A 72089-nucleotide genomic window follows, 5' to 3' on the forward strand; every position below is an offset into this window, starting at 1 on the left:
AAGATAGCTCACTCATTTCTATTATAGCTTAACTTGCCACTAACATAGACACAGAAATACCATTCTTGACAAGTTTTGCTTCCTTGGAAGGCTCTTAGACAATTGAATTGTTTCCTCCATGAATTACATTATAATTTCATCAATGAGTTCAATGATCATTTTTGAAATGAAAACAATTGGAGATTTTAATTTTTTAATTTTATCTATCTATTTATTTGTTTATTTGCAATACTGAGAATTGAACCTAGGCCCTTGCGCTTGCTTGCTAGGCAACCACTGTATCACTGAGCTATACTCAGCCCTATTTTTAAAATTTTTAACTTTTAAAATGCTCTTGCATTCCTCAGAAAAATTGGAATGGGAACTAGCATTTGGCCCTGTTATCCCACTCCATGCTATATACCCAAAGGACTAAAAATCAGCATTATACAATGACACAGCCACATCAATGTCAATAGCAGCTCAGTTTATAACAGTTAGGCTATGGAACCAACCTATCCTTCAACAGATGAATGGATAAAGGAAATGTAGTATACATACACAATGGAATATTCTCAGAAGAATGAAATTATGGTAAATGGATGGCTCTGTAGACTATCATGCTAGGTAAAATAAAGCCAGTTCTAAAAAACCCAAAGTCAAATATTCTCTCTGATCTGCAGATCTAACAATGAGAGCAACTATGGAAGTTCAGTGGATTATACAAGGAGAATGAAAGGAAGAAAGGATAAGAATAGAAAAGACAATAGAATGAATTGGACATGACTTTCCTAGGTGCATAAATGAATACATGACCAGTGAAACTCCATATCATGTATAACCCACAAAAATGGGATTGTGATTAGTATAAGATGTACCCCATGTTAGTAAAATACGTCAAAATACATCTACCATCATGTATATCTAAAAGAATAAGTTTTAAAAAGAGGAGACAAAATTAAAAGTAAAATGCTATTGCATTAAGTTGCATACTTATTTACAGGTGATTATATATGTGTATGCAATTTTCTGGTTACTAAGAAGTACATAAAAAAAGCTGGGCACCATGGCATCTGCCTGTAATCTCAGAAAGTTGAGAGGCTGAGGCAAGAGGATTATAAGTTTGAGGCCAGACGTAGCACCTTGATAAGCCCCTGTTTCAAAACAAAACATTTTTAAAAAGGGGCTAAGAAGGAAGCTTAGTGGTAAAGCACCCCTGGGTTCAATTCCCAATACTGGGTTGGGGGCACAAAAATAAAAGAAATACTGAAAACAAAAAAAATGTAAATAATATTTTTTCCCTTCAATTGCCCAAAATCTAATTATAGAAAGCCAGACATTCATACTTTAAGCAGTTGATAAACAAGGCAGAAGAAATGATTGAGTGTAGACAATTTACCACACTCACTTAATGGCTTAAAACAGCATGAATGTATTCTCTTAAAGCTCAGGAGGTTAGGGCTCGGGTTGTCACTCAACGGTAGAGCGCTCACCTAGCATGTCCAAGGCCCTGTGTTCAATCCTCAGCACCACAAAAAAATAAATAAATAAAATAAAAAGGTATTGTGTCCAACTGCAACTAAAAAAAAAAGTTAAGGGGGTTAGACTGTGAGCTGTCAGGCCTGGTCGATATGCTGTGTACAACACCAGTTCCCCTGTCTCACCCAGAATGCCCAGATGAGGCCAAGTGGGTCTGAAAGCCATCAAGAAAAGCTCATCCAAGGTCCTGTCTAGCTCCTAGACACCATGTCAGACATGATCTGGGTGGGGACCAAAGCCTTCTCTCCCTGGTTGGCAAGAGGAAGTGCAGGGAGAACGTGCCCAAAGTGTCTTTGAAGATACTTTGGGACTGGCTGTACTTGCACTGCTACAAGCCCTGCCCCTCAATTCAGAAGCTGAGCTTTCTGGACAGACCAACCTCTCAGTGCTGCACATATATGTCTGGCTCATCAACCTCTGGCGGTGGCGTCCCCAGACACGCTTTGGCAGGATATCAAAGTCCCCAATCAGTTTAACATTTCCTGTCATGGTGCTAAGCCCTGGAAAGTGGCCCTGCCAGGTGGCAATAGCTGCTTACTGCAACAGTGCTGACAGTATCACTACCAGGCCCATCAGTGTGCTCTTTGTCTGTGTGCTCCATGCTGCTCCACACAGGCCAGTGGGGAAAGCCAGCAGCCTTCCTCCAACAGAGAGAACCTCTCTCCTGCTGACCTCTAGTAGTACACCTGACCAGGGCTAAGGCTGGGAACCCCACAGGTGGACTCATCAACACACCACAGTTGATAAACTAGGCAGAATAAATGATTGAGTGCAGACAATACCCTCACAGGTAGGAATTAGAGTCTATTGAAAGAACTAGGGCTTCATCAGGAGCAGCAGGACCTGGCACCCTAGATCCTACACATTCCCATTGTAAAGGTAAAAATTCTAAGCTGATTTCAAGCTGCAAGAGCTTGAGTTAAAGTGTAAGAGACTAGGGCATTGTAAAGCTTCTAGGTTACAAGGCCTGGGCTAAAAAGTAAAAGACAATTGTTACAATTATAAAAGTCTATTGTTACAATTCCTCTGCTATCTCCGGAACCTATAATCTCTGTAAAGTTGTTAGGACAATGCTGGAACTGCCCAGTAAATATCTCCATTGATTCCCTGGTTGTTTAATAGCTAAGAGCTCTAGGTAGCAAGGCACGTAAGCATCTAGGCCCCAGAACCAATCAGTTAAATGTGTACCCTGCTTAGACATGACCAATCACCTCTGCCCTGATTGTTCCCGCCAATGTATGTACTAATCATGTTTTAGAATTGTTGTTCAATTTTCCCGCGCCTCATGATGATTTGTTCTGATGTATGCAAAGCCCACCGCCGTCTCCAAAAAGTGTACTTAAGCTCCACCTGACCTCGGCTCTGGACTCTGAGCCACTCTCCCTTCTTGGGTGGGCACAGAGTCCCAACGTGCTGGAACGGATCCCTAATAAATTTCCCCCCTGTGATTGCATGAAGTGAGTCTCTTGTGTAGTCTCTCCTCCGCCGCTTCACTGCACCCCAACACCATCTCTTTAGTTTTTGAGAACCCCAAGAAGGCATCAGCCAACAAGGGTGCTCAAGGCTCAATCCAGCTGTTCTGGGTTCGTGGTTCACTTCCCTTCTATACAGAGGGTCTTCTATAGATCACTGCCAAGCATCAGGACCATCTTCTCTGTCCAGAGGTCTTTAGCAGGATGGTGTCAGCTGGCATCACCGCATTGTGACAAGGACTGCTCTGCTAACTCTGCCAAGTCTCCAGTCCTCCTCAGTGAAGAGACAAAAGATCCAAAAAAAGAAAAGGCCTCAGGCTTGTGTTGTGGCTCAGGGTAGAACACTTGTCTAGCATGTGTGAGGCACTGGGTTCAATTCTAGACACCTCATATAAATAAACAAAATAAAGGTCCCCCCCCAAAAAAAACATCAATCTTTTAAAAAAGAAAAGAAAAGAACCACTAACTCTAATCAGAGGCAAACAGAAAAAGGGAATACAGAGAAATTTGGGGAGTACAATATTCAATCCCCTGTATTCATCAATACCTTCCTAATCAATGAGGTGGTATCATGGAGGGAAGGCAGGGCCACTCTGCCTTCCCAGACCATCTTTCAGCACATTAAGGGATGGCCAGCCACAAGGCCTCAGGCAACATCAGGAAGCCCAGGTCAAAATGCCTCAAAGAAGGCTCACAAGAATCCCCTCCCTTCCCTCAAACAGAGGCCTGCCTCAGGGGCATAACACAAGGGCTACAAGGGGAGATGCCAGCTTCTGTAATCCATAGCCCAAAGTCCCTGACACACAGCAAGTGATGAGGAGTTTCCAACCATTCAGAATAGCTCCACACAGAAACTTCTGTGGGTCCTGAGGGATGTAGGCTGCTGATAAGTAGAGATGGCTGAGAAGCTGATTCTCTTTCTCAGGACAAGTACAACAAAAGGTTTCCTTATAAATGTCCAGAAAGCATATTTGAAAAGACAGGGCTATTAATCAGGAAATAATGCTCTGGTGGAAGTAGCACTCTTTTCAATGAGTAATTAAGATGGCATCACTTGATAGCTACTCCAGGGATCATCCCTCTTTCTGCTCAGTGTCATTAATCTGGTGTCCTGGCAACAGGCTGGCCTTGGGTTCTCCCTCTGGACCTTTCTTGTGCTAATGTGGCAATCTCCTGCCTCTGCACAGGTGTGTACATCCTTGCAGTTCTTGTTCCCTTAGCAGCAGCAGCAGCAGCACTGGAGAACTTACTAGAATCTCAGAATCTCAGACCCCACCACAGCATCAGAATCTGATTTTAGCAGCATCCCCAGATGTTTCAGAGTCACAGTCAAGTTCAGAAAGCACTGCCAGATAGAGCCTTTCCTTTAAGAACACCAGCAACAGCTTCATGCAGAGGTTTCTCTTCTGAAGAGCCACTTTTTTTTTTCTTTTAGTGAGCCTTGCTGGCCTGTCAAGATTTCAACAAAGAGTATGAGAGAGACACTGTTTATACTGTAAGGAGAAAGCCTGGGAATGTAGCCTGGGACTCTGGACTGTGAATCTGGCATCATGTTCCAGCTGTATAAAGCAGAGGAGGCTGTTCCAGAATCTGTACCAAACAAATGACAAAGCAAGCTCCATTCCAGCTAGGCTACAAGATGATCCATCATAGCAATGAATTTCTTGTCTAAACAATGATCTAAGAATGTTCATAAAAAAAGTGTTGCTATCCTAGAGAATCAAGTTTGAAGGATTTTCCTCCTTTCCTAGAAGGCATAGGAAAGGCCACAAGGCAGGTCTCTACAATCATAATGAAATGAGAAAGAAGCCAATTCCCTGGATACTTTCATTCCTCCTAGTGGGAGAAGATCTAATCCTCAACAGTGTAATAGGGAGAAATTCATCACAATGTAAGTGAGTCTCCTGACACTGCTTATCCAATTGAACCTTAAAGTCCTGTTCATCCAGAACTCCGAAGTCTATAGACAGTATGTAACTTCCATCTGATGTTTACACTTTTGGTCAGTAATCATATCACCTCTGTCCAAAAGCTGACCCATTGTCTGAGCCAACAATTATTGGGACACCAAATGTGGGAATAATTTTCCAGAGAAGCATCCTAGTATCTCCCTAGCCTTTTCAGTGCAGGTGGGAAAGGCTTCCACCCAGTCAGAGTATGAACACACAAAAACCAAAAGTTATTTATAGCCCCCTGAGCATGTAGTTCAATGAAGTTTACTTCCAAGTCTTCAAAAGATGCTCCTCCTATAGTTTGGATTTCTCTTGGGAGCTCTGGCCCCTGACAAGGATTTTTGTGAGCACAAACCTCACATTGTTTGCAGATCATCCAGGTGTTGCTTGTGAGCCAGGGGACATAGAAATGTCAACTCAGAACTGTCTCAAGTGCTGTATGTGAAGCCATGTTTAAGGATAGGTATATAGTGTAGTTAGTAAATCGGGTCTAATATCCAGTAAAATAAAAAAAAATGAAGGCAATGTTGAGAATGGAGCCCAGGGAAGCAGAGCAGCAGTTGGGGAAATTGAAATGTTAACATTCCCAAGGCCCAGAGCCCACTCTAAAAAAATGTTAAAGAAGCAGCTCCCAGCCAACTGGGAAGTGCTAATCAAAGGCAGCCCCAGGCCCTTCCTGCTCAGATTACTCCTCTGGCCTATCTATGCCTCACCTTTAGTCTGCTCACCTACATTCTATCACTTCAAGACAACAGAACAAAGGACAGAAATGTGGGAAAGATGAAAGAAGACTTAGCAATAATCCCTTCCACAAACTCCGCCTCTTGGGTACCCTTCTTCCTCCAGGTAGAAGCCTTTTCAGCTGTCCTTAATAAAGTTTCTACTTTCCACTCTAAACTTGCCTGGGTGTGCTTCTCTGGTGTTATACTTCAGCATTGCGGAAGCAAGAACTCATCAGCAGTAATGTAGGCCCAACATGTTTTCCTTCGAAACTGTCTGATAAAGGCTGGGGCTAGAATCTCCGGGATGGCTATTCCAGCCATCAGAAAATCTCCACCATCCACCAAGGAGAAAAGTTTCTTTTTCAGTCTTAAATTGCTTACTTTCATGTTGGGAGTATGTTGGCTCCTATTCTGTTAGCTAGTCAGCCAGACAGGAGGGCAGCATTTAAACCTGGGACTGGATTTTCTTCCTGTTTCTTGCAGATAGGTAACCTGGCCTCTCTGTCAACTCTCTGGGTTTAGAGTTCTGAGGACCTTGACGTGGATACGTGGATTTTCACATATCATGCCCTGATATTTGACCATTTTTTCATTAGCCAACCAATAGTGTCCTTTATATTCTAACAATGTCAAAATTGAATGAGGAACTCTGACAATCAGCTCTTGTCCCATGGCCACTTTATCAGCTTCCAATACCAGAAGAGCTGTGGCTACAAGGGCCGGTAAACCAGGTGGCCAGTCCTCTGCTACAGAGTCCAGCTGTTTAGATAAATAGGCCACTGGACGGTTCCATGTCCCAGCATCTAAGTCAAAACTCCCTTAGCCACTCCAGATCTATCATGGACATACAGAAAGATAGGATTTGTGAGGTCAGGGAGCCCTAATCCAGGTGCAACTGTGAGTGCTTGTTTAATGTCTTCAAAGGCCTTTTGCTTAGTTGGCCCCCATATTAGAGGATCCCATTCTCCACTCTTTGTGGCTTCATAGAGGGGTTTTGTCTTAACTGAAAGATGGGGATCCATATATGGCTGAACTCAGTAGCCCCCAAGAATTCTCTAGTCTGATGGCAGGTTGAAGGGACTGGAATTGAGCAGATCTCCTGTTTCTTTTGAGGCCCAGTGGTTGTTCTGTTCTGTTGCTGAGTCAGATGGTGACTAAGGTGTTTGACTTTTTCTTTATAGATGTGGACTTTTACGTTAGAGTCCAGTGCTGTCACAAAAATGGTGTACTCAAGCACCTGGGAGGAACTGTCATTTAGGGAAGGGAGGCATATATAGAGCCTCTGGCGCTTTAAGATGCAGGATTTTTTTTGTTGTTGTTGTTATCTTCCAGCGCAGGATCTTGGCTGCTAGGATTCTCCAACTCATAAATCTAATGTAAATCTTAACAGAGACTGATGATCTGGCACATCATTTGTGTAAAAGCCACTTATGTCAATCTCGTCATGGGCTGTCTGCCAAGGATGGAGGGCAGTGGTGTGGTCCCCTGCGGGTCCCAGTGTGGCAGCCACATTGTGCCCACCTAGGTGTTGCTCCTTGACTGTGTGGCTTTCTCCTCCTGCCAGGTGAAAGCCTGCTCTAATTGTCCACAGTAGCTGGCCCGCTTGTGTTTTTGTTCAGTGTGCCTGGGTGCATGGGGCTCTGTGGCCCTTCCTGCTGGTGGCTCCCAGCATGTGGCTTGGAGCCAGGGTGGCATGTCCTTTTGGAGAGAGAACCCTAAGGCCCACTATAGGCTGTTAACATGAACATATTCATAGTTCATTTGGAGGCATGCAGCAGCTGAGCCCTCCTGAGGTTCTGGGTCCCGAGCATCAGATGCAGTTTTGTGTTTATGGGACCCCTGCCATATTCGTCAATCATCAACTTCCAAGCAAGTGGGAAGAAACTGAAAGGAGGGCCTGGGGCCAAAGGCTGGAGGAAAATATTCACTCCTTCTCTGTTCAAGGCTTAGCATTTGAGCATGGCAGTGGGTGCTTGCCTGCTGGGGCCACTGGAGGCTTCCCATTTTTCTGGTCACGCTTTTTTTCCTTATAAACATTTGGACCATTGGCTTTGTTCTAGTGAGATCCCCCCCCTTTGAGTGATCTCTGGGTTTGTAGTGAGGGCCACTGTAAGAAGATCCATCCTCCTCTTCATCTTTTTGGTCTGCCTGTCTTTGAGTCTCTGGATCTCGATTGATGAAAACTGTGGTGGCCACTTTAATCAGCTCGACTGGCACACTTCTCAGTAAAGCCCTCTAGGATGGTAATTTTTGGCAAATGGCTCTCTGATCCTGTCCCACTAAGGCTGCATTGATCACCTGTTGCTTGCACCTGTGCATTTCTTTACTGACAAACTTGCATTGTGGCTGTTACACTTGTATGTGCCCCTCCTCCCACGGACACCTCTGGGCAGACAGAGGGGCGGCAGCGGAGGTGGCCTGGACATTTAGCTCTGAGTCAGTTGGGCACATCTCTTTTGATAATTGCTGCCAGAGAAATGTTCAGGGCTATGGAGGGTGCAACAGGGAGATGCTGGAGCAGCGGGAGGCTTATCTCAGCTCTGATTATCTGTAGATGTGCTGGGATTAGGCTGGGGCTCAGGGCTGGCTCTGATTCCTTCTAACTCTTGGGCACAGACAGTGTGTTTTGTTCTCTTTTTACTTTTCTTTTAGAGTTTCTATGAGAGCTTCTTGACATATCTTCATTTTTAGAGCTTCTTCTTTGTTGAGGCCCCGTCCTAGGTCTGGATAACGGGCTGCATCAGATCAGTCATGGCCCAAGCTTTCTCCATGTAGGAGGGAGTATGATTTTTCCAGCTTATGAGCTCAGTGGTGGTGAAAGGCTGGCACACAAAACTGCCTTGTCTCCCTCAGACATTTCCCTTCTGGTCAACATAGCTATGTCCTTTAGTCCCTTGCAGGGGCATCTGGAGACTTCTCATCTGAGTTGTGGCTATGGTCTTAGGACAGATCTTCTACCTTCATCTTTGAAGGTGAAAGAGTCTTTGGTCCTAGGAAGCCTTTAGCTCTGAGGACATCACAGAGGAAGGAATAGCCAGTATTGGGGGCAATCATGTGTTGCCTCTGAGGACAAGGGGGCTGAAAGGAGAGTCTGTTGTCCCAGTGGTCTTGGCAAAGTTGGGTAGAGTGGCACATAGGGATTGGGTCGTCTTCTGGCTCACAGGAAAAACTGTTTGCCTTCCCCTTTCCTAGTCATATTTTCTGTTTAGCTGCTTTCCGCTGGGTATTAGAGATGCTCCTGGTGAACATCAGCTTGGACTGTCCATCTAGACAGGCTCTCAATGAAGGGGGCTGTTTCTGAACTATCTCTTGCAAGCTATCAATATAAGCAAATTGGTTCAGGGGTTCCAGGACCTCAGAAATGACTGACATTTCTGAGGTCCTGACCTGAGGTTCAGGACCTCAGAAATGACTCTCTCTTCTAAAGATCCATCTGGTGGCCAGTTCACATCTTGGGTGGGCCAATCTAATTCACAGAGTACACAATATTTGTGGAGTGAGTTTCACTCCACAGTTACCAGGAAAACCTTCTAAAGGTTCCTAACACATTTCAGAAGGCTCAGTTTCCTTAGTGTGCCTCCCATGTTCCACCCAGCATCGGTGGAGCACACTTAGAACAAAATACACTTAGGAGAAAAGTTGCTTTGTCCATCTCCTGCTGCTCCTCTCATGGAGACTTAGGGCCCTCTTAGCCTTGCAAGTCGGTATCAACCGCTGAACTGGAGCTTTCACCTGGATGTTGGTTGGTGAAATTCCGCCACAGACTGTATGAGGTGCCACGGAACCGCGGATCAGGACTCTGCACTTGCTTTGGCACTTGGGTTGGGTCAGAACCCTTTCCTTTGTCTCATTGACAAAGTTTTACACACTTTCCCTCAGACATGGCCAGGACAGAATTTCTATACCGCCCAAATTCCAATAATACCCAACCAAACAAAAAGGGAGTCATGGTTTCCCCTCTACTCGCTGTCCCTGAACAGAGACTACTCTGGTGACTCCCCGGGTTCATTTCAGCTTCAACTACTTTGTACAGTACTCCAGACCCAACAGAGGTTGATCTGTTGTAGGGACAAATGAGGCAAGGCACCGAAGATGGCAGGAAACAGTTTTATTTGGCTGTAGCCAGGTTCATAGGGTACAGCCTTTGCTGTAATCAATCAATTCCCTGAATCCCGAGTTCAGGGAGTTTCAGAGTTTTATACCCAGCATGTAAGGGGAGGGTCTCAGAAGTTCACAGTCTGCAGAAGTTCACATAAAAACAGCTTTTTCTTTCACTGTTTTGGGCAAGTCAACTCTTCAAGGACAACACCTGAGAAGGGGAGAGCTTCTTTTCCCCTTTTTTCCTCTCCCTGCCAGTTGTTACCAAGGAACCCAATTGTAACTTATCTTAAAAATATAGACATCTCTGTGAAGCCCAGCTCAAGGCCAGAGGCCTTGTTTGCACATTTATTCAAAGTACTATATTGAATATATTTGTGAAAAACTAGTAAGGGGTGTCCAGCTCCTGGAGTGCTGCTATCTTCTCTGCCAGTGGACAAGTAAAACAGGGCAACAAGAATATAGGAAGTTTATCTACATTGAACTTTTTGCAGAGACTCTTTTGCTGACAGTCCTAAAATCAGCCATGGTAAAGATTTCTGGAGAAGCCCAGTTAAGACCTTCCTGTGGAGAGAGGGAGTGCCACTTCAAAGCTTCAGGGTCTGAGCTGTGGTCTTATTAGAAAACCTGTGGGTGTTCTGGCTGTTCTGGGAACATCCTGTCTCCCCCTAGATTGTGACCTGTGCTTCAACTCCTGTTGGACTGGTTGGCACCTTTGGAAATTTGTATTCTATGCTGAGCACTCTCTTCAGTTCCTAGGTGTCTTGTTGCTAAATTTAGCAGCCTGCTCTTTCTTTCCTTTGTCTTTTTTGGCTTGTGAAGGAGAATCAGAATTATTTGGTTGCCCACTCAACCCTTCCCTACCTCTCCTGACTCTGATTGGTCTGTGGTTCTCTGACCTGTCCTGCTCTGCCCACTGTCTGTTAAGGTATCTGCTTCTATTGCCCCTTGCTGTTTGGATTTTTCTGTGGGTGATCCTCAATTGACCTAAGATCTGCAGCTTTAATCTCCTCCTTGTTGGCCCCTTATACTTATTTTTTGCTTTTTGGTATTAGGGATCAAATATGCCTCACACTCCTAGGCAAGCACCCTACCACTGAGCTATGCCCCTAGGACCTTAGTAGAGCTTCTTAATGTTTGTGCCTCTGTATCTTTTAGAAAATGAAATAATTTTATTTTACTATATTGTGAAAACAAAGAGTTTACTTTAAAATTCAAGTGATGTAGAAAGATCTCATTAGGAAGTACTCGAGAAAATAATATCTAATGTGATTCTAGTATTAATATTTTCATAGTTAATTTGAGGATATCACCCTGGATTTGTGTTTACCATGCATATATAACACATAAACTTACTTGAATGAACTCACATTTTGTTCCCTGGTATTTTAAAATTTTGATTCTTATTTATTTATTTATTTATTGGCACCAAGAATTGAACCCAGGGGCACTTAACCACTGAGACACATCCCCAGCCAATTTTTACTTTTTTAATTAGAAACAGTGTCTCACCAAGTTGCTAAGGGCCTCATAAGTTGCTGAGACTGGCACTGAATTCTCAGTCCTCCTGCCTCTGCTACCCTAGTGGTTGACCTCCAAACATGAGCCTCTGCTCTTGGCCTGTGGGTGACCTTCTAAGAAGGGCTTTAAAGTCCAGTGTGGAGACAGATGCTGAATCTAGCACAAACTGCTGGCCTTTTATTTCCTTGTGAACACAAGGGTGGTGGTACCTGCATCATGTACTTATTCAGTGGAGTGAAGGGATTATAATTTTAAAATTTTAGCATCAGATTAATCTCTTTTTAGGTGCAAAGGGCTGGAAAATATCCTTAGGCCTCAGGATCTGAGCTGTCTTATTAGAAAACCTGTGGGTGTTCTGGCTGTTCTGGGAACAGTCCCTCTCCCCCTAGATTGTGATCTGTGCTTCAACTCCTGTTGGACTGGGGGGCACCTCTGGTAATTTACATTATTTGCATAGAATACTATGCTGAGCACTCCCTTTAGGTCCTCAACATCTTGTTGCTAAATTTAGCAGCCTGCTCTTTCTTTCCTTTGTCTTTTTTGTCTTGTGAAGGAGAATCAAAATTCTTTGGTTGCCCACACAACCCCTCCCTACCTCTCCTGACTCTGATTGGTCTGTAGTTCTCTGAACTTTCCTGCTCTGCCCACTGTCTGTTAAGGTATCTGCTTCTATTGCCCCTTGCTGTTTGGATTTTTCTGTGGGTGACCCTCAACTGACCTAAGGTCTGCAGCTTTAATCTCCTCCTTGTTGGCCCCTTATAGTTCTTTTTTGCTTTTTGGTATTGGGGATCAAATATGACTCATAATCCTAGGCAAGCACCCTACCACTGAGCTATGCCCCTAGGACCTTAGTAGAGCTTCTTAATGTTTGTGCCTCTGTATCATTTAGAAAATGAAATATTTTTATTTTACTAAATTGTGAAAACAGAGTTTATTTTAAATTCAAGTGATGTAGAAATGTCTCATTAGGAAGTAGTCATGGAAATCATAGTCTAATGTGACTTCAGTATTAATATTTTCATAGTTAATTTGAGGTTATCACCCTGGATTTGTGTTTACCATGCACATATAACACATAAATTTACCTGAATGAACTCACATTTTGTTCCCTGGTATTTTAAAATTTTGATTCTTATTTATTTATTTATTGGCACCAATAAATTGAACCCAGGGGCACTTAACTACTGAGCCACATCCCCAGCCCATTTTAAAATTTTTATTTAGAGACAGGGTCTTGCAAAGTTGCTTAGGACCTCACTATGTTGCTGAGGCTAGCTTTGAATTTACACTCCTGCAGCCTCAGCTCCAGAGCCATTGGGATTACATGCCTTTGCCTTTGCCATTGCACCTGGCTTGTTTCCTGCTGCCTTATGTGACAGTTTGTCTTAAGGTTTTTCATATCAGTAAATGGAAACATGAATAACTTAAAAAAAGAGTGGAGCATTTTCTTTCTTTTGTATTTATTTATTTACTTTATTTATGTTTAGTTTTGATGGACATAGTACCTTTATTTTATTTATTCATTTCTATGTGGTGCTGAGGATGGAACCCAGTGCCTCATATCATGATGGGAGCGGGAGAGCTCCTTCACTGAGAAGGAATCCCTAAAGCATTTTCAATATTCACAAAAGTTGAGAGATTGTGCTTTTGCCACTTTTCACCTCTTCAATAGTTCTCCATGCATGGCCAGCAAAACCATTGCATTGAATGTTCTATTGTGTATCTCTCAATGCTAAGTTTTCACAAATAGTTAAGACTATCAACAGTAGTTCATTAGTATTGTGTTTGGTGGTGTTTGGATTTCCTTAGTTGTCTGTCAACATGAAAAGTTTGTTTGCCTCATGGTCTAATAGTTTCCCAAAGGCTGAGTGATATTTTGTTTGGATGCACTCTAATTTACTCCTCCCTATTGAGGGAGTGGTGATGCCAGAAGTGTGCCATTAGTGTGCTGAAACTTATCTCCTAGGGGGAGGACCCTTCCACCTTTTGACCCCTGGGGTGGAGTCCACACCCCAGGATATAGCTGTGGCTATGTAAAGAAAGTTCCAAAGTGATTCTCCCTTTTGTGAGGAGCCCTCAGAAAAGTGTCTTAAGCAATTTGGAAGCAGTCTTCAATCTCCAACTTCTACCCCTGCAAAACGGTAAGAAATAAATGGTTGTTTGCAAGGTAGAGATGCCATGGGGTCTTGTTTTAGAAGCCTGAATGAGCCAAAGCTCTGATATTTCCTCATAGTAGTCTGCTGCTGTTTGTTTAAACTAGTTTTGCTAATGGGGATTGAGCCTAGGACTACTTTATCTCTGAGCTACATCTCCAAAATATATTTTTAGTTGTCATGAATCTTATTTTACTTTTTTATATGTGGTGCTGAGAATTGAACTCCACATCTCACACATGGTAGGCAAGCGCTCTACCACTGAGCCACAATCCCTGCCCCCTCAGTCCATTTTTGTTATTTATTTTACTTTTTATTTTGAGTCAATAGGGTCTCACTGACTTGCTTGAGATTGGCCTAAAATTGGTATCCTCTAGGCTTGTGCTCCGGAATACTTGGGATCTACTCAGGCACTAGTTCGCTCACATTATTTGCCCTTATTTAAGCGAGTTTGTGGAATATATTTGTTAAATTGGCCCTAACTCTTCAAAATGAGTTTGTGGAAGTGAAATTGCTGAGTCAGTACCCAAGGTCCAGCAACAGGGTTGTGAGTCTTTGCATTTCTGTGGGTTCGGTAGGTAGACTTCCTTTGCATTTTGTTCAGCACCTGTGTGGTAGAACATTTTTGTCTTTTTACAGTTTGGGGTGTCCCGGGGTTTGAACCCCAGGAAGATTAATTACTGAATCACTTTCCCAGGTGGTTTTTTATATTTTATTTAGAGACAGGGTCTGGCTAAGTTGCTTAGGGCCTTGCTAAATTGCTGAGACTGGCTTTGAATTTGTACTCCTGCCTTAACATCCTGAGCTCTCCTGAGATTATGGAGTGTGTGCCACTTTGCCCAGCCAGTCTTTTCTTATAATTGATTTTGGTCCTTTTTTTTTTTTTTTGCCGGTACTAGGAATTAGACCCAGAGGTGTTCTACCACTGAGCTTTATCCCTAGCCTTTTTAAATTTTTTAGAGGCAGGCTAGCTTGGAACATTTCAACCTACTGCCTCACCTCTAAAAGTAGAGTTATTTCATATTTGTTGTTGTTGTTTGGTTTTTTTTCTGGAAGAGGGTCTTCCTATGTTGTCCTAAAGTTCGGGGTTCAAGTTGTCCTCCTGCCTCAGCTTTCTGAGCAGCTGAGGCTACAGGCTGGTACTTTCTGGGTCCAGGTTTAGGCGTTTGTTTTTTATTTTCCTTATTTTCATGCAAAATAGAGGTTTGACTCCAGTTGGGTGAAGTTTTCATCATTTCAGGAAAGTTTTGCAGTTTTCTAATTGTAGAGCTTGCATGAGAGTTTATTCCTAAGTGTTTTATTATATATATTTGAGAGAGAGAGAGAGAGAGAGAGAGAGAGAGAGAGAGAGAGAAGAGAGAGAGAGAGAGAATTTTGTAATATTTATTTTTTACTTCTCGTTGGACACAACATCTTTGTTTGTATGTGGTACTTAGGATCTAACCCGTGCTGCATGCATGCCAGGTAAGCATGCTACCGCTTGAGCCACATCCCCAGCCCAATGTTATATATTTTTAACAATTGCTTATTTCTGTGCTGAGGATATAGGGTGAATGTTGATCCTGTGTGGAATTCCTGGGGTTTAATGTCTAGTGTTCACCTGCAGCAGCTCTCCAGCCACCCCCAACCCTTCAACCCCTTATTTGTTCCTAATGAGTTTTCTCATTGTATTCTAACTGGTTATTCTTTTTAATAAAGATATTTGTTTTCTAGCATTTTTATGAGTTAATGAATGATAATATACATGCTCTATTTTTGGCAGAACTGGAGATTAAATTGAGAGATGCATAGATGGGTCAGCTTCCCCCCCCCCCCCCCCCCCGTTTTGGGGATTTAGAGGTTAATCACAGATATTTTTCTGCTATGGAGATACATCTCAAACCCTTTTACATTTTTTGAGTTTTTTTCTTTTTTTTTTTTTTTTTTAGTTGTAGTTGGACCCACTGCCTGTATAATATTTTTATGTGGTGCTGAGGATGGAACTCGGCATCTCGCACCTTCTAGGCCACAACCCCAGCCCCACTTTTTACTTTTTAAGACAATGTCTCCCTCAGTGGCTGAAGCTGGCTTCAAACTGGGATTCCTCTTTCCTCAGTTTGAAGAGTTTTGGGGATTAAAAGAGTGTACCACTGTAACCAGCTGGACATTAATTCCCTTGTGTGTGTGTGAGTGCATCCTGTGTGTGTGTGCGTGCATCTTGTGTGTGTCCTGTGTGTGTGAGTGTGTGTGAATGAGTGTGTGTGTGTTTGATACTGAGGATTCAAACCATGGGAGTTTCAACATTAAGCTACAGCTATGCGTTTTGTTGTTGTTGTTTTTCCCTAGGGTTTGAATCCAGGGCTCTTAAGCACTGAGCCGCATCTTCAGCCTTTTTAAAATATTTTACTTAGAGACAGGGTCTCACTGAGTTGCTTAGTGCCTTGCTAAGTTGCTGAGGCTGGCTTTGAACTCACAATCCTTCTGCCTCGCCTCTGGAGCCTCTGGGATTACAGGTGTGCACCACCTTGCCTGGTTTAGCCATGACAATTTTCATTGCTTATTTTGGCAGAAGGTCTGAGTTCCCAGGCTGCTCTCTAACTTTTATTTTTCCTGCTTTAGTGCCTTAGTTCCCCTCTCAGAGACTGAGAGGAAATTATAGATGGTCACCTCTGTGCCTGGCTCTCACATTTTCTAATGAAGACTTTTCCTTTAAAGTGTTTATGATAATCAATGGTAATCTTATGTATAGTAAGTGTATTGGTGATTGGTGCTGGTAGTAATGTTTCCACAGGAGTGTCACTATTGTACATATATCTTTTGTTTGTTTGCTTTGAGGCTTATCCTGTTTTTTGTGAACTGCTTTATAGTTCTATTATTATTTATTTTTTCTCCAGGAACTAGAAATGGGACCTAGGGGTGATCTACCACTGAGCTTTATCCCTGGCCCTTTTTATTTTTTATTTAGAAGCAGGCTACCCTGCAACTTTTCATCCTACTGCCTTACCTCTGAAGTAAAGTTATTTCATATTTATTGTTGTTGTTTGTTTTCTTTTTCTGGAAGAGGGTCTTCCTATGTTGTCCAGTTTAGCCTTAAAGTTCAGGGCTTAAGTTGACCTCATGTCCCAGCTTTCTGAGCAGCTGGGACTACAGGCTGGTACCTTTTGAGTCCAGTTTAGGCATTTGTCTTTGTTTTCCTTATTATTTTTATCCAAATAGAGGTTTGACTCCATTTGGGTGAAGTTTTTTATCATTTTAGTAAAGTTTTGCAGTTTTATAACTGTAGAGCTTGCATGAGACTTTATTCCTAGGTGTTACATATTTTTAACAATTGCTGATTTCTGTGCTGAGAGTATAGGGTGAATATTGAGCATGTGTGGAGGCCCAGCATTCATCACCCTCCAACCCTTCAACCCCTCATTCATTCCTAATGAGTTTTCCCCCATTGTGTTCTAGCTGGTTATTCTTGTTTACAAAGATATTTGTTTTCTAGCATTCTTATGACTTAATGAATGATAATATGCGTGCTCTATTTTGGCAGAACTGGGAATTAAATTGAGAGATGCACTGATGGGCCAGCTTTTTTTTTTTTTCTGTTAGGGATATAGGGGTTGATCACAGATATTTTTCTGCTATGAAGATACATCTCAAGGTCTTATTATGTTTTTTAAGTTTTTTATTTTTCTTTTTTTCAGTTGTAATTGGACCCACTGCCTTTAATTTTATTTTATTTTTATGTGGTGCTGAGGATGGAATTCATTGCCTTGCCACAAACCAGCCCCTTTTGTAGTTTTTAAGACAATGTCTTTGTCAGTTGCTGAAGCTGGCCTCAAACTGGGATTCCTGTTTCCTCAGTTTGCAGAGTTGTTTGGATTAAAGGAGTGTATCTCTGTAAGCAGGTGGACACTAATTCCCTTGTGTGTGCTTGTGTGTCTGTGTCTGTGTGTGTGTGTGTGTGTGTGTGTGTATTGTGTGTTTTTGATACTGGGGATTAAAACCAGGGAAATTTCACCATTAAAGTAAAGCTATGCATTTTTGTTTGTTTGTTTGTTTATTGTTATTTTTCCTTAGGAATTGAATCCAGGGCACTTAAGCACTGAGCCGCATTTTCAGCCTTTTTAAAATATTTTATTTAGAGACAGGGTCTCACTAAGTTGTTTAGTGCCTTGCGAAGTTGCTGAGGCTAGCTTAGAACTCACATTCATTCTGCCTCACCCCTGGAGCCCTTGGGGTAACAGGTGTGCACCACTTTGCCTGGTTTAGCCATGACAATTTTTATTGCTTATTTTGGCAAAAGGTCTGAATTCCTAGGCCCCTCTCTAACTTCAGCAACTGAGGGGAAATTATAGATGGTCACCTCTATGCCTGGCTCTCACATTTTATAATGAAGAGTTTTTCTTTTAAAGTGTTTATGATAATCACTGGTAAACTTATGTATAGTAAGCGTATTGGTGATTGGTGCTGGTAGTAATGTTTCCATAGGAGTGTTGCTATTGTACATATGTCTTTTGTTTGTTTGTTTTGAGGCCTATCCGGCTGTTTGTGAACTGCTTTATGGTTTGTTTATTTATTTATTTATTTATTTAGGTGCTGGAATTGGACCCAGGGGTGATCTACCACCAAGCTTTATCCCTGGTCTTTTTTTTTTTTTTTTTTTTTTTTTTTTTAGAGCAGGCTAGTTTGCAACTTTTCATCCTACTGCCTCACCTCTGGAGTAGAGTTATTTCATATTTGTTGTTGTTTGTTTTCTTTTTCTGGAAGAGGGTTTTCCTATATTGTCCAGTGCAGTGTTAAAGTTGGGGGCTCAAGGTGTCCTCCTGTCTCAGCTTTCTGAGAAGCTGGGAGTACAGGCTGGTACATTTTGGGTCCAGTTTTAGGTGTTTGTCTTTTGTTTTCCTCATTTCAGAAAAGTTTTGCAGTTTTATAATTGTAGAGCTTGCATGAGAGTTTATTCCTAGGTGTTACATAGTTTTAACAATTGCTGATTTCTGTGCTGAGGATGTAGGGTGAATGTTGAGCATGTGTGGAGGTCTGGGGTTTAATGCCGAGCGTTCACCTGCATCATCACGTCAACCTCCCCCCAACTCTTCAAACCCTTATTTATTCCTAATGAGTTTTCTCCCATTGCATTCTAATTGGTTATTTTTGTTTATAAAGATATTTGTTTTCTAGCATTCTTATGCCTTTATTTAAAGGATCATAATATTACAGGCTCTATTTTTTGCGGAACTGGGGATTAAATTCAGAGCTGCTCTCATCAGCCAACTCTTTTTTTTAAGTTGGTAGTTTAGGGATTGAATCCAGATTTTCTCTGCCACTGTGCTAAATCCCAAGCCCATTTTACTTTTTATTTTAAGACAGTGGCTTCCTCATTTACCAAGGCTGGCTTCAAATTTGGTTCCTCCTTCCTTATTTTGCAGAGTTGCTGGGATTAATTAAAGGAGTGTACCTCTTTAACAGCTGGACATTCATTGTGTTGTGTTTGTGTGTGTGTGTTTGATACTGGGGATTGAACCCAGGGGAGTTTAACCACTGAGCCACATCCTCAGCCAGTTTTTTTAATTTTTATTTAGATAGAGGGTCTTGCTGAGTTGCTTAAGGCTTCACTAAATTGCTGACACTGATTTTGAATTTGTGCTCCTCCTGCCTCCGCCTCCCAAGCTCATGTGTGCCACTATGCCAGCCTGTCCAGTTCTTTGTGAACTGTCTTATGGTTTTATTATTATTATTATTATTTTCTGGAACTAGGGAATTGACCCAGGGGTGATCTCCCACTGAGCTTTATTCCTGGCACTCTTCAGTTTTTATTTAGAAGCAGGCTAGCCTGCAACTTTTCTTCCTTGGCCTCAGCTCCGGAGTAGAGTTATTTCATATTTGTTGCTTGTTTCCTTTCTTTCTTTCTTTCTTTCTTTCTTTCTTTCTTCATTCCTTCCTTCCTTCCTTCCTTCTTTCTTTCAGAGGGTCTTCCTATGTTGTGCAGGCTTGTGATAATGTTTGGGGCTCAAGTTGTCCTCCTGTCTCAGCTTTCTGAGCAGCTGTTACTACAGGCTCATACATTCAGGGTCCAGGTTTAGGTGTTTGTCTTTTGTGTTTCTTATGATTTTCATCCGAATAGAGGTTTGACTCCAGTTGGGTGATTTTTTTTTTTCTCATTTCAGAAAACTTTTGCAGTTTTATAATTGTAGAGCTTGCATGTGAGTTTATTCCTAGGTGTTATATATTTTTAACAATTGCTGATTTCTGTGCTGAGGTATTGGGTGATTGTTGAGCATGCATGGAGCCCCTGGGTTTAGTGTCTAGTGTTCCTGTGCAGGGAGGCACAAACCACCAACATGTCTATTCCTTATGAGTCTTCCCCCATTGTGTTCTAACTGGGTATTCTTGTTTGTAAAGATATTTGTTTTCTAGTACTTTTATAACTCAAAAAAGGTCTTTTAATATTTTTTTAGATTATACGTGGACACAATACCTCTGTTTTGTTTTTGTATATTTTTATGTGGTGCTGAAGATCAAACCCAGTGCCTCACATATGCTAGGCAAGCACTCTTCCACTGAGTTACAACCCCAGCCCAACTTAAGCAATTTAATGAATGATAATATATGTACTCTGTTTTAGGTGGGAGTAAGGGTTGAATTCAGAGCTGCACTCATGGGCCAACATTCTTGATTTTCTTGTGGGGATTTAGGGGTAGAACATAGATATTCTCTGTAACTTAGCTACCTTCAAGTCCTTTTTGCTTTCTATTTTATTTTTTAATATATTTTTTTTAAATTATAAGTGAACACAATAACTTTTGTTAGAGTTTGTAAATAGTCAAAATAACACCTGGTAATTTGCCAGGGGAATGTTAGAGTTCCTAAACAAGTCTGGATAGTGCCTGGCAAAATGCCAGTGGGAGTGGTTTGAGAAGTAACAAAAGCGAGCCATTAAGTGTAGAGATTCCTTATTGATTGACTGATGTATCTAGTTTATATTAATTAAGATAAGATGAGCAAAATGTATAAATACCTCTGTTGTCCTACAATAAATGGCTTCCACTCCTGCTGTATCAGCTTACACAAGTTGTTCGTCACCCTCTGGTTATTTTGCTGCAGCTGGACTGTGGCAAACTTTATTTCATTTATGTGGTACTGAGAATCGAACCCAGTGCCTCATACATGCCAGGTGAGTGCTCTGCCTCTGAGCCTCATTCCCAGCCCTTTTTTGCTTTCTATTTTAAGACAGTGTCTCCCTCAGTTGCTAAGACTGGTTTCAAACTTTGAGTCCTCCTTCCTCAGTTTGCAGAGTTGCTAGAAATGTGTGTACTTCATAAACAAGTTGGATATTCATTCTTATGTGGTGTGTGTGTGTGTGTGTGTGTGTGTGTGTGTGTGTGTGTGTGTTTGATACCGGGGATTGAATCCAGGGGAGTTTTACTACTGAGCTACAGCCATTGAATTTTTTTGTTTTGTTATGTACAGGGTATTGAACCCCTGGGCATTTAAGCACAGAATCACATCCTCAGCCCTTTTTAGATATTTTTTTTTACAGACGGTCTCACTGATTTGCTTACTGCCTAGTTAAATGGGTGAAACTGGCTTTGAATTGTTAGTCCTCCTGCCTCAGCTTCTGGAGCCACTGGGACTATAGGTTTGTACTACCTCGCCTGGCTTAGCCACAGCAGATTTTATTGCTTATTCTGGCACAAGGCCTAAATTGCCCAGGCTTACTAACTTTCAGTATTTCTTCCTTATTCCTCCGATTTAACTCAGAGGGAATTACAGATGGTTACCACTGTGCCTGGCTTTCATGTTTTTTGTTTGTTTTTAGTATATATTTAGTTGTCATTGGACATTTTTAAAAATTTATTTATTTATATGTGATGCTGAGAATCCAACCCAGTATCTCAACTACCAGGCAAGCTCACTACCACTGAGCCACAATCCCAGTCTTCTCCTGTTTTTAATTAAGACTTTTCAAGTGTTTAGGATAATCAATGGTGATCTTCTGTATTATAAGATGTATTGGTGATTCTTGCTGGTAGTAATGTTTTCACAGGAGTGTCGCTATTGTATCTATATCTTTGTTTGGTTGCTTGGTTTTGGTGCTGGAGATTGAACCCAGAGGCACTGCATCACATCCCCAGCCAGTTTCTTATATTTTATTTAGAGACAGGGATTTGGTGAGTTGCTTAGGGCCTCAGTGAGTTGCTTAAGGCTTTGGAGAGTTGCTGAGGCTGGGTTTGAACTTGCATTTCTTGCCTCAGCATTCCGTGTTGCTGGGATTACAAGGGGCAGGGGCTTTCCATTTTTTTTTTTTTAATGATTTTGTAGCTTGATAAAGAACTTTGGTTTTTGTCTGTGTTTTAAGGGTTTAGTAAGCAATTGAAGCTTTTATTTAAGCAAGGTATTAAAGCATTTGATAGAGATAGTGGCAGTAGGATTATAAAGAATGTGGAAATTTCATCATCAGCCCATGAGTATGTAAAGTTTTCTTGTGAGATGTGTGCCTTCACAACACTCAGTTGTTTGAGTTTTCATAAAAGGAGTGTGTATTCTTGAGGTCTTAAACCTGAAAAGATACTGGTAAAATGCATACAGAAGCCTTGATCTGTGATGTAGACAGGTCGTAGTTGAACCATCTGTGTGATCTGAAATTGTTTGTCTTTAATTTACTATGTGTAGATAGTGGAGATCTTCATACCTTAATTTTCTGGACTGGGGGTATATGGGTGCTGTACTAAGGAACTATAGCCCCAGTTATTTTAAATTTGCTTTTGAGACAGGGTCTCACTATGTTTACTAGCTGGCCTCAAACTTGTGATCCTCCTGCCTCAAATTCCCACCTCACTGGGATTGCATGCACATACCACCCTTCCTGGCTTCCAACATATTGTTTTATGTATACCATGTATTTAAAACTTGGTAACTTAGTTGGGTGTGGTGGTGCATGCCCATAAACTCAGCAGCTCAGGGTCCTGAAGCAGTAGGATCATGACTTCAAAGCCATGCTTTGCAACTTAGGGATGTCCAAAACAATTGGTGAAACCCCATCTCTAAATAAAACACAAAGTAGGGCTGGGGATGTGGCTCAGTGATTGAAGTCCTCTGGGTTTAATTCCTGTTACCTAAATATATAAGTAATTAAAATTTTCTAGCTTGTTAGGATAGAGAATAGTTTCAAAATTTCAAAATGAAAAGACTAAGAATAGTAATTTACTCATTTACCTTTATATGCTTACTGGTCAAAAAAAAATTATGCCATCATCTTAAGGTACTGAGTAGTGCACATATCACAAGTTATAGTGAAAACAGCTTTATGCTACACAACTAATTTGACAGAAGTGTTTGTGAGCATGGCACAGAATTCTTATAGTTTTTGCCACTTTTAGAAATTCTTCCCAGGTCATCAAAGTTGAAAATACAGTGGAATATTGAGCATGAAGAAGAATGCTATGCAATTTGTATTCTCTATGCTTTCATTAAAATTATAATTAAAATTTGAACCTTGTTCAATCATTTACCTCTATGGATTATGAAATCCTACTGGCAGCCAGTTGTTGTATATGACAGAAATGAGGAGATGATTTGCTGAATCAGAGTTTATTAAAATAGAATGAGAATTGTTGTGTAGGTTTACATGCTCAGAGGGGAGAGAATAATGTGAAAAATCTTCATAGATGAAGTACTTTAACCACATATTAATGGTTTCCAAAATTCTTAAAGCCCACTGTTCAATTAATATGGAAAAAGGCTTTGTGAAAAGTAAAGTGTCCTTGAAGCTGAGATTTTCCTGTACAGGAGCAATTTTTGGTGAAGCCAGCTTGACCACCTTGGTGGACAGTCAGGATAACAGGTAAGGTATCTAATTTCTAGTTGATACAGGTGGTATTGGTGGATGAGGCTTCTGAGATTAATTTGCAGCTGATGAGGCCTTGTCACTGCTTGGCTCCAGGCTTTCAGAGAAGTGTTATGGTCTTTCACATGACAGAGGTGGCCCTACATTAACCTAAGCTCTCAGGGTGTCTGGCAAAACTATAGAGTTGAGATTTTTCTGAAGCTCAGTAGTTTAGATCAGTGGCTGACACATGGGGAGTCTGATGGGACATATAAGGTCTGGCAACACATCATGCTCTAGCAAGGAGGGAAAACTCTTCAAAACATCAAACATTTAGAAGTATTTAAAAATCTTTCATACTTACATAACATATGGCCTAGCACCAAAACCAAGCCACCCTCTGCCCTGGTTCCAGGCTCAACCCATGACCAGGTGGAAAGAAGATGCCATTATTCCAAGCCTTTGTAATTCTGGAGTCTGAAAAGGCTACCCAGGAGCTTTAAAAAGTAAGTGGGTGGAGAAAATGATTTCTTAGAAGAAGACCCTGACTGGCCTGGTGGCCAATGCCTATAATTCTAGTGACTGGGAAGGCTTAAGCAGAAGGTTTGCAAGTTGGAATCCAGCCTCAGCAACTTACAAAATGCTGTTCGAAATTAAAATGGCCACAAGTGTTGCTCCATGATAGAGTGACCCTGGGTTCCATCCCCAGCACTTCCCTCACCACACCCCTCCAACCAAAAAAAGTGTGGTTGCTCCTGCCTGCAAGACTGTGGGGTCCAGAAATAGACAAAACATTCACTCTGGCTTCCCACATATCACAGCTAGTCTCTACAAGATTGGCCCCCTTCCCCATACCTCTTCAAATATATTTTCCAACGACTTTATCTTGCTCCCAAAGTTTGTGATATTGATTAAAATTAACATTCATTATGACATCTTTTTTCAAAAATTAATGTTTTTTTGACCCATGCAGGGCATGTGTTCCCTGCAGTCACCACATGTGCTCCTTAATGAAGTTTGGCTCTGCATATTTTTTTAATATTTATTTTTTAGGTGTAGATGGATACAACAAAATGCTTTTATTTATTTATTTTTTTATGTGGTGCTGAGGATTGAACCCGGGTCTTGCTCCTGCTAGGCAAGTGCGCTACTACTGAGCCACAATCCCAGCCCCGAGCTGCATATATTTTATGTTGTTTGTTCCTGAGGATTTAAATATTTTATGTCTGTTGTGAAAGGGAGACTTTTTTTTTTTTTGGTGGTGGTGCTGGGAATTGAACCCAACATGGTGTGCATGCAAGGTAAGCACTGTATCAACTGAGCTGCATCCCAGCCCTAAATGGGACTTTTATATGAGGTTATTGCTGATTCAGTGATTTTTCTAATGATTTTCATGAGAATGAGAAATGATGAATTTTCATTTTCTTTCTTTTCTTCTTTTTTATTTTCTACTTTGTGTAATTGGTGCAGGTATCATCAGGTAGTAGAAATGTTCTTCAGTACTCTTGTCTGGTCCCTGAAAGCTTTTGTCCTTTAGCTCCACCATGAGGTTGGTTATAAAATTCAGTTGTATCTGTATTAAACTCTTAACTGGGTGTTGACCTTATAAACTCAAGTGGGTGTTGACCTTACAAAATATGTTCCTGAGGCTGTGAGGTTGATATTATATTCAGGTTAGATTCAGGTTCTTAATGTTTACATTTGTGGTCCTGTCTTTAGCTAACAATGTGGTACCTTTTAATTTATTTTTTATTTTTTAGGTACTGAGGATTGAACCCAGTGGTGCTTAACTACCAAGTCACCTACCCAACACTTTTTAATATTTTACATAGAGACAGGGGTCTCATTAAATTGCTTAGGGCTTCCATAATTTGCTGAGGCTGGCATTGAACTCACAATCCCCCTATCTTAGCTTTCTGAGCTGCTGGAATTACAGGTAGGAGCCACCACTTCCAGCCTGGGGAATTATTTTCAGGGTTTTGTGTCACTGTTAGACTTGTTAAAACCTCTGCCATTCTTGTTTCTGTTTGACAGATCCACCCAATCCAATGATGGCATTTTTCTATGTACTTGAACTTTACTTCATTTAGGACATGGTTTTTTTGTGCATCAAATTTGGCCTGCCACATGTTTTTCTAAGTAAGGTTTCACTGGAACACAGTCATGGCTGCTTTCTTGGCACAGGAGCAGAGTTGAGTAGTGGAGAACACTACAAGGCAGAATTATACTGGTTGGCCCTCCAAGGAGGCAATTTCTAGTATGTGCATTCCTGTATCCTTCACCTCCCCTAGACAAGGCTTGTGGCCTGTGTTAGTCAGGTTTTTATCACTAACTACAAAGTACATGATAAGAAAACTAGTTTCAGAGGTTCAGTACATGGTGAACGTACTCCATTGCTCTGGGCCCAAAATGAGGCAGAATGTCATGGTGGAAGGGCATGATGGAGGAGTGCTGCCCCATTGATGTTGGCCAAGAGACAGAAAGAGGGGAAGGGGAAGAGGCCATAGGGAATATGGACCCATTCCTGATAGGTACCCAGTGACCCACTTCCTTCAATCATACCCCACCTGTGTATGATTACCACCCAATTACTCTATTCAAAATAAGATGAACTGATTTAGGTCACAGCTCTAAGTGTAATCATTTCACCTTTGAATCATTCTGCATTAACAGTTTTCACTTTATGTCCAAATCATAACATGATCCTTTTCAATTAGACTGCGGGGACATTGCTTCAATATTTTCCTTACCAGGAAAAATGCTGCCCTTAAAAGGGTATATGTTCTAGTGGGGGAGAGATTGGAAATAGGAAAGAAATTAGTAGATGGTGCAGTAAGTTACAAAGTTGTGGAGAAGGATTGAGAGGAAGCAGTGGATGGTACATTAGACACTGAGGTTCTTCCCAGGCCTGGCATCCATGAGCTCTTGCATTTGTCCTTCACCTTTGACCCTTTAAGTGAAACTGGACTTTTCACACCTACTTCCTGCATCTCTCCAGCTGTAGCCAGTGCCCTTCCCGGTCTCTACAAACTGTGAGTACTGAGGTGAAGAACCTGCTGGACAAAGTCCTAGGGTGAGTGCTGCTAAAAATGCACCCAGGGCTGTGTGGGTGAAGGTAAAGAGGGTCTGGAAGAGGGAATTGAAAGGGAATTGGTGTTGGGTGGCCTGGCCCAACGAGCTGCAACCAGATCGACCCTCTTTCCTGTGTCTGACCCCTTTGTGGGTCTCTTGGTAATCTGTCTTGCTTTGGAGTTTGAACTTGACCTGTGGACATTGACCGCATGATATTGATATTGGAGTTATAAGAATTTTCATCACTTGTGTGTTTTCAAAAATGATAGAAATAATGGACCCATGTGAGGACTGTAATGAAAATTTAGTAGAGGTCATTTGTAATGTCTGGCACATGGTTAAGTACCAGCAACATTTGCGAAATGAAGTAAAATAGTTGTATTCCATATAGTTATAGTGCTTAGGAACTTTGGTTTTTATGCTTAAGTGTTAGTAATAGTTGAGTGTTATCTTCTATAAGATGGAAGGGAATTATCAACTTTAGTTTCCACTGAGTATTAACTCAAAGGGTTGAATATAGGTTTTCCAAGAAAAATGAAGATAAGATGTACTTAAGTATACATTTGTTATTGGTTCATGTTTTTAGGCACTTGGTGGACATTTTCTTACCAGGAGGAACATTTATATTTTCAGTATAAAGATTTCATAGAAAAATAAGCAGAGTGCCTTTATTTTAAAATTAATGGTAATTTCATTCATGTATTTAAAAAATAAAATACTTTTGTATTGGTACTTGTCATCAAGTTCCTATAGGTTGACGCCTCCAGGATATTAATTGTGAGGAACAGAGTCTCAGGCAAGTGGTACATTTCTGGTGTTGTAACTAATAATTTTATTAAGTCAATATTTGTGGTTATATGATTGAGGTTTTATATATTTGATAAATATTTTTAAGAATAACTTCAGGGCTGAGGTTGTGGCTCAGCGGCAGAGTGCTTGCCTAGCATGTGTGAGGCACTGGGTTTGATTCTCAGCACCACATATCAATAATTAAAATAAAGGTCCATTGACAAGTAAAAAAAATTTCTAAAAAAGATGTAAAGATGCTATGTCAGTTTTTCATGGCTGTGATCAAAATAACCTAAACAAGAACAACTTGGAGAAAGAACAGTTTATTTTGGTTCATGGTTTCAGTGGACTCAGTCATGGTCAATTAGCACCATTGATCTGGCACCCAAATGAGGCAGAATATCATGGCAGAGGGTATGGTAGAGAAAGCTGCTCAGCTCTTGGCAGTGGGGAACCAGGGTAGAAGAGGAAGGGGCCAAAGACAAATACTGTCCTCAAGGCCAAACCCATAATGACTTACTTCCTCCATTTATGCCCCATATGCCTATACTTTTCACCACCTCCCTGTAGTATCTTCAAATTATTAAGCCAACTAATAGATTAACCCACTGGTAACGTCAGAACTCTCATGAACATTCTCCTCTGGAACATGGTGGCATTGCCTTAACCATGGGCTTTCCAGATTAAAAACAGTAACAGATTTTATTATTGGTTCTATTTTAGCATAATGTAGTTGTTATAACTGAGTTTCATGATGTAATTTGTTTTATGACTTTGTATTGTCCAAGTGTCTAGAGTATCAGAAGAAACTCAGACTCAATAAAGAGCAGACATGAGGAAGGTTGGTTATTAGGGGAAGGGTTATAGCAGGGGAATTGATCCTATGAAGTCAACGCAGGATTGACATTTTCACCATAGAGCAATACACATCTGAGATGAGAAAGAGCAAATTTACTTGAATTTGTTCTGGTTTGGTGGCCCCATATTGTTGGTGGAATTAGAAGACTAAGGCTCTAGGACTTGTTTTGTTCTTGTGATTAAAAACCAGGGCCTGGTACAATCTAGGGAAGCAATCACTGATTGACACTCCTAGCTTTAGGCAGCAGGCTGTAAAATTTTAGGCAGCTTTTCTACCTTAGCCTCTCTTTGGAGCACAATAGACAATTTTAATTGTAAGGCATATAAGTAAGAGTAATTTATATAAAGGAACAACATGATGCTTGTTCACAGGCATACACTTAAGGTATTGCTCTATGATGTAATGTTTTCTGACAAATGCATCCTGAGGTAATTTTGTCCATATGCAAACATCAGAGTATGTACCCACATAAAGTAAGATGGCTACATCACTAAGCGATCTAGTCTGATGGGACCAACTTATAAACTGATCTTCATTGATTGAAATGTTATGTCATTTGTGACTGTAACTGGGACCACAGAGGTAAACCTTTTGTCAACAGTTCAGTATTTTTTATGGGTTCGCATGATTCTCACACAAACAAACTGAGGTTTGAGCAGAAGACTTGCTCCTGGAAGTCTCCTATATCAGACTTCCAGGAAGGGCCAGTTTGACCCATTCATAGCCAGTACCTGATGTGTGAGAATCATGTCACTGAAATGACTAGGAAGAAGCCCTTTCCATCTTGAGGGGCTATACTGGTGGCCAAGCTGGATGTCCCTGCTTCAGATGGTAAGTCTCCTTCCTTCATATAGTGGTGGGGTGGGGTGTGGGTAGTGGGTTGCCTAGAACTTTTGGTTTCCTGAGATTGGATTGCCATGGGATGGCTGGGCTCCTGTCACACCTGGGGCTGAACACTGGACACAGCAGCAGAGCTGGAAACATCACAGGCAATTAGGCCTCTCAGCTCTACCATGCAAGTGTGAGAAATAGGGTTATGAGGAAAGGCCATAGGTGCACAGTAGGTATGTTTGCAGGAAATAAGATCCAGCTGAACAGTACCAGTGTGGGCACTGAATATGGGAATTTGGCTGGGCAATGCAAGTGTTGTGGCCTTTTTTGAGGGAAGCTGCAGACAGATACTCCATCCCCCCCCCCATGCCCAGCATCTCTTCCTTTTGGTGTTACTGGCTCTTTACACTTGTTGCCTAGATGTCTTGCTTTGGACTCATTTAAATTCCTTTTTAATATTCCCTGCACCAGTCCTGTGCCATTATCCCATTCCCACATGTTTACTGCCTGGTCGTAAAAACTTGGCCTCACAATTTTACGATTTCATTGTGTACAACTTCCATGGCCATAGATTCCCATCCTTGTCTAGTTTTCAAGACCCTTTCCTTAAATACATAGTCCTGAAACAGTGCCTGGGCCCCTTAGTAGGGATTATTAAGACATCCTTTTTCTCAGACCTGTGACCATGCTCCAGGACCCCAGACAGCCTGAGGTGGACCTGGGCCTTGAGCCTTCCTCCCCCCTGTGCCACCTGGTCCACTGTCTCCACTCCCTTCCTCCCATCCCCTGGGACTGATGGGGGGGTGTAGTAACTGGCTTTCCAGACCTGGGCCTGGCTCCTTGCTATAGTCCCAGACCACTAATCTCCAGGACCCTGGCCCTGTCCCCATCTCTAGATCTCAGGCCCCTTGCTGGTGCCTGCACTTGAACCTCCCCTCTTTTGCCCTGGTGCTGTGGGATTTCTGCACTGCCTGGAACCTCCAGTCAACCTGATTCTCCCCAGCCTGGGCTCCCCCATGAGTCCCGGGTCCCTACCCACCCAGACACCAAGGTTCATGCTGGCGCTGGCAGCCTTTCCACACCCAGGGCCATCCTTTGACCCTGCTTGGCTCCAGGTCCCTGTCTGGAGGATCTACTCCCCTTGATTGCAGAGGAGTGCAATGGGCTGGCCTCTGAGCCCTCGAGGCTCCCTAGGGGAAACACAGCCCTGCCCCTCGCCTGGGCCCCCTTGGCTGCCCACAGCCTGACACCTGGCAGTGAACGTGGGCGCTGCGCTGACCTTGGCCTGCGTGATCCTCTCCCTTCCCTCCCCTGCCCTCTTGCCTTGTGGGCTGTTCCTAACCCAAGCCAGCCCTCCCTTACCATGGAGCTTTAAGCTCCAGAACTGGGGCCTGGCTCCTGTGCCGGGCCCCTGTGCGCGTGTTCGTTGTCGTGTCTCGTGGTGTGCTGTGGGGTCGGGTGGTGCTGTGGGGTCGGGTGGCGTTGCTCTGGGTCGTCGGGTCAAACCGGGGGCCCTTTGCACGCACTCTTCTCGGTGCCCCTTGCGCCCCCCACCCCACCCAACTCTTTCCTCCTTCTCCAGTGTTTGCCAGTGTTTCTGATTTGCAAAGGAAGGGAGCATCCAGGAGGGAATGGACATGGGGTTGGGAGTGTTGTGTGACTCAAATGGAGGCAAATGTAACTGGGGCTTTCCCTCAGTGTCATTCATCTACAGATCACCTTTTATACCTCTTAGGGCAGCTGGGAGAAATTTTCAGAGAAGGAACCTTAGGATTTTCCCCTGACTGTAGCTCAGGCTAGAAATTCCTCATGTTGTTCCATACTCCTTCATCCACTTCCACACATCCAAGGAAGATCGGGACTAGGGACACTGTATACTCAAGCCAATTGCTCTCTGAGCCTGGACCGAAGAGTAGGAAGAGGCTTCAGCAGACCCCAACATACCTGCTCTGTGTTTAACAGGTGATTAATAGCTGCCTAGGCCAGAAACATTTCACCCTAGTCTTGAAGAGTGGTGGCTGCACTAACTGCATTTAAATAGCCGACAGGTACCCATCATCCTCCAAAATAAGAGAAAGAAAGATGTACCTCAAACTGATGTGGGATGTATGGAGAGTAGCTTACCTCAGTATAGAGGTAAGCTCCTCAAAATATGAACCTCCAAATATGATATCGCTGGTTATTGGTGAAGACTGCTGCTTCTGCACATGTTGAAGTTTGAACATTAGAGAAGCAGGCCAAGGCAAGCAAATGAAGCAGAATTTATTTAAAAGACTACTCTTGCGAGGGAGAAAGGGGGCATAGCTGCTATCCTGGTATCCCAAGAAGCCAGGTGTTCTGCCCTTTTTATATGACCTAGGCTTCCTTTGATGTTCACTTTCCCTCCTTATTTTTCTTGTTCCTGTGGTCATGACTAGGCCCAGGAATGCTTGGAGGGATGGCCAAAAGGTGAGAAATAGGTATGCTGAAGGCAGAAGGGCAGGATGGAGTAGAGGAAAAATACCCTAATAACCTTATAGCTCCTTGTAGGGCAGAGATTTTCCTGAGACTGGTTACTTTGACAACAGGTTGGAGCAGGGGCAGGTTCCTGATAAGATCCCTCAGGAAAAGTCTCCCACTTCTCAGACTCACTCAAAATTGGCCTCCTAGATGTGACCTGACTTTATTTACTTATCTATACTGATGCCTGTCTAATTCTGATTTCCACACCCTTAGAAAATTGTTCTTGCTCCCCAAACTCTAATACCAAAAGGAATCACCTGCTCATACTTTAACAGGAGATTCTGATTCAGTAGGTCTGTGGGGAGCCTGAGAGTGCAGTTCCAGCCTGCTCTCAGGTGAAGGCCTCCCAGCAGGGAACAGCTCACAGCCATCAGTAGACTACAATCCACAGCCAATGGGACCCAGGCCCACAGGGCAGAAAGTGGGAAGGCTAAGACAGCCTTATCTGTTTTTCATTCACAAACAGGACCCTGTTGCTGGCTGCTGCAGCACACCTACCACCACTGAAAAGAACAGAAGTGAAGATATTTGCTTGGTGAGGTGTGAATAGGCGTGGTTGGAATGAGCCATTAGGCAGGCAAGACAACACAACCTCTGCCTCTTGATTCTGCTTTGGATCAGTGAGACACACTGGTCTTCAGTGCCCTGATGCTCCAACATCCACCCTTTCAAATGTTAGGATATACTCTGGGGTACTGATGTTGCTGCGAAAGAAAGTTTTATTTTAGGTAGTTAAATTTTTTTTACATCTCAGTAACATTGTTTTCATTTCAGTGGCCTTTAGTGATTAATAAGTACGCTCTACGATTTGTCAGGATCTCTTAAGCAATGAGTTAAGATATTTTTTCTATTTTCTAAAAACTTTTTCATAAACCTAGAACATTAATAAACAATGGGAGATCAAGAGTCTGTCTTCTTGTATCTAATGACAGTAAAAGAAGTGTGCAGATCATTTATCCAAACACTTCTAATTGTTAATCAAATTTAAGTTCCTTCCTTTTTAAAAAAAAATTTTAGTTGCAGATGGACACAATAGCTTTATTTTATTCATTTATTTTTTATGTGGTGCTGAGAATCCAACCCAGTGCCTCACACATGGTAGGCAAGCCCCCTACCACTGAACTACAACCCCTGCCAGTTCCTTCATTCTTGAGAGGAGACCATCTTTTTCATATTTTACCCTTTGCCTTTCATATTTCCCTCTAGTTTTCTCACTCTGAATAAAACAAGATAAAAGAGAAAATGTCAATTTTTCATAAGAAATGATATGCTTTCTATGATAGATGTAATGATAACTCACTTATAAAATTCTGAATGATAGGAGTAGCATAGTAGCCAGGGCCCAAGTCAGAAGCTGGTGCTGGTAAGAGGTTAAGTTTGAAAATGGCAAGACAATAGTTGGGGTTTAAACTAAAGGCAAATGTCAGAAGAAGGGGCTTTTGTTTTGCCATTCACTGAGGGTTTTGCTCTTCTGCTTTACAACTAACTGATTAAATTCATGAAATAACTACTTACTTTTTTTCTCTTATTTAAAGAGGGGATAAAATGTCATTTAGAAAAATTCCCTGGGCTGAAGCTATATCTCGGTGGTAAAGTGCTTGCTTCACACGTGTGATGCACTGGGTTTAATCCTCTGTACCACATAAAAATACATAGATACTGTGTGTGCATCTACAACTAAATAAATATTTTTAGAAAATCCCTCACAATTACTATAATCCATTAATACAAATCTCATTATGTTATTATAGACCAAAAGAGGCTGATTTAATCTGAAAATCTTCCTAAAGGTCTAGAATACGAAGGGCACAGATGGAAAATGTGCCTGCACCAAGACACTACTATAGCTGGATATTCCAGGTTCAGTTTGGGCACCACTCCACCTTGTACCTTCCAACCCAAACAAGGAAGGTGTGAATCTGCAGGGCTCCTGTGTGGGGCTTGTGGCCCGGGGAAGCAGATCTGAAATAGAAATGGGTTTCAGAGACCAAAAAAGCTGTGGGAATGCCCCTGGGAGACATATGTGGTGTCCAACAGGCTCATCTTCCCTTCTGTACTTTTGCATGCACTGATCTCTTTGGACTAGGACCTCATCTGCAGTAGCTTGGGGATGCCAAGACCTGATAGGTGCTTATACAGAAGCCTCCAATCCTATCCATAAAAGAAGTAATTTCTGTGACTTTAAGGATCCTGCTCAGCAACCCTCAGGTAAGTGGATTGGTTCTTGCTTGCTCAAGGCTTTCCCAAGGTGGGAAATTTCCCCCCACATTGTGGTCCCTTTCCAGGTAGAACTCAAGGACTACAGAATTCTGCACCTGCTCCCACAGGAGAGAAAGGAATTAGTTTTCTTCATGTTCATTTTTTGTATTGTTTAAAAATGTATCTATTGACATATTTACAACAAACATTGAAGGGGTTCATGTTATATCTTCATTCATACCAAGGGCATTGGTCACTTCCACCAACTTGTCTTCCATCTTCTCCTCAATTCTTCCTAGACCCTAATAATCCTTACTCTACATTCAAGTAAACTTTTTGTTTATAAAATTCTACATTAGAGAGAGAACATGCCATACATGTAGCTCTTTTCATAACAACTTGCTGAAATATGCTTGATTGAATAATATGCTTGATTGAATAATAATGCAGAGTTGATGACATTGAAGGGGTAATTAAACAGGGGGGCCGGTGTTTCTATAAGATGTAAATATATGTGTGCTTCTGATAATTATTTAATAACCAATTTCTGGTAACTTTGCAACAGTGGGTCATACCTGTAATCACACCTATTAAGGAGCCTGAGGTGGGAGGACTTCAAGATTTAGAAAGCCTGGGATATTTAGGAAGGCTCTGTGGCTGAAAGAAAATACCAATAAAGGGGCTCTGGTAGTAAAACGTGAAAAATTTTTTTACATTAGGGAGATGTTTTAAAGGGCCACAGTTTTGTTCTTCATTGGGTTTATGCTTCTAAGATAATAAGCAGTATGATCATGTAAGAATGATCAAACCTTTACAAAGGTTATTTGTTGTACTATGTTTCAGGAACTGTTGTTATTTTGCTCATATTTCCTTTTTTCTTCTTCAGTACTGGGAATTGAAGCAAGGTCCCTTGAACAAAGCTACATTTCCAGACTTTTTATAATTTTGAGAGAGAGTCTCCTTTAGTCCCTCACCTGACTTCAGACTTTCATTCCTTCTACCTCAGCTTCCTAGTTGCTGTGATGACAAGTGTGTGACACAACTATGCTGGACTGACCTATGGTTTTTAGAATCCTAAGACATAAGTTTCAAAATTAAGAATTTTGTTCTCACTTCACAGATTGAATAATGTCCACCAGCTGTGACTTAAAAATTTTAAATTTATAATTACATTTTTATCTATTAAATGTTGAGATAAGAATTTAAGTCTGAACCATATTTTTTTTGATATTTTAAGAGTATAGCTTTCCATTCCCCCACCCCACCTCTCTATTCCCCTTAGTCCTTATAATTTAGGAATTCATCAGTAGAGAAAAAAAACAGGTAGCTGAGAATTTCAATCAAGAGTGAAGAATTGATTTCCATCTTTTCTCCTAACAGGACTCTCTACAGAGGACTTGGTTGCAGCATTGCCTTTGGTGTGATTTTGGATAATGAATTAAGCCTTTGTAGAAGCAAAGGTACATGCCCTGAATAAGCGCTGTGATCATGGGATTTCACATACACAAAGGAAAAAGAGAATCTGGTGTTTCATAATGAGTAAGCCTTTGTGAAATATTTTAACCTTAATCTACTTAATCTAATTAATTAATTACTTAATCTAATGAATTACTCATCCCAATTAGATTTATTATAATTGCATCCAAGATGATTTCTCTTCTTTTTTTCTTTTTTTTTTTTTTTAATTTTTTCTTCCTAGATAAACAGGACAGTAAAGATGATTGCTTTTCTACTGAAGTTCATCGGACCCAACCTTGTGAAGCAATTTACTGCCAAGAATACTATCATCATCTAACATAATGAACTCAACCTTGAAATTGTTCATTCCAGTGGGCCATCAATAAAAAACAAATGCTGAGCAGCCACTCAATTCTCTCCCTGCTTTTTTCAGCCCTGCCACTGCTTCTTCTGATCTAGAGGCCAAAGTCATTGACCAATCACTCCTGTGTTAAGCAGGCTCTGGAATCTACAGAGTGACAGTAAGATCCCAGTTTCCTTTGTCACTGAGCTTAGAAGATTCTGGGAAGTGGTTCCCCTTTCTGTCCTCAGCTGGGAGAACCCAGGTGGGAAAGCCTAAAATATAGGCCATGGGGGCTGCTATATTTGGTCTCCTTCCACCCAGACACTTGCCTAGCACCCATACACCATAGAACCATCCCTAGTTCTACCTGCCTGCTTTTCCAGAACCCTATGCCTATGACATCAAAGAACTCAAATTCATCCTCAGGAGAGTGCCATGCTGCAAAGCAAGCAGACAGTCGCCTGACCTGGCAGCTTCCTTTGGTGAAATCCCTATAGTCCAAGAGACAGACTCCCCAGAGACATGCAAGCTTTTAAACCTGATCCATGACCACTGAGTTCTAGGAGTACTGAGTGTTCAGATTGGTAGATTTTGTTTTTACTTCTGTTACAGAAAAATGTAAGATGTATCACTTACCAAAGTCTCCTTGTTTACTTTCTAATAGGCAATTGATGTTGTTGTACAGGCTCTAATGAATATTTGGTTCTCTTGATCAACAGGAGACAGAATGAAGAGAGAAGAGAGGATGGAAGAGTGCTGCAAGCCGTAGGAGACAGAGCTCTGATTCTGAGCTGTGCTGTGGACTTGTCATCAGAGCCTTAGAGATGGTCTCCTTTGGTGGACAGAGATATGGAAGGTATCCAGGGAGGGTGATGCAAAGGAGCCCCAAATTTTAGCCTCAAACAAATATATCCAAGTATAGGAAAGAAAGTGTGGGATGGTAGGAGTTCCTTAGCTGAGAAATGTGTCTCTTTGCACAATATCTGTATCCTGCATCTACCTAAGGAAGGGCCTGGAGTCTTCAGTGTCTAAGACAGCCACAAGGCTGTCCCTGACCAGCACAGCTTCTCTCAGACACTAGCATCTCTCAGAATGATGTCACTGAGATCCAGTTTAATACCAACCAGGGAGAGGAGGTCCTGGAAGGCAGAATGTCTGCCTCTGGTTTCTGGATCCCTGTGCTAATGAGTTAAACTATATAGAAAATGTACAAATGTCTCTATTTAAACAATGTATTTCTTGATGGAAAGGCTTACACAGAAGAAAACCTATAGAGTATCTAGATGAAATTTTGAAAGACATGTTTTCTTTTACCTGTATATTTTCTCAAAGAAAAAATTATAAAAAACTAACCTTATAAAAACATCCTAAAATCAAAAATATTTTATATATTCTTTTTATGGGGAATATGTATTTTTAAATATTTTTTCTCAGTTGTAGATGGACACAATACCTTTCTTTATTTCTCTTTATGTGGTGCTAAGAATCAAACCCAGGGCCTCATACATGTTAGGTGAGCACTGTATCTCTGAGTCACAACCCCAGCCCAACAGGAAATGTATTCTTTTCTGTATCCATTATACTGGGGTTATAAAAAACTGAAGAGATTATAATAAGCTCAAGGCACAAAGTCTAATATAATAGCACAATTGTATTCCTTCTGTCTTTAGGAACCCACACTGAACACACACAGTTTATGCACAAGGGATAAAGAAAATCAGCAATCTGATCAAAAAGCAAAAGCAGATTTCAGACTGAATATCAGAGAATGTCTCTCAAAAATCACACAGTAATTGGCCCATAGAGAGAGCTTCAGAAATTAGAAAAGACTGGACAGTAGCCATCAGCACCAGAGCAAACCTCTACAGAGCCACAAAGCCCCTGGCAAATGTCAGAATACTGGGTCATTCCAAGTGTTTTGGGGGAATATGTGCATGCATTACTGCACATCACTATTGAAAAATAAATGTTGCACCCTAAAGAACAATCTGTCAATTATCAGTAAAATTAAGGTTATACACTTTTTATGAAACAGTTTTATTAATTGACACCTGTTCTAGAGAAATTTTCCCACAGGTTCATAGAGACAATTATGTGTGGTTATGGAGACAGCAGCAATATGAATGTCCACTGCAGGACAATTGAAAGTTGGGGTGTGCTAAGGCACATCAGAGGCTACTATGTCAGAATTTGAAGCAGCAGGTGAAATGTACATAAAAAGATCTTAATAAGTTGCAGATGGGGACTTTGAGTGCAGATTAGTGGTAGAGTGCTTGCCAGCATGCATGAAGTCCTAGAGTCAATACCCAGTGATACTTAAAAAGTCGAAGGAAAGAAAAAGAAAAAAAAAAGGAAACGTTAAAATTTCTTCTAAATACAATTGAGTATGTCCCCTGAAACTTTTACATCAATTAAAAATATAATCTCCTGAAGAATGAATCAATACTCTTCCTATAACTTGTTAGAGGTTATGTGTGAAAATGGTTCACTATTGTGTTGATACAAAAAGCTCCACAAAATCTTGCAAATCAAGAGGTTCAAATATTTGTGTTCACTTTTGAAACACAGAGAAACTGTCAAGGCCATCAAGGGTATGCACATCCATGGTCTTAAGAGTATGATCCAGCCCCACTGAGTCTGGTCTCTAAAACCAGCCAGTCTATATGCGGAGAACTAGCTAGGTGTAGTGACCCTTGCAGTCAATCCCAAAGAAGCAAGAGACTGAGGGAAGAAATACAGATGTTTGAGGCCATCCTAGGCAAGATAGCCAGATTTGGTCTCAAACACAAGATAAAAAAGGCTGACAAAAAGCTCAGTGGTAAAGCCTAATATTCAATCATGAGAATCATCAAAAAACAAACAAAAATTAAGTGCAGAATTAGACCACTGTTTTGAATTTTTTTTTTGTATTATATTTAGAAACAGAGTCTCACTGAGTTGCTTTGCACCTTGCCCTTGCTAAGGCTGGCTTTGAATTCAACATTCTCCTGCCTTGACCTCCCAAGCCTCTAGGATTACAGAGGTGCACCACCATGCCTGGTTAATTTGTCTATGTTTATTTGAAATAGAGAAAGAATTTGTAGAGTGAATTGAAACTTGAAAGAACTAGAGGCTCGCTTCTATCCTACCTCATCCACGCATCCTTTCCCTCATTCAATCAAAACCAAGGAATTTCCAAAATGCCTTCAGGATTGGTCCACTTGCACCTTAATCCTATGAGGTTCTTCAATCAATGTATGATACAAATGAATGTCCCTCCCACATGATTGGGTATTGCTTCTGAGGTCAACTACTGGACAGAACACTATGAAAAGCTTCAGTCCATACCAGACTGAATGAGTTGGTCCTTTTCCTAGGCCAGGTACACACACACCTTGGCATGGTAGGGAAGCTGAAGCTATGGCAGTCTGTCAGTCAACCTGGAGATCATTTACTCTTAGGAGATCTTGTCCAGAGCTCTGCATTCCCCTAGGCCTGAACCCAGATAATTTTCCTTCACTGAGCTGCCACTCCTCTCAGTGCCTCCAGAGCTGCAGAGATGTGAATTTTCCAGTAAGCCAACTGCCTCACTGGGCTTACACAGAGCAGGGAGCTGTCTTTGGGGAACTGAGGTCGTGCACTAACAGTACGTGTTGTTACACAGGAGCAGGGAGTTGAGATGGACCAGCACGGAGTTCAAGACCATCCAGCAGTAAATGACTGAAACCTCTCAGGAGCTCTAGTCACCTCAAATATCTGCAAACACTATGGTCAGTGGGACCAATGGGTCCTGAACTTCCCATGAGGTTCTAGTGCCTGGACAATTGGACAAACCCACACTCAGACCTTCTCTTGGAGCCCAGGATGTCCCCAGAAGCTGCTGAAAACTGAGGCTCACATCCCAGAGGAACCCAGAAAGGAAAGCAATCTCATCTTGAGGATGCCTTGCAGTACAATGCCCTTCAGCCAAAGCCCTAGAAAGAACCTGAAATACACCACTGGGGACCCTCATACTGCCCCTGTGGACTCATGCACTGGGACTATGCCCTGCATGCCTAGGCACTTTGAAGTCTTGGCTATTGTGATCATCCCTCATTTTGTTCTTTCTCTCTGAAATGATTTAAAGGTTCTTGAATAAACAAAAATTCTTTGTGTAATTAATTTGTTAAAGAACTCTTCTTTTAGATGAACTGAAAATTCTTCTAGTTTCTAATGTGATTGAATTTTTCATGATGAGCCATTCCTTTATTCACTGCTTGTCTATTGATGTGGACGGGATGAGTAAAGGGTCAGGATTGGAATCTATATAGGTAGGTCTGGGGCAGGAAAGAGCCAATTACCCAGCTCAGATCTGTGGCTGAACTCAATGCCATCTCTGGAGATATGAGGGTAGTGTGCTAACAGAATGTATAGTTGGGTGGCCACTTGATGGCGTCTCCTCAAAACTGAATGTGACCTTCTGGAAGAGGAGAGAGAATAAGCATCAATAAATATCCTTTAAATGTTCTACAGTTAATTTCTCATTAACTAAGAAGGACATCGAAATGAAATCTCTAGTCTTGGGACTTCTGAGTTGTCAATCATGGGATCCAAGACATCAGCTCTAGGTCAGACATGTCCAGACAGTGACAGAATCCTGCTCTGGTGGGCTATGTCCAGGTTGAGAAACTTTACAGATTTTCTTATGAGATCCACCAAAACTGAAGGCTTTTGGGTGGGGTCATATGCCTAATTTCAGTTGGCTCAGATAGCTTTAGCAAACTATCATCAGCAGGGTGCCATGTTGTTTACTAGTAGTCCAAGGTACACAGGAGGCTCAGGCAGGAGCATTGCTTGGGCCCAGGATTTTGAAGCCTCCCTGGACAATAGAACAAGATCCTTCTCAAAAAATAAAAAGATAAATTATACATTGGGCTTAGCTTGAAGGGATGTAATGCCTTCATTAGAATGGACATGGACTTTTAAACTTTCCTGTTCCCTGAAACCTGGTAGGTTTTAGATTGAGGGGATTTGGATTTAGAGGGGTTAGGTGCTAGGTCTTACTGAACAGTTGAGATCAGACCTGTTTGCTTTGCTTTTCTCATCAGCTAAATTGAGTGTCAATTATCTATGGCATGGAATGGGAGTAGAGGTCAAGGAGAAGTTGGAGTATTTTTGTGGTTCAGATATACAGACAGGATTCCAATAGGATCATCCTTTTTTTAAAAAAATTAAAATCTAAATCAGCTTTTCTTCCTCTCCCTCTCATGGATTTTCTTGAACCTTGGGGACAACTAGAGGATTAGCCTCCACAATAAACAAAGGAAGCTAGGTGCAGAGTCCAAGGCCTGTAATCTCAGGGATTTGGAGTCTGAAGCAGGAGGAAAACAAGTTCAAGGCCAGAGACAGCAAAATTAAAAGTCCTTCTCTCTCTCTCTCTCTCTCTCTCTCTCTCTCTCTCTCTCTCTCTCTCTCTCTCTCACACACACACACACACACACACACACACATACACACACACAGGAGATGTAGTTTGGTATAGAGATGTATGAAGCTCTTGGTTCAATCACCTGCACCACCAAGGGGGAAAAAAACACCTATAGCGTGTCATGACCACATATGTCACTGTGCAAAAAAAGATTCCAGACCTTGTGAGATGATATATTTTACAAATGTAATAGTACTAAAGGACATCTTCATTTTTGAGAACCTTTCATTGCTTTACACACACATACACCATGCCTGCCAAAATTGAACATTCTAATAATGTACTTTCCTTTGGTTAAATTTACGTAAAACAAAATTAGAAGTCTCTAAAAATCTTTATACAACTATGCTTTCAGTATTGAAAATGATGAGAAGAAATACATAGCATAGCACATTATAATTTTTTTGTTACACATGACAGTACAATGACTTTGACATATAATACATTTGAATCAGATGGGATAAAATTTCTGATTTCCTGAGTATTCAGATTGCAGAATCCAAATTTTAATATGGGCAAAATAAAATAATAGATAGCAAAAGAACAAAACACCTGACATTTAAAAGTCCCCCCCCCTTGCAACTTGGGATTGAACTTGGGGCACTTTAACACCAAGCTACATCTCCTGCTGTTTTTATATTTGAAGAGAGAGTCTCACTATGTTGCTTGTGTGTTTATGATCCTCTTGCTTGATCCTCCTGAGTAGCTTGAATTAAGGACACTTTAGAGGTTGATAATGGGCAACATTAATAATCAAATATCATTATTGATAATGGGCAACTTCAATATTGCGTAGAGGTAGTACACAACTACCTCTATGGCTGACTTTCTCAATCACAATTTCAAAGTTCATTTTGATAAATGGTGATTTTTTTTTAAATTTAGGGCAGGACACTCTTCAGATTATGTCACATTCATTTTCTATATGGTATTATTATTCTGAAATATAATCAAAGTCTCATGATCTTGAATTAAAACTTATCCATGAAAAATCTCTGTGGCATATGTTTGAGAGAAAGAAGTTACAGTGGTTTTTACTGTCACATTTTTTGTCACAATGATCCAAGGAGAAGTAGTTATCATTAGGATCTCTAAGAACATCCATAAAACTATAGACTCCTTCACAAACTTGCTTCTTAACAATTCATTTGGGCCAAGCAAACTCTGCTTTGTAGTGGGTTTATAACTTGGCCCTCGAGAGTCGGAGCCTTAGCTGCTACTAACATAAATCAGTAAGATTCCAGGCAGGGCTCACCCATCCACAGTGCAAAGTGACTAGAGCCTTAAAATACATTATGGTCCTACAAAATTGTTTTAATTTCTTTTGAAACTGAAAGAAAAAAAATAATTATCATGCATATATAATATCAGCATATTTTATAAAACCATAGTGTTTGACAATAATTTTTAATTTAATGTATTGATTAAGTTTTTAGTTCAGGAATGAGTACCTTAAGGCAAAAGAATGCCAAAGGATCAGGTGGGTTTCTGCTAGGGGCAGAGGGCCACAGTATGTGTTCTAATTCCCCAGGCTGAGGAAGGCTCAGTCTTTGACAAGTAGCACAGAGGGAGGCCACTTGCTTTGGTCTAAGCTGGTGAATGCACCAGAAAGAGGAGTTATCTCCTGACTTGACCTCCACTTAACTGTACTATGACACATTTACTTGTCTTAAGTAATGTTTGTATTATTTAAAAGTTTGTCATTGAATAATCTTTATTAACTTTTATATCCATCCATAATTTTATAAAGTTATTATATAATTATCTTTGATATCATTTGCATCCATTTTGCAAACTAAAATCTCATAATATTTTTGTAGTTTTTGCGAGTCTTACTAAATACTTTGCTCAAATATTCATTACTCAAATTTCATTTCACTAGAATAATTTCCAGTAGTACAGGAAAGAGAATGAAAGTGGAAGACATGAAATTAGAGAATGATTTTATCAAATATTTTTATTAAAGGTCCTACACAAAATATATAAAATTGTGTAGCATTATTATCTTTGTTTAGAGATATAAAATGTATATGATTCCATATCAAAAGGGAACCATGTTTTCAATACCATAAAAATTTACATATATATATAATTCCTTAATGCTCTCTACCTCTTGGAATTATAAGGGCATTTAATATGTCCTAGAACCTCTATGCTATCTATTCCCTTTGAGATTTTAAGGGTTGCCTTATTTCTAACTAAGTGGATCATTTTTATCTTCTACTATGAAAGAACACTATTTTTTCCTTAATAGAGTTTCTTTTTTTCTGTGAATGAATCTGCACAATAAATTCCTAAAAGTGGAATTCCCATATCAAAACAGTATATTTAAAATTGTTAAAACACATGGCTATGTTGCATACCAAATTCATTCAAATACCAATATTGAGGAACATATTTCTGCCAACATTATTTAAAAATGTTTATTTAAAATGGTTTTCTTAGTTGCACAAGGACATAATATCTTTATTTTGTTTATTTTCAGAACCCTGTACTTCACATGTGCAAGGCAAGTGCTCTGACACTGAGCCACACCCAGTTTTTTGCCTATATTTTAACAACACGGATTATAATGAACGTTCCTTCTCCTATTTTATATAGCAGGAATCAAATCCTTGAACTCATTCATGCTAGGCAAGTGCTCTACCACTGACCTACATCCCTGGACCCTGTGGTGAAAGTTTTTAACTTTTTCTAATATATCATTTAAATGTGTGTTTCTTTTAATTTTCTGGTGTCTAACATTGGCTAGGCTCAATATTGCTACTGAAAAGCTAGTAATGTTATGTGTTTGTCTGTGGGACACACTTCACCTCGAAACATCTCTTCATGGCTTCACTTTGCACCATAACAGCCAAGAACTCTGGATACCCAGTGTCATCTGAACTCTCCTTTCCAGATTCCAGGTTCACACTGCCCCCAAGCACCATTACTTTTTGCTCCAGGAGAAAAACTCATGTAGTTTTAAGGTAAGAACACATCAGCAGTCAGATTGGGTAAAACGTGGTGGAGGAGGACATCATTGAATAGAGCTCTAGAATTCCAGGAGAAGAGGTAGCAGGAGAAAAGATTCAGGAAGAAAAACTCCCTAGAGGTCCAGGAATAAGCTAGTGTCTGGAGCTGCATTGGCCATAGAAGTCACAGAGGTCATCCTGGAGCTTGGGATCTATCAAAGTTGTGTGCAGTATCTGAAAAATAGAGAGGAGAACGAAGAAAGAAAGAGGGGGTGGAGGGAGAGGAAAGGAAAGAGAAGGTGGCAGAAAGGAAGTGCTTTGGTATGAAACAAGAATGCCAAACTAAGATTGCATGCAAAAAACTCAGGGTGAAATTTCACCCCAGGAGACCAATACCAAGAATAAACACAAACATAACTGTCAATCCAATGGATTAGCCTTTATACTTGGACTTAAAAACCTAGGGAACTGCCATCTCATGTGTTGATTCAAAATCAAACTGCTTCATTCTCTTATATACTATGGGGTGTAAAGTTTCTGATGCAATTTGAAGTCATCCCTCACTTTTCTTCTTAGTCAAATAGATGCTATAAATACACAACTTATTGAATCCACTTTCTTCCCAGAATTATATACTAGAAGACCTTAGCATATTCTAGCATAACAGAATTATTTGGTATATGTTCATTACAATTAATTTATGCACTGTTTTGTTTTTTTTCCAGTTATTTCACTGGAGCAAAAATGTAGCTACATTTTGATATTTTGTATAATATCACTGAGCAACAGTTCTCTGGCTCCCTGAATAATAAATTGATTGTAAAGATAAATCCTGCCAGGTGGTCAGGATAGTACTGGCTTGTAATCTTAGTGACCTAGAAGGCTGACACAAGAGGACTACAAATTCAAGACAAGGCATGCAGGGTGGCACACACCTGTAATCCCAGTGGCTATGGAGTCTGAGAAAGGAGATTGTGATGTCTAAGCCAGTGACAGCAACAATGAGGTGCTAGACAACTCAGTGAGACCCTGTCTGTAAATAAAATACAAAATAACAAAATAGGGCTGGGTATGTAGTTCAGTGGTTGAGTACCCCTACGTTCAATTCTGGTATTAAAAAAAAAAATTCAAGGGGCTGGGATTGTGGCTCAGTGATAGAGCACTTGACTAGCATGTGTGAGGCACTAGGTTTGGTTCTCAGCACCACATACAAACAAATAAAATAAAAAGTGTATAAACACCTAATAAAAATACTTTAAAAAAAATTCAAAAAACTGTTTAGCAACTTCATTAAATCATGTCTCAAAACAAAAACTAAAAATTATTGGAGATATATCTTGTAAGGATGTCAAAAACCAAAGATCCATGATTTCAATTTCAAAATATAAAAACGCTAGACAAAGTTGGGTCCAAGAAGGCCATCTTTAGTAGAGTTCTTTCCAGGACCCCTGGCAGCAGAACACTCAGGGTGGAGACTTCTGGAGGATTTATGCCAATGGGAGAATACCAAGGCCTAGAGTTTGGAGATCTAGCTATTGAGGTCTGTTTAATGGCCTCACAGTGAGCACAGTCAAGGGTATAGTGGCAGCTGTGACCCAAAGTAGGCAGATTGCCTGCCCTTCCTTGGCTGGACTTGATTTTCTTCTACGGCTTCTTGAGTCCTTTGAATCTTTGTTTAATACATTTTATTTATTTATTTATTTATTTATTTATTTATTTATTTATTTATTTATTTATTTATTTATTTATTTGTGGTGCTGAGGATCAAACCCAGAGCTTCACACATGCTAGGCCAGTACTCTACCACTGAGCCACAACCCCAGCTCCACTCAATTGAATCTTGACTGCCTGGGCAGACTGTGAGTCCCAAGAATCAGAAGATTGTAGGTGGGTTTGAAAGGAAGACATGCAGAGGTAGCAGTCAACTACAAGGTGTGAATGCACCTCTTAAATAGTCTTGGGGGAACTAGATGGCAGGGTAACACAGAAAGATCATTTCTCATCTGGGTTCTCAAGGCTGCTGTGTATTTACTTGGGGATGCAGTGCGTGTACAATACCCAATACACCAGTGCTCTGGATACCTGGAGACACCACCAAATCATGCTGCCAATAAACAGAGAAAGACAATGAGGGAGGGCCCCCTTAGGTTTAGAATTGACCCCCTTAGATCTGGACATGGTCTCTCACCACCCAGTGGTCTGAGCCTCCTCTTTCCCCAACATCCCCAACAGGAGTATACTACAACCAAGAATTTCGCATTGACACAATTTTATTGAAAAAACAGAAGAAAAAATTCACAAGAGCTCTGAAGCCTCTATGTTGGACTAGCAAACACAAGCGTTACTTCTAGATGATCCCTTCCAAAACCCTCCTCCAAACATGGTTGTAGGAGAAATCTCAGTGCTCCTGGGTCCCAAAGGTTGCAGACTCAAGCTGACTCAGGGAGTCTTGTGCAGAAGGGCCTGGATCCACTCCCAGAAGCCTTGGCTTGTCTCCTGGCCGCTGATGGGAGCAGAGGAAAGAGGACTTTTACAAGAGTCACGACCAGAGGTTTTGGGCTCTAGACATCCCTCACCCGCACTCCTGGAACACAAGAAAACCCCAGCAGGTGGTCGATGGCGAGACACTTTGAAGATCCCTGACTTTCCTGGGGGTGCCTGGGGCTTCTTCTGGATTGCAGACACAGAGTCCTGGACAGGAAGCTCTGTGCCATGGCACAAGGTGCTGTGTGCCCAGGGAAAGTCATCTTTCCATGACCAATGCCAGAGAGGATGCACTTGGGGTGTGGGATGCAGGTTGCAGTGCAAGTCTTGGTAGTCATAGGAAGTATCTGGCGGTTGAATATAGAAGGGCAATGGCAAGGACCCAGGACATATTAAGCTCAGGGTTGGAGGCCTCTGTAGCCCTGGTGCCTGGTCTGCAGAATGCGAAGCCTGTGGCACACAGCAGGGAAAGTGCTGTTCCATGGCCTTGTGGGCCTCACACCAGGTACCACCAAGCATGTGGGACTCGGCAGGCAGCAGCTTTGGTGTTCTGAAACTCCTCTGGCCTCCAGTGAGTGTTCAACCACACTGGGAACCTGGGTGTTGCTTGCTTTAATCCTGAAAGGAAATCTCATTACAAAGCTCACTTAATGAGATTAACAACAGCAACAATTATCTGTTAGTCTGTGTAATAGGAAGTCTTGCTTCATACAAGACACTGAAAACTGGACATTTTTCTTCTGGCTTCAGCAAGGTTGTTAGCACAATACCTAGACTATCACAACTTGGTTTGGGTGTAACCCTTTTTCTTCCTGAACTCTGCCTGTGTGGTAGAATACTTGTCACTAGGAATACTTCCAAAAAGAAATTTAAAATGGCAAATGAGTCTTGGGTTTCAGATCTGGTGCTATAAGCTTATTGATCTATCACCTCATCCCAAACTCCATCCAATTCATAACTTGAAAAACGAAACCCCAATATGATAATCGGAGAACTTTGGGCTCTTTAGAGTAAATGATGCCATAATACCCCATGAAATGTATTTATGTCCCATACTGGAGATTTTTTCAGCAAAATATTTTACACACATTAGTATCTTCTAAACCCTCAATAGAATGAAGCTAGAAATCCATAATAAAAAAGAAGTGAAAATTCACAAATTTGTCAAAAGCAAAAAAGCATATAAAATAATATTCTGATCAAGGAAAAAAAAGCATAAGATAGAGGAGAAAATACATAGATAACTAATAATTATGAGAACACATTATACCAAAATTTCTGACATGAAGCAGAAACAGTGACCAGGAAGGTGTATTAGTCAGGGTTCTGCAGAGGAACAGAATCAACAGGAAGTATGATTATAAAAAGGGATTGGTTAGATTGGCTTACTTGACGAGAAGCTGGATAGTCCCCAATGGCCATCTGCAGGCTGTAGAGCTGAAGGAACCAGTAGCTGCACAAGTGACTGAAGCCCTGAAACAAGAGAGATCAATAGTGCTCTCGATCTGAAACAGAAGGCTTTGAGAAACTCCTTAGACGATTACTGGCAGAGCTCACTTTGCAGGAATGAAGAAGCAGGAGTCTGATATTCTCAAGTGATGGCAGCAGTAATCAAGAACCCTTCCTAAAAGAATTACACTTGCATCTGCTGCTGCTTCCTTGTCCTCCCACCTTTTATTCCATCCAAGTCACCATGCTATTGGATGGTGCTGACCCACTTTAGGGAGGGTCTCCACTTTAGTTGTTATCCCACATGTCAATCATTCCTAAACACACCCTTACTGACACACTCAAAATCTCTTAATCTTTGATATGTCTTAATCCCATTAAGTTGAATGAATGCTAACATTAACAAAAACTACCAAGACTGAATCAACAGGAACACCAGAACAATGCTACAACAATGACTGGGATTAAATCACTAATCAAACATGAGGTGAGGCTGAGGATGTAGCTCATTGGTACAGAACACTTGCAGGATACCCTTCCTGGGTTCAGTGTCCACCACTGCAGAATAAAAATCTATCCCAGTAAGTGAAAGCTGTGGACATAATGGCTTCATCCATGAATTCTATGAAAGATTTAGACAAGCAGTTAGAGAAACACTACGAATTACTCTGAGTCGCATTCAAAAAAAAATGAAGAGGAATAGTGAAAACTATTGTGGACCTGAAGCCAGATTTAAAGATAGGTAATTAGTGTAGTTAGGTAAATAAGGTCTAATATGGAGTGAGATAAATAAAATGGAGACCATTTTTGAGAATGGAATGCAGGAAACCAGTGCAGCACTTGGGGAAATTGAAATGTTAATGTCCCCAAGGTCCCAAGCCTATTCCAAGGAAATATTAAAGAAGAAACTCCAGTAAACTCCAAGATGCTAATACAAAAGCCACCCCAGGTCCTTCCTACCTAGATTACTTCTCCAGTCCACCTATCTCCCACCTTTTGGGCCTCCCCACCTGTATTCTATCACTGCAAGATAAGGGACAACAAAGGACAGGAATGTGGGAAAGCTGAAAGAAGACCTTAGCTATAAAAAAGGGAAGACCTGGCCCTACCTTGGATTCCACCTTTTGGGTCCCCTTCTTCCTCCAGGGAGAAGTCTTTTCTGCTGTCCTTTAATAAAGCTTCTTCTTTCCACTCTATACTTGCCTTGGCATACTTCTCTGGTGTTATACTTCAGCATTCTGGGAAGCAAAGACTTGTCACTGGTAAACAGCAGTAACAGAACTCTATTCCTAATTCTACCTGTGATTATTTGCAAGTGGGTTCAGAGAGAACTGTCAGTGTGTGAATTAAAAGAATATTTCAATTGTACCAATCTTTCACATTTTTGTCTATAATGTATTTTGCAATTGATGGTGAAAATGTTGAACATGAAATAAAGTATTAACTTAGGGGCTGCCCTTCATTGCTGTTTTTCCCTGATTACATTTTTACTATTCAACTCAAAAAAGTAAAAATACAAATAAAAAGGAAAGTAAAAAATTGAAGTACTTCCTTAAGGGTGCATCAACATCTCTAACACACATATCTGGATTATCAGTTTCTCTGGGAATACTCTGCTTATCATGTTTTGCCTTTCCTGGAAAACTCTTTTTGAATCTGACAAAGTAAAATTTCTCCCTGTGGTCTCTCAAAAGTTTAAAAGTAAGACTTCTGGAATTCACTCTAAGAAATGGAGGAAAGGGTTCTGATGTTTAGAGAACTCGGATTAATCTGCATGGCTGTTTGGCCCCAGAACTACTACATAAGTGAAATGAGTTTAAGAGTACTTGTAATTAACATTGACCACACATTTATACCTGGCAGAATTAACAGAGAAGTGAGAACCTTGTCTGACCTCTGGGAAAAGGGGACCGAGGACCCAACCCATATCCAGCAAAGATACCCACACAGGACACATACTGGCACCCAGGAAACCCACCCTCCCTTTCTCAATCTCCAAAACAAACACACAAGTGAAAAAAACAATTTTTTCTATAATTTTATTATACATGGGACAGAAAATTCATGAAAATCCAAGAAAGCATAAATTTCTCACATGATTACTAAATTGAGAAACTTTTAAAAATTTATTTATTTATTTAATACCTTTATTTTTTCTATTCCTATGTGGTGCTGAGGATTTCACCCAGGCCCTGGCATGTGCTAAACGAGCGCTCTACTGCTGAGCCACAACCCCAGCTCTGAGAAATGTTTTTTTTTTAATACCATTTCTTCACAGAGGATCTTCCATTGCAGTGTGTTGGCAGAGACCTCATGGCTCTCAACCCAAAGGAAGGCAGTGAGGAATCCAGAGCCCCCATTATTTTAAATTCACTGAGCATGATTGGAAACCTCAGGCAGCATCCTGCAGACATGGGATGGTATTTTTTGGCACTCACAGAAGGAGACTCTTGAAAGAACATGGGCAGTCTCAGGATTCCTTGATCATGGGGGCAGGCTGGACGCTGGTCAGCCAGGTTTCTCAAAGGCATCCTTCTCTCCTGGGGGTACTTGGGGCTACTGCTGGGTCTCACACATCTGTCCTGGACAGGCAGGCGGCTGTGTTTCTCTTCTCATGGTGCTGTGTGATCTGGGTCCACGGAAGGGTCAGGACCAGCTGAGAAACTCACAAGGTGTAGAAGGTATTACACAGTTGAAGTCCTGGGGATCCCAAGAAAGGAAGTCCAGTCTGAGATAGAAAAGAAGAGGCCAGGGCCCAGAATCTGCTTCCTTTAGGGCTTGGCAGCCCCTGGGTCCCTGGAGCCTCACCTTCCACACAGCAGGGCAAATATTTGTCCATAGCTGCAGTGTCTCAGAGGAGAAAAAGTCTCCAGGGACCGTTTGCCTGATCATTTCTACTCTTCTGGGCTCCTCTTGATCAGAAGCACAGTGTCTAAAGTTGAGTGGAGATAGGATCTCAGGGGGTATTTCTTCAGAAGGTAGGATCTCCTAATCCTAGAGGCAGATCCAATCATCCTGGGAGTGTTGTAGGAACAGACAAGCAGGGTTCTAAAGATAGCAGAAAAGAATTCTATTTGGCTGTAGCCAGGTTCAGAGGTACAAATTTCACTGTAATCAATTAATTCCCTGAACTCTGATTCAGGTAGTTTCAGAACTTTATACCCAGTATGTAAGGGGAGGGGCTCAGAAGTTCACAGTCTGCAGAAGCTCAAATAAAAGCAGCTTTTTCTTTCACTGTTTTGGAAAGTTAACTCTTCAAGGACAAGGCACAGGATGGGGGCTTACTCTATGGTGACACAGCCTCAGTGGGAGGCAAAGTCTAAGGGTCAGAGGTCAGGAGTTAGAGGCTGCCCAACAAATTCACCCACAGGTCTAGCCCCTATAAATACTATTTTCAGCCCCAGGCTTCCTACTGGGCCCCTCCCTACCTCCAAGGCCTGGCTTTTCCAGGTAGCAGCCCACAGCTGAGAGGAGCAGGTTTATGGGACAGCTAACTGTTATCTGAGCAGTAGAAATAGAGTGGTTTAAAAATGGAAAAGGCAGACAGACTTTTTTGACATTTCACAGATTGTCACCATAAGTTATGTGAAATCAGTATAGAGGGTTTGTATAACAAGATAAGCTCCCCCCTACTTTAATTCATAAAAAGTAAATTGTAATCCATCTTTAGGGAAGAATGTACAAAAACATGTATACTTGTTAAAAAAAAAGTTTAAAAACATTCTTATTTCATGAGCAGAGAATAGGGCTTTCCCTGGTCAGGAACAAGGGCAGCTTTAGTGATGGGGCAAGTCTTCTCTGGGATCCTAACTTCAGATCATCCCATTGTTGAGATTTGCTTTCCAGTGTTTGGGTAAGGTGGGCTTGCCTATTGTTTCCCATTATTTCTAAACTATTAATTTTTGTACCAGCATTGAACCCAGGGGAGATTAATCATTGAGACAAAAATCTAGCCTATTTATTTGTTCATTTACGTAAACTGGGAATTGAACCTGGGTGCTTAACCACTGAGCCACATATCAGCTTTTTTTAGGTTTTATTTTGAGACAGAGAATCACTAAATTATTAAGGGTTTAGCTAAATTGCTGAGGCTGGCTTTGAACTCACCATCCTCGTGTCTTAGCATCCTGAGTCACTGGCATTACAGGCATGTGCAACCATGCCCAGCCCTTTTCTTTTTTAATTTGAGACAAGGTCTTCTTAAGTTGTTTAAGAACTCCTGAAGTTAATGAGGCTGATCTTGAATTTGCCATCCATCTTCCTCAGCATCCCAAGTCCCTGGGATTACAGATGTGGGCCACTTAGCCCAGCCGTTTTTTGTTTGTTGGTTTTTGTTTTGTTTTGTTTATGTAGTTGGACACAATACCTTTATTTCATTGTAGTGCTGAAGATTAAACCCAGTGCCTCACACATTCTAGGCAAGAGCTCTACCACTGAGGCACAACACCAGCACCTAACCCAGATGTTATTGCTCTACTTTTTTCTTAAAGAACTAGGCCAGAAAAAAGTAAGGCACTCTGAGGGGTATAATCATTGGTGTCACTACCTCTAGATACTAGAAGTGATAACTGTGGGTCCTCCTCCCTTTAAAGCATAATTTCCTCCTCAAAAAAAGTGGAATTTCAGTTTTAGAAGCATTCTCACACACATCAAGTATCCACAGTGAAATGCTGAATCTGTGTTGCCTTATTGGGTTTCTCTTCCACTCTCCCCCTCAGCTCTCAACACCTTGTGTTCTGTGGCTCTGGGGATCAGAACCAGAGCCTACAGCCCACTAGAAAAATATTCAACCTAGGAGCTAGACCCTCAGCTCCCATATTTGCTTTCAAATGATCTTATCTTATGTATTTCTACCAACTGTTTGAGAGTCACTAAGATATGACTATCTACCTACTTACCTACTTTGGAGAGAAGGCAGATGTTTAGAATGTGACAGAATATTAATGAACATTTTACCTCACTTTTGAAATTTGAATTTCTATGATGTTAGTGACTCCCACATCCTTGTGCTCTTGCTCAGGTCACAGTTCCAACCCTGCTATTTCCTCTCTTGACTTCAATACCACACAAAATTTGAATTCCAAAGGTGAAAGGAAAAGGCTTTAATCATGTTGTAAATTTTAATAAAAGAAAAACCACAATTATGAATAGATCAAAAGGTACACAGAATATGATAATTAGCCACAGAATTGGATAAATTTAAAAAGGAGATTTATCTCACTGAAAAGTGTTCAGTCATTTATGAGAGGAAGAGAGAGGAAGGAGTGGTGGGCACTGCAGAGACCTCAGGCCCCAAATGTCCAGGTGCTGGGATCAAAATTTTACAAAGAAAGTGGCAAAAAGTACCAATATCCATTTTCCATTTGGGAAAAACAGAACCAGGAGGAAGTTGTGAGGTGAGATCACCCGAAGCTCTCCACTCTCACTCTCTCCCCTTCTAGTTCCTGTGTCTTCTCATGTTTTAAGAGACCTGCAACTTTGAGAAGCATGGGGCTTTCTGCTGCTCAGCACGATAAGTAGAGCAGAGACACTGCACCCCCTGTTCACTAGACTTAAGAAGTACACAGCTTCATCTGGGGTCCTAGCAAGTTCTTCCCAAGAATTCTTTTCTCCAGAGTAAATGAAGCCATCTTTGGCCACTGAGTCCTCATCCTATATAATCAATGAGTTTATACATTTGTTCCTATAATAATGTCTTAGCAATGTGTTAATGTTCCACCCTGGAGACATGGAAAAATCTTACATAAAATAGTTGAAATGAGATCCCTGGCTTTTCCTGTTAGCCAAGTACAATGTTGTTTATTAAACACAGGATTTAAAGTGATATGAAAGTAATTCTCCAACAAGGGCTGAATCAGGTATCAGGATCTTTAAGCAACAGTCAAGGCCTTAGGTCTGCCAAGCTGGGTTTGGCTCTAGACTTGGAGGTAAGTCAGAGAAGGTCTCAGAGTTCAGGTCCTTCTAGTTCCTTCTTTCTCTTTCTCCTCTCCCAGCTCCTCTTTGACACTCATATCTTTTAAAATTCCAAGATACCCTTCTGAGACTCACCACTCCAGTAGGCATGTATTCAGATTTTGTGGAGGGGGAAGTTCTAGTAATAGGGTGAGGGCGAGCGAAATCTATTTAAGGAAGACTGAAAAACCTCAAGTATCCAAGTTACAAGGCTAGGGACCTTCTCAGAAGCTCTGAGGGTACATTAGCTTTATGAGATTCGTGAATTTTATAGTAAACCTTCTCCTACTGCATTCTCTAATTCTTAAACTATCTGAATGTTCATTTCCCATTCATGGTAAGAGGCCTAGTCTTCTTTAAGATTAGGGGTGAGTTCTGGTGCCTTGGGGAAGGCTTGGACAACTGCCCTGGAGTGCGGGTGGCAGAAAATGCCAAGCTGATATGAGAAACACGCTTGCACTTGGGGGGATAAAGGAACTGATGGAGATGAGGAAGGCAACTATTTTAAGACCCCTCAGAACTTTGTTTCAGTTGGAAACTGCCATCAGGCTACTTGATATGGACCCTACTTAGCAAAGACTCACTCCCCTCGTGCTTCATCCCCCTCACACTGCCTCTGACCTCGAGGTTCTTGAATCTTGCTGTCCACTAGGTGGTGCCAGAAGGTCGAAAACCCCTGGATTCCTTTTAGGAAAAAACCCCAAGCATGCCTAAAGGAGTGCTTCCTCTTTTTTTTCTTTAGCTACTGAAGGGTGCTGCTGAAGCCTCCTTGTGCCCCTTTGGAGAGAAAACCCAATTGCACCAGGCATCAGAGGGGTCGACAGGTAAACTGAGGCAAGAGAAACTGGAGAACAAGCTTAAAAGAGCTGTGCTTAGGATGGTGGTGGGAGCAGGGATAAAGCCCTCTCTGCTGCCCAGGCTTACACCTGAAGACCCAGGGCCTCCAGGCAGTCATCACAGGCGCACACCCTGAGCATAGACCCTTCACCTCTTGGGGCCTCTGTATGGGAAAGGCGGGTTTCAGCTTCTCTGGGTTGGAACTCCTCTTAGTGTGATTGGGCTCCCCATTCACCGGGAGGACTTCTGCTCCTTTATTAGGGCCACCCACCTGGTTACCCAATACCTGCACTGCTAGCAAAGTGTCCAGGTGCATCCACTCCTGCCTGGTCAGAGGAGGCAGGAGTAAAGTACTTCACTGGCTTCCCAGATGCCAATCATAGTCTCTCAGCTTAACCTGCTTAGAAGTCATGAAATCTGTAGAAGTCATTGGATTCACTATTCGGGGACCTCAAAAACAAAATGACAGGGCTGGGGATGTGGCTCAAGCGGTAGCTCCCTCGCCTGGCATGCGTGCGGCCGGGGTTTGATCCTCAGCACCACATACCAACAAAGATGTTGTGTCCGCCGAGAACTAAAAAATAAATATTAAAAATTCTCTCTCTCTCTCCTCTCTCACTCTCTCTTAAAAAAAAACAAAAAAACAAGATGACAGCATTGTCACCACTGAGGGTAAGAAGTAGATGTCAGGGTTCAAGTCTTTTCTTCTCTCCAACTTATGCAAGCATGTGACAGAGCGGGAGCTCACGGGAGGTAATTGCTGGTAAATGAGCCAGTGTTAAACCTATATAACAGCACAACCCTGTTTCAAGTGTTGGACTCAGGCGGTGCGCTAGCATAGGAAAAACAGAACCATAACTGAATGTGAGATCGTCCTTGCCTGTGCTATCATCTAATCCTCATTGGGAATAAGTCTATTATCCTAATGTATCAAGTCAGAAAATGTGCTTACAGAAGTTGATTAAAATTTACCAAAAATACTACAACATACACCCCAACCAATGTCTTAATCTTTCAACTTGGTTTCTGGGGCTTCTTGTCTGTGTGTGTGTGGAGTCAGGGAAGGGGGAGACATTTCTCCCCATATGATTCTGTTGCTGGGACAGGCTGAGAACACCACTCCAAGAAAATAGAGCGAGTTCTGAGTCTCTTACCCCCAACATGTTTCCCAACGTTTTCCTTTTATACCATTGTTTCCTATGTTCCTTTTCCTAGAAGTTCCCACAATTCTCCTACAAGGTTAGCTTCTCTTCCTATGTTCCTATGTTAAAGACCCCCGTCCAATGAAAGACCCCCGGTATCCCTGTCCAAGGAGAATCACATGAAACACTGGCTGCAAAAGCAAGAGGTTTGTTTATTGGGACACAGGCGCCTGCGGGTGCCCAGCAGAACCTCAGCTTTGGTGAACTGGCACACCAGGCTTGGGGATACAGAGATTTTTATAGGGTTTGGGACAGGTTTCACGTGTGCGGGAAGAAACAGGTTTCTTATTGGTTTGTTTAAATCTAGCATATAGGCCACCTAGGGGGTACAGGTCTGCATTCCAAAAACCACAGGTCTGCATTCTATTCTTTATGTTTCTGCTTATCTGTTCCTGTTTATTCATTCATGCCTTAGGATGCGGGTGCTCTGTTCTTCAACCGGTTGTCTGGAAAGCATGCCTGGCATCTTGGTTTCATATCTTGGCCTTAGGTAACTGGGCTAACTGGGCTAGGGTCTTTCACCTAAACATCCAGGCTGGAGACAGGCCTGGAGTTAAGACAACACCAGTCCCTGACTGCCTCCCCCACTCCATCCCTACCCATCCTCAGAAGGTTTAATTAGGACACCCCCCACACACACACACACACATACAGACACCTGTCAGGATGACCAAGGACTGGGAGAAGAGGGCTGATCTCAGCTCCCAACTTGCTTTTGCATCTCAGCTCACTCCCCTATCTTTTTCTTGGTAAAAAATAAAAAGCTGCTACAGCTGAGTTCTGATCACTAGAACCACAGACCTAATGACCTCATTTAAATCCAGGGCCTCACCTCATTCCCAGGTTCTTTCCTTCCTTGGTTTTGTATTAAAAATAAGATAATGAATGGGGAGCCAGGTAGTGTAATTTACAACAAGAATCCTTGGCATATCATCCACTGCTTCCAATGGCACCATCAGAAACAAAGACTCTGAAAGGGCATCCTGATCCCTCCCAGGAAATTAATGATATTTCAAGGGATGATGGTGGTTAGGGCGAAGCAGCCTGAAAGCAGAACTCTTTGTCTAATGATATTCCATTTTTTCCTAGAAGTTATCACAGTGCGGTTATATGACTTGTTAGTGTGTGGGAACCAATGGATACAGATGATCCTCATAAGAGAACTGAAAGGCTCATTTTTGACTCTCAGCAATTTGAAAAGCCCATGGTATACTGGCCATGCTGAACATTTTGGTTTTACTGGTTTGTGTCACAAGATTGCAGATACAACAAGAGTCAGAGATGTTCCTTAGAATGAAGGGAAAATATGTAGATGTGAATTATGTAAAAGAAATTGATATGGATGGGCACAGTGGCACACCAGCTTGTTATTCTAGCTGTTGGCAAGAATGAGGCAGAATCATGGCAAGTTCCTGGCCAGCCTGGAACTTGCCTCAAAATTAAAAGGGGCAGCAGCTAGATGTGTGGCTCAGTGTTAGAGCACAACTGAGTCTAATTCCCAGTACTACAAATACATATAAAGACAAGTGGTCAGGGTTCAGGTTATGGCTCATCAGTAGAGCGCTTACCTAGCATGTGTGAGGCCCTGGGTTCGATCCTCAGAACCACATAAAAATAAATAAATACAATAAAGGTATTGTGTCTAAATACAACTAAGAAATCAATATTTTTTTTAAAAAAACAGAACAATTGGTCCTATAATAATTTTTAATAACATAAAGGTGACTACTGTCACTTGAATATGAAGCAACAAGGAAGATGGGTATAGAAGGAAACTCCAGTGGGCTGCAGAGCCTCAAAGTTGGAAGGAAGCCAGCTTTGAGTTGATAGTCAGCCAATTTGGGATAATGAATTAAGCCTTTGTAAGAGCAGAGATACATGCCCTGAAGAAGAGCTATGAACATGGGATATTACATATGTAAAGGAAGCAGATAGACTGGCATTTCATGATAAGTAAGCTATTGTTAAAGATGTTAACCATAATCTAATTAACAACTGATAACAATTGGATTTATTATAATTGCAACCAGGCCAACCAAGGGACGTGTGAATCTGCAGGGCTCCTTTGTGGGGCTGGTGGCACAGGGCAGTGGATCTTAAATAGAAATGGGTTTCAGGGACCAAGAAAGCAGAAGCAGGCTGTGGGAATGCTCCTGGGGGATACATGTGGCCTCCAGCAGGCTCTTCTTCCCTTCTGTACTTTTGCATGCACTGATCTCCTGGGACTAGGACCTCATCTGCAGTAGCTTGGGGCTGCCAAGACCTGATAGGTGCTTATACAGAAGTCTCCAATCCTATCCATAAAGGAAGTCATTTTTGTGACTTTAAGGATCCTGCTCAGCAACTCTCAGGTAAGTGGATTGGTTCTTGCCTGCTCACAGCTTTCCCAAGGTGGGGAATTTCCCCTTACATTGTGGTCCCTTTCCAGGTAGAACTCAAGGACTACAGAATTCTGCACCTGCTCCCAAAGGAAAGGAAAAAATTAGTTTTATTCATCTTTATTGTTGTTGTTGTTGTTATTGTTGTTGTAGTGCTTTGAAAATTCATTTATTGACACATATTTACAACAATCATTGAATGGGGTTCATGTTATATCCTTGTTCAAACAGAGTGCATTGGTCACTTCCAACAACTAGTCTTCCACCCTTCCTAGACTCTAAGAATTCCTACTATGCATTCAAGTAATCTTTGTTGTTATAAAATTCCACATTTGAGAGAGAAAATGTCATGCTTGTAGCTCTTTTCATAATGACTGGCACAGGTAAGCACTTATATATGCTTAAGTAAATAATAATGCAGAGTTGATGACACTGAAGGTAAAAGAATCATTAAACAGAATAGACTGTGTTCCTATAAGATGTAAATATAAGTATGCTTCTGACAATTTTTTAATAACCAATTTCTGATAACCAGAAAACAGTGGATCATACCTACAATCACACCTATTTGGGAGCCTGAGGTGGGAGGATTTCAAGTAGTAGAAAGCCTGGCAAATTTAGGAAAACCCTGTTTCAAAAAGAAAACACCAATAAAGTGGCTCTGGTAGAAGAAGGTGAAAAATCCTTTTAGGTTAGGAAGATTTTTAAAGGGCTACATTTATGCGTTTATCCTTCATTGGGGTTATGCTTCTGGGATAATAATTTACAAAGGTTATTTGTTGTATTATGTCTCAGGAATTGTAGTTACTTTGCTCCTATTTTCCTTTTTCTTCTTCAGTTGGGAATTGAAGCCAGGTCTCTAGCACAAAGCTACATCTCCAGCCTCTTTTATCATTTTGTGACAGGGTCTCCTTCAGTTACTCAGCTTCCTCATTGCTGGGATTACAGGTGTGTGTGACAACTGTGCCTCACTGACCCACACATACTTAACATCCTTAAACCTACTTTTTAAAATGAACAATTTTGTTCTCACTTCACAGATTGAACAATGACTATCAGCTGTGGCTTAGAAAATTTAAATGACACTTCAACCTATTAAAAGTTGAGATAAGAATTTCAATCTGAAACATATGTGTTTATTTCATATTTAAAGTCTATAGCTTCCCATTCCTCTTTCCCCCTTTCCCCAACCTCTCTCTTCCCCAGGAGTACCATTATCATCCAACGTAATGAACTCTATTTTAAGATTGTGCAAGAGTGCCATCAGTATACACAAAATGCTGAGCAGCCACTCGACCTTTTGCCTCCTCTCTCAGCCCTGCCACTGCTTTTTCGGACCTAGAGGCCAAAGTCATGGACCAGTCACTCCTGTGTGAAGCAGGCTCTGGAATCTGCAGAGATGACACTAAGATCCCAGTTGCCTTTGTCACTGATATAAGAAGATTATGGACCAAGGGTACTCCCTGGTGGGGTAGCCTACGTTTCCACTGGGATATGCTCTCTAATCCATGAGGGCTGCTATATTGGGCCTGCCCTCCACACAGATACTTGCCTAGAGCACAGGCACCATAGTTTTTTTTCTGCCTCCCGGCCTGGAACCCTATGCCCATGACACAGAAGAAATAAAATTCAGCCTCAGGAGACTGCCATTCTGTAAAGCAACCAGACAGTTGCCCGCCCTGGCAGCTTCTCTTGGTGAAATCCATGTAGTCCTGTTGACAGGCTTCCCAGAAACAGGCAGAACTTTAACCCTGATCCATGACCACTGAGTCCTAGGAGTACTGAGTGTTCAGATTGGTAGATTTTATTTCTACTTCTGTTCCAGAAAAATGAAAGACTGATCACTTACCAAAGTCTCCTTTTTTACTTATTACTAGGCAATTGATGTTGTACAGGCCCTCATGAATATTTGGTTCCCTTGCTTACAAGCAGACAGAATGAAGAGAGAAGAGAGGATGGAGGGGTGCTGCATGGGGTGGGAGACAGAGCTCTGATTCTGAGCTGTGCTGTGGACTGGACATCAGAGCCTTATAGAAGGTCTCTTTTCATGGACAGAGGTGTGGAAAGTATCCATGGAGAGCAATGCAAAGGAGCTCCAAATCTTCACCTCAAATCTATCCAAGTTTAGTAAAGAACATAGGGGAAGGCAGGAGTTTCTTACATGGGAAGTCTGTCTCCTTGGACAGTATTTTTATTCTGCATCTACCTAAGGATGGGCCTGGAGTTTCTAAGACTCCACATAGCTGTCCCTGTCCAGCACAGCCTCTCCCAGACACTGGCCTCTCTCAGACTAGTGTCACTCAGATCCAGTTTAATACCCACTAGGGAGAGGAGGTCCTGGAAGGCAGAATGTCTGCCTCTGGTCACAGGATCTTTATGGTAATGCAGTTAACATATAAAGAAAATGTACAAATGTCTCTATTTAAACAATTTATTTCTTGGTGGAAAGGCTTATACAAAAGAAAAACTAAAAAATCAAGAAAAAATTTTGAAAAACATGTTTTCTTTTACCTGTATTTTTGCTCAAATAAAAATTATATGAAACTAACCTAATAAAGACATCCTAAAAGCAAAAGATTTTAAATAGTATTTTATGGAGAATATATATTTTTTAATATTTTTTTCAGTTGTAGAAGACTGAACACCTTTATTTATCTCTCTGTGTTGCTAAGGATCAAACCCAGAGCCCCACACATCCTAGGTGAGTATTGTACCTCTGAGCCACAACCCCAGCCTAAGAGGAAATCTATTATTGATGGATAAAACCTAATTATATCTAACTAAAAAATTCATTACTTAAATTGCATTTCACTAGAATAATTTCCAGAAAGAAAGAAAAGAGAGTGAAAGTGAAAGATGTGAGACTAGAGAATTGGTGTTACCAAATATTTTTCTGATTAAAGGTCCTACAGAAAATCTACAGAATTGTGTAACATCATTATCTTTGTTTATACATTTAAAATCTACATGATTCCAGTTCAACAGGGAGCCTTGTTTTCACTACTATTAAAATGTACATACATGTTAAATCATACTGCTCATTACCTTTTGGAATACATACATGTTAAATCACACTGTTCACTACCTCTTGGAATTACAAGGACATTTAATATGTCCTAGAAGCTTCATACAATTTATTGCCCCTCAGATTCTAAGGGTTGCCTTAGTTCTAACCAAGTGGATGATTTTTATCTTGTACTATTAAAGAACACTATATTTTCCTTAATAGATTTCTTGTTTCTGCGAATGAATCTGTGGAATAAATTCATAAAAGTGAAAATCCTGTATCAAAATAGTATATTTAAATTTGTTAAAACACGTGGATATGTTGCATATTCCAGGAGCCTACCGAATTCATTCAAACAGTATTGAGAAAGGTCCTTCTGCCAACAATTTTTAAAATTCTTCTCTTAGTTATACACAATATCTTTATTTTGTTTATTTGTTTTTAGGTTGTGCTGAGGATCAAACCCCATGCTTCACAGGTGCCAGGCAAGTGCTCTGACCCCGAGTCACAACCCCAGCCCTTAGACCTTTTAATAACATGGATTATAATGAAAATTCCTTCTTTTTTTTATATAGCAGGAATCAAATCCAGGGTCTCACGCATGCTAGGCAAGTGCTCCACCACTGACCTTCATCCCTGGATGCTGTAATATAAGTTTTGAATACTTTTTAATATGCCATTTAAATATGTACTTTTTTAAATTTGTGTCTAATATTAGTGAAGCCATGATTATGTTTCCTACTACAGAAGTGTTTAGTATTGTGTATTTATCCGTGGGAATTTGAAAAGAGTTCCATAATTTTAATGACTTTTCTAATTGATTTTTGGTGAATGATATTGATAATATCTGTCAATAATTCGTACTTTCAAAAGCTTACAGCATCCCATCTTATGTACTTTGTTTCCTCTTTGCCTTTTTTAAATACAATTGTTTTGCCCCTACTCTCACCCAATATGTTCTCTTGATGAATCTTCAATTATGATTCTAATCTTTGACCTCATAACATCTCTTTATGGCTCCACTTAGCACCATAACAGTCAAGAACTCTGGATACCAGTGTAATCTGAACTCTCCTTTCCAGATTCCAGATTCACACTGCCCCCAAACATCATTACTTTTCTGCTCCAGGAGAAACACTCGTGTAGTCTTAAGGCAAGAACATGTCAGCAGTCAGAATTAGATAAACTTTGGTAAGGAAAGGACATCACTGAGTATAGCTCTGGAGTGCCAGAAGAAAAGACTCAGGAAGAAGAAACTACCTAGAGGTCCATGAAAAAGTAAGTGTCTGGAACTGCATTGGCAATAGGAGTCACAGTAGTCATCCTGGAGCTTGGGATATATCAAAGTTGTGTGCAGTATCTGAAAAACAAACACAGAGAGAGGGAGAGGGGGAGGGAGAGGGAGAGGGAGAGAGAGAGGGAGAGGGAGGGAGAGAGAGAGAGAAGAAAGAGAGGGAGGGAGGGATGGGGAAAGAAAGAGAAGTAGGGAGGAAGGAATGAAAAGAAAATGAAAGAGAAGTAGGCAGAAAGGAAGCCATTTGGTCTGAAACAAGAATGCCAAACTAAGACTGAATGCAAAAAACTGAGGGTGAAATTTTAACCCAGGAGACAAATACCAAGAACAAATACAACCATAAATGTCATTCCAAGGGATTAACCTTTTATACTTGGACTTAAAAACCTAGAGAACTATCATCTTATGTGTTGACTCAGAACCAAACTGCTTCATTCTCTTATACTCTATGAGTGTAAAGTTTCTGATGCAATTTGAAGTCATCCCTCACTTTCCTTCTAAGGAAAGTGCTATAGAAGCTATAAATACACAACTTATTGAATCCACTTTCTTCCCAGAATTATATACTAGAAGACCTTGGCACATTTTGAGTCTTCAACACAGATTCTTCTCCCAAGACAGATCTATAATAGTGATAAATTTCATTAAGCTTTAACTCTTGGTGTGTTCTCAACACCCAAACACTCACACACATGACCACAAAAAGAAATGAAACCAACACCACATTCAACTTTATTCCTACTAACATATTGCACCTTTTTTTCTATTTACAAGCTTTGAAAAGTGAATATAAATTATTTAATAAAACATGTAAGTAATTACATGGTTTCTTGGTTTTCAGGATATTTTCAAAATGTTTGTTTTATACTGGTCATTACATTTACATGAGGACAAAATAAAAAAATAAATAATAATAATGATAATTCCTCTCATATTTCACCTTGGAAGTTTGTGGGTTTTCCTTTTTTTTAAGTGCTCTTCCATCCAAAATGCTCTCATAAATATCCTTTGTTCTCTTTTGTATGTATTTACTTCATAAACATGAATGCAGGGAGACAAACCAGGATTTTTATCAATCCTTTCTGGTAACAGGAGTAGAGTTGGGCTCCTGAGTCCACCTTGTGGGTAGGGCCTGAGAGTGGTGGTGCTTGAGGGGTAGGCAGAGAACAGGAAGAGTGGACCTTGAAACTGAAGACCAAAGAGCTGCTACACAGATAAATCCAGAAAGGAAGATTTTGAAGTGAAAGGCTTCAATCTGAACCTGACCATACTTCCACCCTAATCCCATTTCCACTGTTGCTCAAAATTTGAGACTGACTTTAGGATCAACAATTGCACTTGCCTCTTTAGACACATGCACATGAGCTAAGTTCTGGACTAGTTTCCCGACCCACTAGAGGGAGAAGAGACCTTCTCTCATGGGTCAGAATCAGCGATGGATCTGTCCCTACCACGTGTCATTCTTCAGTCTAAAGTGGTAGAGGCTGCACAACTAGTGGATGCCAGAAACGACACTCTGAAGGTGCAGGCCCCAAGTTCCAGTGTTTTCCCAGGCCAGGTTCACAGGGCTGCCATCTGCTGCATGTCTCTGAGGCTCAGAGTGTTAAGTAAGTGCGACTTCTGATCCTGTTTGTCACCACCGTCTGCATGAACAGAATCCAGGACACTGGACAGACAGGGCTGCCGGATTCACAGACTCCTTGAGTGCCTTCTCCCCGGTTCTACCCTGCATGGCCGCTCAGAGGGCCACCTGCTGCTTTTGCTCCCCTCACAGGGCTGCTTGCTGGTGCTTCCGCCAGTCAAGAAAGGAGCTTTCCTGGTTGGGTCTGCTGGAAGACCCTCACTGGCGCTCTCCAACCTACTCATCCACAGGGATATTCCTTTCGCAGCCACAAAGAAATTCTCAAACGCACACAACTGTAAACAAACATCATACATTTCGGAACATTCTCTTGGGAATGTGGAAGAAAAAAAAAATCAAATCAATGTTTAACGCAATGATTTGAAGTTGATTTTCTGGATTCTTTTCATGAGATGGATTAAAATGCGGGAGGCCCTTCTGGAAGCTAAAGGCAGAGACACTGAAGGCGCAGAAGCAGGTGTAGGTTCGGGCCCTCTTCTCGGCCCCTCTGCCTACTCCTGCTCCTGTGCTCGTGCGTGCACACCCCTGACGCTGGGTGATGGTGCCCTTGCTCTGTTGGCAGGGTCGCATCCATACGTACATTACCCTAGCCCTGCTTTTACCTTCATCAGTCCTTTCCTCCATAAGAGAAAAATCATATCTTATGGCTCTGTTGGCTTAAAGGCAATGTTAAAAATTTTATACCATATGAAACATTTTTTTTGAACTTGGAGTTTTTGTCCCCCCCCCTTTATTTTTACCCCTCTCCTCTTTGTGGCTTTTGAATGAAATTATATCTATTTGCATGTGGCTTCAAAAGTAATATGAGGCCCCATCCATCTGGTGGATGAGTCGGTTCTGGTTGGTCGCCTATTCATTCCAGGCTGAAGCAAGGTGAATTCTAAATCTTCTCAAATGGGCTCTCCTCCGCATAGCTTAGACACAGTTTCTGCCATGAGGGCGATGAGGCAAGGATTCTATAACTGCCAAGCAGTTAAGTGTGTACTCTCTTTTTTTGCTTTAAACCCTAAACTTTGGCTCTTGACTTAAGCTCTTACTCTGAGTCCCTAGGACTCCCCAGTGCAGGCCTGCATCTTGAGCCTCCAGCATAAGGAGGAACACATGTGGCAGGAGTTCACATTTGGTGGACCCTTTTATTGGGCAGGCCACAGAAAAAGGCAGGAAGCAAAGTGAACAAGAAATTTGTCACATACTGTCTGAACAAACACAGAAGTGTTACTGGAACATCCTATCTCCAGCTGAGGGTCTCTGGGGAAAATGGTGAAGATCTCAGAGACCAAAGGTGGGTGACTGAGGCAGACGGGCTTGTGGCCTGGTCCCCAAAGTACCTGAGTATCTATCTTGGGGGAGTTGGAGGGTGAACTAGTACTTCTCACATTCTGAGAAGCTATTGAGGAGCTGTTTATTTTCAAAATATTCATGCATATAAAACAAGTGGAACTCTGAGATACATACCATTGTTTCACTACCTTTCCATCACTTAATAAGTTGTAACCATATCATGAGATTGTGTTCACCAATTTCATATGTCCTGATTTGGATTCATAATATTTTATTTCTAATCCCTTATTGCCAGCTATTGCCCAATTTAAATGTTTGGATTGTGATAATCTTCAGCTTGTAGGTGTGTGAGTGTGTGTGTGTGTATGTGTGTGTGTGTGTGTGTGTGTGTGTGTGTGTGTGTGTGTGAGAGAGAGAGAGAGAGAGAGAGAGAGAGAGAGAGAATGTACTGGAAAAACATGAAAGATGTACACTGAACAAAAAGTTAACATTTGGGTTTGAGTATAGATGTATTTTAAAATTAGGTTCATTCCTTACATTTCCCTTTAAAATATTACACCCACTTCCTTCCTACTTATGTTGTCAAAGTGTAGTTTGCCCTCCAAAGTGAGGATAAATCATTATAACAAACTAGAATATATTCTAAAACTTTTCTTTGTAATTTTTAAATAAATTTTATGCATATTGTTCAGTCTCTTTCAAACTATAAAATTTTGTCTGAGGAAAGGCCTACTTAGTTATAGACAAAGTAAAACAAGTACAGTTTTTCCTCAATGTTCGTAAATGTCATTTGAGTTGTTCCTTGGTAAGTTTCCTTCCCTTCTCTTTGCCAAGTATTGTAAATTCTAAAGAAAGTTTGCACCTAACTTCCCACTATGTTCACTGCTACGTAGCCTTTCTTTAGATTGATGAAAGCTAGATCATTTGGTGACCTTCAGATTACATCAGAATGTGGAATGCACCTCCTAAGTCTTCACTTCTGTGCATCAGTTAACACAAAGCATGAAAATTCCTGTGAGATCTAACTTGCAGAAAAATGAGTGTAGCTAAAGAAATATAGAACTATTTCCAGAAGGATCATGTTGGTTGGAATGTTCTGAGGAGGAAAAACGGTGAAGCAGACAGATGCCCTGGATGAAGATTATCCCCATCACACCTTCTTCCTGCCCATTGCTTACTACACCTCATTTCCCTTTCTTTACAACCCCATTCATGCTCCTGAGTTCCCTGATGTGGTCTTTCCGGGAATGATGTTCACACCCCACTTTCTCAGGGTGCCAACCTTAAGTAAACCTGATTGTTTCTGAACTCTTGATTTCCAAGTATTTGCTTACCAGGGGTGAGTACATGGACTTGGATGTGGTAACACATTCACCTTTTAACAGTTTGAGTTCACAGGGGACCTGTATCTGCATCCTTCTCATGCCATACATTCACTTGCAAAGGGCCCATCCAATCCCTTGTCCTGAAATACCAAGCAGGAGAGTAAATCTATCCCCCACATGAATCTATTCCCCCAATTCAAGCTCTAATACTCCAATAGTGATTCCTTTTTCTGTTCTGAACACATGCACTGGATGCACTCAGACAACTCAACACTAAGCCTACCCTCCTTGTGGATTCCCTGTGTTGAATAATGATACCTAGAAATGTTAACAGAAACTCAGAAATCTAGGATGAATGTTCCCTCCCTCCCTCTCTCATTTTTTCTATTGGCATCCTTTTTCCTATTCTCCCTTTGAACTTCCCTGCCTCCTTCACCATAATCCTAACTCTAATTTTATCCAGAGACTGAACCCTTCATGCCATATTACTTATCACTAGTTAAAAAAAAAAACTGAGATACTCCAAATTTCAAGACCAGGACATGGAGAGAGAGAGAAAGAGAGAGATAGAGTGATAGAGGAGAGAGAGAGAGAGAGAGAGAGAGAGAGAGAGAGAGAGAGAGAGAGAGAGAGAGAAAGAGAGAGATTTTCAATAAGTTCACTGCTTAGGGTCAGACTAACAGATATGTCCCACATTCCTGAATATATGCTGAAATTTTCACTTATAACCCCATGTGGCAGTTTACCAAGGCCACCACATCTACCTTTCTAGCTTATTATGAACTTTCTGGACTATGAACATTGACCAATCCAGAAACAACAAGTGAACTGTCCCACTAGTCCCCAAATTTTCCCATTTTGCATTGTAATGCCTCTCTTATCTATAGCCAATGTAAGCTAAATGTAAAGTGATTTATGCTTTCCTTCCCCACATTTTCATGTTAAGAATACTTTTGGCTCTTAGGCCTGGTATACATATTTCCAGCCACACTCTACCCTTGCTGCTGGTAGTTGTGGAACTTACCTTAGGACCTGCCCCTTTTCTGGCTAGCATCTGCATGGCCCAATGTGGAAAGTGATTTCAGGGAACCTTCAGTTTAAAGGGGTTTTGTTTAATATCACCCTCTATGTACACATTCCCCTTTCTAGGGGGAATGATGTCTGCATTCACTGTCCTCAGTACATGTTCCTCAGGCAAGTGCACTCAGATTCACACCAAAGTTTGATGAAAGAAGAAATTCTCACTAGATTCCTAGTGGTTCACATTAATGTCATAGCATTCACGAACTCAAGATGCCTTGTGTAATCTGAACTCAACTAGGCCCAGGTTCATGCTGTCTCCACGCACTGCATGGACACTCACAGGAGAGACACATAGTTTTAACCCAGAGCTAGGTGAGCTCCTGGAATCAGTAACTGAATACAGCCCTAGATCATTAGAAACAACTGTACCTGAAAATAAAAGTAGCACCAGGAAGCAGACACTATGTTAAAGGATCAGAAAGAAATCTTCCATAAGTGTATTGGGAGTGCTACTCAGGGAGCTCCTCTTCACCCTGCAGGGACTAGAGAATCAGGGTATTTAAAAATTCCTCCATCTCTTCTAGAGAGCATCTCAAAGCAAACTCCTTTGAGCTGCAACAAGGATGCAAAACTGACACTAAATGGCCAGGTGGAAGGGTAAATTTTCAATCCAGGAGACCAATGGAAAATGCTCTCTTTTTGGCTGGTGAATGAGGTGACATAGTGGAGATCTCTGTTGAGGCAAGAGGCAGCAATGGGAAGAATTGTGCACTTTCTATCTCAGTGTTACTGACCCTGGGGAATGTTGTCTTTTTTATTGCTGTTTATTGGTCACCATGGTCTTTGTCTTCACCTGAACTACCAGGCCCAGAGGTGATCACTGTTACCTCAGTATTGAGCCTCAAATTGACATTTGAAAAAAGGGGGTGGAGATCCTTGCTATGGTTTGAATGTATCCCTGAAAGCTAATTCATAGGAACTGAATCCCCCACGGATCAGTATCTGGGAGGTGGGTCTTTAAAAATATGATTAGGCCAGCAGGGCTCTGCCTCAATGAGTGGCTTCAGTGCCTATTATGAAAGGGCTTTTAGTAGTGGGTCTTCACACATATGTTTCTGTGCCTTTCCATCATAAGACAAGGTACCACAAAGGTTCTTTTCAGTTGCCTGCACCATATTCTTTGACCTCCTTGACTTCCGAACCCATAGAAAATGTGTTTATTTTCTTAATAAGTTGCCTGGTTTCTGAGATTCTGTTATAGCGACAGGAACCTAATTAAAAACAATTGTTACAATTAGGAGTTTTCCTAATAAAGGGAATTATGAAAGAAAGTCACCCTCAATATATGCTTTGGCATAAGGATTATTTTGAACTAAAGGCATTTGAGTTTCTGAAATATCTCTTTATACCTAGAAATAGGGCTTTCCCAAATACCTTGATCATTATTAGTACTCACCCAGAAACAATTACATCTCTCTCTGATAAGAGAATTTGCCACCACACTCAAACAGACATTCTCTAAAAACTATCTTAATTTCCTATTAAGGTGATTGTAAGTTCTCTAATTTCACCTCTCCTTTGGAGTAATTAGTTCTTTCTCTAATGCCTCCGATACACAAAACTTAAAATTCATAAATCTGTAATGCCTTTGGTTCTGTTCAGCTGTTTCCATTTTATTTCACAGTCCCAACCAAGGCCACTGAACCTCCCAAGGCAGAGGAAAAGCTTTTCTTTGTTTTCCTGGAAAGCATGGACATGTATTATTACTATCTTTCTGAGACATTATTGCATAGCTTCTGAACCATGCCCATACTTCCCACAAGGTTCACCTGTGCACATTGCTGTGGTTCCAAACTTCCTTTCTGCATTTTTGCCTCAAATGTTAGAGAAAGTTTGTTGTGTTTCACCTTTTTTCAGTCAATAATATCCTAACAAGTCTTGTTAGTGTGCTTCATATCTTGGTTTGGTGAAGGTTTCCTTAATGACATTTTACAGACATATCTCTCGCTGTTTACACTTTGTTTCCTCTTTCCAATGACAAATGAGGACAGATACTTTGAAAGGCTCCACATCACATGCTTATCTGTGCCCCACAACTGGCCCTGGGGGTTGAAACCATGGCCTGGCACCTATACACCTGACATTGCCAGCCTGCCCAGAATGTAGCCAATTTCAGACTGCAAAAGACTTAGAGTCTCTTCATGGGGAATATGCCATTCCCATGAGCAGTCTCTGGCCATTCTCACACGTGCACACCACACTGGAATTAGACTGAATTTGAAGGCCTGAAGTAGCTCTGATGCACACTCCTTCAGGGGAGTAACTCCTACCAAACTCCTCTTTAGATTCCTAAACTGGAGTTGGTCACCCTTACCACTAGGGGTGCTAATTTCCAACATTTCTGCTAAGATACAAGGCTAGGGTGGAGGGGAGGTGTTGGGGGTTTGGCTCAGTGGTGTAGCACTTGCCCAGCATGACTCAAGTACCTGGGTTCAATCTGTAGTACTGCAAAGTGTGAATGAATAAATGAATGAATGAAGTAGGAAAGGGGTAGATGTGTGGGAGATAGGACTGATGGGCCCCCAATTTTGCTTTAAACAGCTCTCTGCCCTGGCCTCTTGGTCCTGATAAGATGGCTGTAACTTTTCCTGTGGGGACAAGGCACTTCTTCTTTCATTCTCCAGACCCACAGCAAAGGAGGCAATTGGAGATGCTTCAAGTGCCAGAGAGGGTTTTGGCTAGGGGAGGAACTGGTAGGATAGTGGGGGAAGACTGTAGTAGCCAGCTTGAGAGTAGGTGAGATGAGGGTCCAAAAGGGGTCCCCTTACCTCTCTGGGGCACCTGTCCCCTCCTGCAAACAGCTGAGGTTCATCTTGGAAAATGATGGAATTGATTTGATGGAATCAGCCAGAGGAGTATGGAAGATCCTAAGGGCTGCTAGAGAAGCACATGGAGGAGTCTGTAATCTCGTGGGCATCCCTTCTAGTAGTGCAGCTGTTTGGGGGAAGCATAAAAAATCATGGGACAGATCAATTTTCTTCTGTGCAGTGGCACCTCCATACTTTGTAGAAAAAAGTAATTCAGAGGTATCAGTCTTACTTGAAAAGTGAGTGGAAAGGGAGGGTTCAAGTGCTTGAAACTTTGCCACCACTGCAACACCTCAAAGACCTAGAAGCCATCAATGAGTCATTTAAAATGACTCATTGACAGAACCCCAGCTAAGTAATTAGGGAGCCCTCCTTTGATGGTTTGGTGGCAGTTTCCTGTCCCAAAGGGATGTGTTTTTCTCACTTGCCTTAAAAGCTCTGAGATGTATATAAAAGAAGAGGGGCCCCAGACCAAGACAGAGGGGTGGCATGAAAGAAGGGCCCAGCACTGCTTCCTGGTGGCACAGCTGTTGGTGACCTGGAGGCCCTACTTTTCCCTTAGACCAGCCTGATGCATGCCCGCCTTGGGTGATACTCAGCCTGTTCTCACCACGTGCAGCCCTATGGGTCAGTAGCTGGGGACCAAGACTTGGGCAAGAAAAAGAAAGGTTTTGTTATGTGGGAAGTGTGGGTTTGGAGACAGCCAGTGGGAGTGGAAATCTCACTAGCAGCATTGACTCACCTACATTCCCGCTACCTTCTCACATCTGGTGTAAATTTACCTGCGGCACCGATGATGGAGCCAGAAGTAATGCCTTTGGCTTTGGTGAAGCCATAAACTGGGTTTGGATTTTGCAGGATTTTGGATTTTGGATTTTGAAGCCAGCAACTGGAATCCCAGATCACTAGCGCCTTACCCAAAAGGAAAGGAGCCTGCTTTTCACCTTAGCACTGCCTTTAGTTGCACGGAGAGAATGTTTCTCCACACTCTGGGCTTTCCCTTTCTCCACCCTAGGCAGGTTGGTGCAGCCTTTCCCAGGTGGTCTTTCTGGGCGTTGCCATTTGCTCTGGGACCAGTAGCCCGCCGCCCCCCGACAGTTTTCCCGTCACAGCACATATTCACACCAAGCCTGGGTGGCAGTAAGCCTCCTTTCTTTGCATCGCCAGATTCTAGATAACAGCACCATGGTTGGCGCCAAAGTGGAAGTTTGTCGCTGGCAGCAATATCCAGTTGCGGTCCTTTGGGGAATCCCAGCTCACCATTCTCTCCTGCCTACTTTCTCTTGGTCTTGGCTCAGCTAGTTGTTCTGTGGGCGCATTTTCTCGGTGGCACCGCCGAATACACAGCTGTGAGGGGTCCTAAAGTGCAGTTTCCGCGGTTGCCGGGATCGGAGTTCCTTAGTGGAAGCCAGGCTGGCAGGGCCACTGCTCCTCTGTTCCGGAGCCCTTTGGCTATAGCGGCGCCTGAGCTTTTTCTTTCCCAGATCAGTCTTCCCAGCGCTCTCCTCTCTTTGGCCGCCCAAGAACCGAGTTTTGTTTGGGTGGGGCTTCATCTCTGTCGCAGAATCCCTGTCCTCCCTGCTTCCTGCGTTTATTGGGTTAGCAAGCTTCGATTTAGAGGCTCCTGTGATTTCCATTCCTTGTCCGCCCAAGTACCAGTACCTTG

General features: G+C 41.6%; 1 long non-coding RNA gene across 9 annotated transcripts; it reads left to right on the forward strand.

The window, feature by feature from the left end:
* Window positions 1-13260: 13260 nt before the first annotated feature.
* On the forward strand, window positions 13261-39418 carry LOC144372207 (uncharacterized). 9 transcript variants are annotated; one of them, XR_013432255.1, is made up of 9 exons: window positions 13261-13424; window positions 23193-23247; window positions 23645-26302; window positions 31749-32010; window positions 33369-33490; window positions 34862-35020; window positions 35181-35460; window positions 36002-36138; window positions 38926-39418. It is a non-coding gene; the product is annotated as an uncharacterized LOC144372207 (long non-coding RNA). The 9 variants fall into 9 exon arrangements; XR_013432250.1 differs by lacking the exons at window positions 13261-13424; window positions 23193-23247; window positions 23645-26302 and adding an exon at window positions 28816-30742 and having other exon boundaries at window positions 30822-32010; XR_013432252.1 differs by lacking the exons at window positions 13261-13424; window positions 23193-23247; window positions 23645-26302 and adding an exon at window positions 28819-30742.
* Window positions 39419-72089: the final 32671 nt, after the last annotated feature.

The sequence above is a fragment of the Ictidomys tridecemlineatus genome, assembly GCF_052094955.1.
Source record: "Ictidomys tridecemlineatus isolate mIctTri1 chromosome 1 unlocalized genomic scaffold, mIctTri1.hap1 SUPER_1_unloc_6, whole genome shotgun sequence".
NCBI lineage: Eukaryota > Metazoa > Chordata > Mammalia > Rodentia > Sciuridae > Ictidomys > Ictidomys tridecemlineatus.